This window comes from Mixophyes fleayi, chromosome 6 (genome assembly GCF_038048845.1).
Source record: "Mixophyes fleayi isolate aMixFle1 chromosome 6, aMixFle1.hap1, whole genome shotgun sequence".
NCBI classification, from domain to species: Eukaryota; Metazoa; Chordata; class Amphibia; order Anura; family Limnodynastidae; genus Mixophyes; species Mixophyes fleayi.
Window position 1 is genome coordinate 176,516,663 of NC_134407.1, and position 72,089 is coordinate 176,588,751.

The 72,089-nt window shown below is 40.8% G+C and overlaps 1 protein-coding gene, 1 long non-coding RNA gene and 1 other non-coding gene across 4 annotated transcripts; 2 read left to right on the forward strand and 1 right to left on the reverse strand.

Moving 5' to 3' along the window:
- Positions 1 to 17,446: 17,446 nt before the first annotated feature.
- LOC142160495 (uncharacterized) lies at positions 17,447 to 26,631 on the forward strand. Its single transcript, XR_012693241.1, has 4 exons — positions 17,447 to 17,532; positions 19,403 to 19,528; positions 25,874 to 26,014; positions 26,467 to 26,631. It is a non-coding gene; the product is annotated as an uncharacterized LOC142160495 (long non-coding RNA).
- On the reverse strand, positions 22,478 to 22,549 carry TRNAC-GCA (transfer RNA cysteine (anticodon GCA)). Its single transcript has one exon. It is a non-coding gene; the product is annotated as a tRNA-Cys (tRNA).
- Positions 26,632 to 34,460: 7,829 nt separating the features above from the next.
- On the forward strand, positions 34,461 to 48,457 carry COASY (Coenzyme A synthase). 2 transcript variants are annotated; one of them, XR_012677714.1, is made up of 10 exons: positions 34,461 to 34,611; positions 36,289 to 36,962; positions 38,578 to 38,792; positions 41,344 to 41,475; positions 41,961 to 42,150; positions 42,516 to 42,580; positions 43,307 to 43,391; positions 43,970 to 44,067; positions 44,189 to 44,258; positions 45,462 to 45,537. XR_012677714.1 is itself a non-coding variant. In XM_075177381.1 (10 exons), exons 2-10 carry the CDS (start codon positions 36,302 to 36,304, stop codon positions 48,012 to 48,014), a joined length of 1,677 nt encoding a protein of 558 aa, XP_075033482.1. In that variant the 5' UTR covers positions 34,464 to 34,611; positions 36,289 to 36,301; the 3' UTR covers positions 48,015 to 48,457. The 2 variants fall into 2 exon arrangements, 1 of the variants encoding a protein (XP_075033482.1); XM_075177381.1 differs by lacking the exon at positions 44,189 to 44,258 and adding an exon at positions 47,931 to 48,457 and having other exon boundaries at positions 34,464 to 34,611; positions 45,462 to 45,608.
- Positions 48,458 to 72,089: the final 23,632 nt, after the last annotated feature.

A 72,089-nucleotide genomic window follows, 5' to 3' on the forward strand; every position in this document is an offset into this window, starting at 1 on the left:
GTCTTCCAAAATTACACCCTTGATATCGAAAAAAAACTATGAGCATTGCTTTGAATTTTGACTTGCTTTGACAAGCTTTTTTCATTCTTGGTGATGGCAGTGTTTTCCAGTACATTGACTGTCTTTTGGTTTCAGGATCGTATTGGAAGATCCAGGTCTCATCACAAGTGATTACTTTATGAAACAGGTTTGGATCTGTGTCAAGTTGCTGCAGAATGTCAACACAACATTCCTTGCGACATTCTTTTTGTTCTGGTGTGAGAACCCTTGGGACCATCTTTGCCCAAATTTTCGTCATGTTAAGATCCTCACGCAAAATTTTCCATACAGTGTCTTTGTCAATGTTCACGGATTCAGCTATCATTCGAACACTGAGTCGGTGGTCTTTTCGAACAACCTGATTGATTTTTTTCTACATTTTCATTGGTTCTTGAAGTGCAAGGTCGTCCAGGGCGTTCATCATCCTCGACATTTTCACGTCCCTCGCCACTCAAACACACGCACACGAGACCAGCAGTCATTCCCATAGGCTGTAGTAAGCATTTGAAAACAATCTGTTGGTGTTTTGTGCAATTTTACAAAAACTTTCAAATTGACACGTTCAACTTTTAGGCTTAGCATTTTTTCGGCACTCTACAAAAAATACAACCAAACTAAATGGCGACTCACAATCAACTGAATGCCATAGAGTGTTGCAGCTTATCATGCAGGTTCAGACAGGTTCAAGGTTACTACGTATGCAGTTATAACCAGTTCTGACTGCTTTGTTTACTAGGTGGAATCACAGTCGTGCTATTTAATAGACATACCTGGTATAAGGATCCCAAAAGCAGGGCTGTTTCATTACCATTAGCTGCATGAGACTTACACACATATGTGTATTTTTCCTCTGAAGAAATTGCCTGGAAGGCAAAGAAACGCGTCAGAAATCATTTGGGTGCGATATATACTATAAATCTATTGATTCAACCCAGGACTATGGAAATCACATGTTAAATCAGGAGTTCGGACGGGGCAGACTTGGGTCATCAAGGTCTGTTTGACTTACGTTATATACTCACTGCTGTTTCCCTTTTCCATCTTGATCCGTGGAGGTTGGCGTCATTGGATGGGCTGTTTATCATACATACATCTCCTCCGGGACATTGATCGGCATCTAAACACGTAGCTGCTATCTACAGGTCAGTCATGTGGAGCTAATACTACAGCCGGATAATTCAAGACACCTCACCACTTACCATCTGGGATCTGTACAGCGGTAATGTTTACTTAGATTTAGTCTATTTCTTCCATCACGAAACTGTAAGCCAATTACTTCTCCTGGTCCACCCATTGACTATGTACTCATAGCCATAGGCTATGTTTCATTCTATGAATATAATTTATATCGCACTGTTTAATCTCTACATCAATTGTCTTTGGACATTTCAGCTCGAGATATATTCAATCCCCCAGTAGGGGACAGAGTTTTTATTTTATTTTATTTTTTAATTGCAGGTATATTGTATATAATTGGTATGTGAATTAAATCTTTATTATCCATTCAGCATCGTGTTTGATCTCAATCAGTTTCAGAGCTGTCTTAGTCTTTCCAATTGCTTGTATGTATTGCATGGTAGGGCCGCACAGCCCTTAACAGCTGTGTCACTCATTGGGTATTTAAATATAATAATTGGTATTACTTATAATTTAATAATTTTTTTGTGCCATAAGGTGCGCCAATTGAATCAAGTGTTTGTGTTTCTGGTTAATACCTATATCATGTTTAAGTTAAAGGGGTATATTTACTAAACTGCGGGTTTGAAAAAGTGGAGATGTTGCCTATAACAACCAATCAGATTCTAGCTGTCATTTTTTAGAATGTACTAAATAAATGATAGCTAGAATCTGATTGGTTGCTATAGGCAACATCTCCACTTTTTCAAACCCGCAGTTTAGTAAATATACCCCAAAGACACTAGTTCCTAGGCTGCAATCTAATGAGTATTGGATCACCCACAAAATGGTTGCCTCCAGCATGTATAGGTGACAGGAGAACTGTAAGTTATAGCAAATAGTGTTTCTAGGGTCTCTTGGAGGGAGAACAAAGGACAGAATTTCTTAAGAATTTAGAAATGTGAACTTGAACTTAAAGGGACAATGTACATTGTATATAAACCAGTCATTTAACTTAATATCCTATGAAGTTGACAGACTTCGGAATCGTAATGTTTTCACTGATATTTTAAGTCTTCCATGGGCAATGCATGTGTGAGTGCTAAGAAACACCTACAACATCCTCTTCAGTTTTTTTATTTAGTCAGTATTATTTCTGACAAACCATTAAACTTATTTCAGTTTTTCTGCATTTTGAAAGCAAATTCCTGATTAGTTGTTATATATTATAGCAAATTTGTGCTACTTGAAGCATATTAAAAATAGATGTATTGGACGAATTTAGACCCCTGCTTCTTATTGTGAGAAAATAATTCCAAAATTGTATGGAAGATTATGGGAGTCATTGCTTTCAAGAGTGTTGTAACCCTTGCAAAAATGGTGGGATTACCATGGTAAATTGCCAAATTAGCTGCTAATTTATTGGGATTATCCTGTAACATTTTTAGAAAGGGAAGAACTGTCTGTACATCTCTCCTCAGTGCCAGAAGAACAGAGAACAATATTTATCTTATGAAGAATTCAGGCTCACGTCACAGCACATCCTGATATCATTGGTCAGTAGGAACAGACAAAAGTAATTGCCTCCTATATTCTCTGCAGCAATATGTGACAAAGGCCCATCGGTCCTTCTGCTTCATAGATCATTGTGAATTCTCAATACTGAAGTCCTGCAATTTCCAGGGTCAGTGGTGCTACCATTAGGTGAACCTAGGTGCCAATGGTTGGGGGCACATATAACACTGAATGAGTGACATAATGCCTCTCATCCAGTATTTTCAATCACCCACAGCGCCCCCACAAGTAGTGCCAGCCACTGACAGAGGAGAAGCAGCCAGCAGCATCTTACCTGTGAAGCTGTTGGCTGCTGCTTTCAATGTCAGTGATGAATTGGGATAGTGGCGCTGGGCTGTGATGTCACTGCCCAACGCCACAATCACAGACTGACGGATGCAGGAAATGTGGCCCCCTCCTTCACATCTGCTAAAGTTAGACAATCTAGAATTTGTGGTATCACCTGAGTAGGGGGTGCCCTCAGAGTAGAGTGGGGCCCCACCTTTGAGATGGGGGGTGCCGCCTCCAAAGGGCGCCCACATTGCATTCACTGGCTCTGGCTATTTCCACAGAAAAGAGGCCACATTGAGTCTCTACTAATGCAGCAGATGATGCAGACTTATCCTCAAGTGGGATTAGACAAATTTGATAATCTGGCACCAGTTTAAAAATGCTCAGAAGCCAACTAAACACAAGTAATTATGTAACAATTGACCTAGTACTTTTCATACCAGAAATCCCCACCCTTAGCGTGAATGGTTGAAACCTCCTCCAACTGTGATATAATGAAATAATAAGTATATTTTTGTCATATATGTGGCCAAAACTGTAATTCCTAAAGCTCAGGGGAAATTATGTCTCTGACAACTAGATAAGAGAAGTAAATTAAATCAGGGATATAAATAAATATGTCTGTTTAATTGAAGGTCAAATTAAAGGTAATAGATCCCTTATATTATAGCAGCAAAGAAAAATGTACTGTGGGATTAAGAAAAATCAGCTGATATGCATTACACACCATGCTTTTATACATCACGGAGGAGCGCTTGCAATGGGCACATTACCAGGAAAATCTTTTAGCTTTCTACAGAGAGTACATTTTTCAGTTTGTAAGGTTGTAATATGATTTTCCCTTTAAACAGCTCATATTATAGCTTTACTCTGTGGACATTATTCATGACGCACACTCAATGCACCGTGGAAAACACCTTGGTATTACACGGCTGAGTCTAGATAGTCTGCCCTGCGCACAGCACACCTGTCCTATTAGATAAATAAGGTAAATGTAAAATAACAAGTAGCAAATTAAGCACTGTTGTTGAACTATTCAGGCATCTATGTACCAAATTAAATAAATAATTTAGAAAGCGTCCTTGGTTTTGAACTGGTGCTACTCTCCGCTCTCCACAACCTAGAGATGCGCCTCAATCAGAGAGGCCCTATACAAAACTATAAACGTCACATCAAAAGTACAACCTACTACTTTGGTAAGTCTTTCATTAAATAAAACTTTGACAGTTTACTTAAAACACAGATGTATTTAGCCTCATTTATGACTTAAATTAATTAGGAAAGTGAGTGGCCTTCAGGACTCAATGGATGTGGCAATTATGTGTGTTTGAAGCTTTGTTTTACCTTGAGCAAAGTGCACTTAGAAATGTGATGTCCCAGATGAGGATGCAGCTAGCAGGTACAACGGATGTATACCTTCCAACTGGGAGGGGCATTTACTTTCTGTTTCATGTCCTTTTACGTTATTTGTTGGGGTCATGGTCCCCTCAACGTACGCTTTTTTTCGTCCAGAAGACTTTTTCATGGGGTTCAGTCGTCAGGGTTGATAGCATAGGTCCTCATGGTGGCATTGCTACAAAGTGTGTTATTCTCTAAAAAGACACTTTAGGATCTTCAGGAATACAGATAAGTTTTCCCTGTTCTATATTTGGAAAGAGGACACTCACACTTCAATTTTTAGAGCACGTCAGTATTCATTGAAGTTTTTTCACCATTGGGTGCTTCCTATTTCTAGTTATGCAGGAAGAACATATGTTATAAAAGTAATTCTTTATTACATCAGAAAGATGGGCTGGTGCCCACTCATTTATAAACTGTAATTGTACTGCACTACTACGCTTGTGTCAGCTCCACATACAACTTTCTTCTTACTAAAGCTGCATGTGCAGGGGAATCTGCCAATTTAGTTGCACACTTTAGGATTGGGCTAAGTCTTGGTGGCATGAATGAGGATCTCCAGGGTAGGAGAATATGCACCGACACCACCCCACACATGGACTGGGGACTACACAAAATGAAAGTGTCCTTTTATCTGGCATTATCAATTGTTTGTGGGGACATGTAGCAAAGGATGATTTGCAAGTGAACAAGAAGACAACTTGATTCTCCGAGGGGAAGCCAAGTTCTTACCAAAATATATGATAGAGATGCCAACCCTAACAAATAATAAGCAACCTATCAATGAGAGCCAGAAGAGGATGGAGGGTCAGTTATTATAAATGGTAAAGAACAGTTATGCTTGACAGCAGCTGTCTCTCCTCGTTTCACCCATGAGCACCACCAGTAGCTGCACAGACATGCCATCTACCCAGGACTGCTTTGTAATTGGCACAGATAATGCTGCGGCCTTGTAATACCAACACACACATTGCCACCCAGCTGCTACAATTGTTATTCTGCTTCCTTATGTATCAGTGTTTCCCAAAAATCTTAGATTGTAAGTTTATTTTGGGCAGAGCCCTCTTTACCTTTTGTTTCCTGTCATTGTATGTAATTTGTTTATGTCATGATCTTTACAATGTACAGTGCTGTGTAGTAGGTCAGCGCTTTATATATAAAAGATAATAATAATAATAATAATAATAATAATAATAATAAGCAATAGCTTCCCTTTAAGGCATATTGGCAAAAGAGCCTAAGATCAACTAAGATGGAGCAGCAGAGATGCTAAACATACCCGTGTCATGTGGGAGATAATAAGGATCCTGTCCCCATTTTTCTGTCTCTTATTTGATTAGATCGTTACATTGATAAAAAAAAAACCAGAAAATTATCTTGGAAAATCAATAACTAGATCATTGTCTCGGGAATGACGTCTTTGTGAGACAGAAGGGGAAATGTTCCCAGGCATGCAACGATGCTTCTATTTTTATTTCAAAGTACCGCTATACATAGCACATACAGCTGGCCCATTATTATACAGGAATAGTAACGAATGTTATACATGTCTCACTTTACATATCATGACAGACAGTGGCCAGTACAAAGGGTTGTGTACGAACATGTTGACTTTCAGAATGTTGACACCATAATGTTGACATTCAGAATGTCGACATGTTTATTAACTGTCTTAGCATGCTGGCGCTTGTAGTACTACAATATACCTATGGCTGCCAGGGAATGCTGGCACTTGGGGAACCACAAGTGGCAGCATGCCCTGGCATCCAGGTCCTATGGGGCCTTTAGTGCACCAAAGAAATCCGTAAATAAAATACACACGCACCATTGTAAAAATTACTTTAATTGAAATATAGACACCCTTACACAAACCCTCATTTACCCTCTTTTTTACTCACCCTACATCCAGGACTCTTCATCTGTCATATATCCAAACAATCCTTGCTTGGCAAAACAAAACAAAAAACAATTACACAAACTAGCTCTAACGAGCTTCCGGTGCTAAGTGATATTTTAGCTGCCCTGGTTCTATTTATAACATGGGGATTTCCCACAGCTTAAATTTATTGCTTTACTGCATTGTGACAGCCGACTTTACAACCCTTTCAACATTTTAACCTTGTTGACCTAATGAATATGTTAACATTCTGAATATCAACGTGTTCATTGTCGACATTTTGACTACATCCCAGTAAAAAGACGAGTGTTTCATAGCCGTACGGTGAGTTGTACAGTGGAGGTCATGTGACGTGGAAGTGGGCTGCTCCCATTCTGTCTTAGTCTCTGCTCTATAACAAAGCGGAGAATAAGTCAGACAAGAGCAGTCTGCTGGGCGCCACAGGTGATGTCCTGCCAGACAGCCAGGTTCCCCCATACTGCTATAGAAAAGAATTATGCACCGCATGACATGGCTGTTATCACTCTCCATTTAACCCCATTTTACTGCCAGGGTGCTGAGAGGTTTGGTCTCCAATGTTACAGCAGGAAAAACATTTTATTTATTTTTCTACTCTAGTGAATGCTACATTGTTTTGTTTTGTTTTGTTTATGGGGCAAATAAGGATGTCTTTTGGTAGCATATTGCGCTGCTGCTATACTTCTTAGACATGGAGGGCCACATTTTTTGGCACTTGTATGGTGAAGGGCCATACAGCAAGGAGAGGGATAATATACACAGTAATAGTCTAATTACCACCAGTCTCAAGCCCAAGAGCCCAGATTCAAAACCCCATAATCACCAATCTTATGCCCACTATATGCAGCCCTCTGCCCAGCATTTCAAACTCATGCCCACAATATACAGACCTGCCCCAGGTAACTAGCCTCATATTACAATATACTGTAGTCAGTAGTGCTCAACGTTTAGAAATTGACACACATTAAAGGGTCTGGAGAATGCTTGTACTGGTGCTACCCCCCAAGCGGCACGGAGTCTAACGGAGAGGGAAGGGAGTTTGAACTTCGCAGCTCCCAACCCACAGGTTGCGGTTCTCTTAAGAGGTGACAGGTGAGACTGAGATGAGAACCAGAAACACAGAAATAGGAGTCATACAGGTAAGCTGGATCAGAATCACTGAAGGTCCTGGAGAGCGTTACCATTAGACAGTGGAAATGATACACAGGATGCAACAGTCTGCGTACTGGTACACAGGGGATACTGAAGACAGGATGCAATGGTCTGTGAAGTGTCACCATTAGACAGTGGAGATGACACACATACTGCGATAGTCTGTGGACCGATACACAGGAGACACAGACAGGAGTCAGGGTACAGGACGTTTGAACGAGAGATGAGACCTAAAGATCTGGCATCTTACAAGCGTATGAGCCCGTCAGTTTAGCGGGTCTAATGAGTGAAATCCAGAAGTATGTCCAATCCCTTTCTGCATGTGAGCCAAGCCACAGCTTGCTAAAATTCTTAATTTTGCCAACTGACTAAAAATGCAAATTTGTGACCACTTACTAATATTAAGTGCATTGTAAACATCAGTGTTCAGCTCAATGTGGATACATAGACCAATCGGCCACAACATTAAAACCACTGACAAGTGAATTATTATTATTATTATCATTTATTTGTTAGGCGCCACAAGATTTCCGCAGCGCCGCACATAGTACAAACAGTAGACTATACAGGGTATAACAGTACAGAACAATAAACAAAAAGTACCAATACTTCAGAAACTCCAGGCAGGCAGATGCAATAAACACGGAGCAGAAGAACGGGTAAGGAGACAGGAGGGAAGAGGGCCCTGCTCAGGCGAGCTTACATCCTAAGGGAGGGTAAACAGACCAGGCACAAGAGGAGCCAGTTGAGGCAATGGGAGAGAGGGGAGAATGAACAGAGGAGATGGGGGTTAAGTAGATGGTTGGTAGGCTTTGAGAAAAAGGTGAGTTTTGAGTGCACGTTTGAAGGAGCACAGAGTCGGAGAGAGGCGGATGGAGCGAGGGAGGTCATTCCAGTGAAGGGGGGCTGCACAGGAAAAGTCCTGGATTCTGGAATGGAATGGAAGTGAATAACATTGACTATCTAGTTACAATGGTACTTGTCACATAGTGGGATCTATTAGGCAGCAAGTGAACAGTTACTTCTTGAAGTTGATGTGTTGGAAGCAGGAAATTTGGGCAAGCAGAAGGATCTGAGCAACTTTGACACAGGCCAAATTGTGACGGCTAGATGTCTGGGTCAGAGCATCTTCAAAACAGCAGGTGTTGTGAGGTGTTCTCCATTTGCAGTGGTTAGTACCTTCCAAAAGTGATCCCAGTAAGGACAACTGGTTAACCGACGACAGGGTCATAGGCTCCCAAGGCTCAATGATCCACATGGGTAGCAAACGTTCAAAAATAATCAAACTACATTATAAAATATTGGCAACATAGGGCCTGAGTCATTAAGGCAAAAAAGGAGTAAATGTTCTCTGGGGCAAACCATGTTACAATGAAAGGGGTGCAAATCAGTTTATTATTTTGCACATAAGTTAAATACTGGCTGTTTTTTCATCTAGCACACAAATACTTGATAGCTTTATTATTACACTGAAATTTAAAGTTGATCTAGGACATGTCCTACCCCAACTATGAATCTGTCCCGACATTTTAAATTTACCTCCCCCTCCAATGCAACATGGTTTTGCCCAGGTGCAAATGTTACTCCTTTTTTATGCTTTGCTCTCCTTAATGACTCAGGCCCATAGTGTTTAATAATCACAGTCATGTCCACAAAATAAAACCGCTTCTTAATATATTTGGATATGTTGTATATGGACATAAACCCCTGACTTTGTGAAGATTCTGCTTTCATGACACCCCGAGATGATGATAAATCCTTTCAATGAGTGTTGTCTTATTGATAAATCCTTTCAATGAGTGTTGTCTTGAGATAAGACAGACTAATTACTTGTCTTTGTCAAATGTTTTATTTGCTTGCTATCAACTAGTGCATGTCTTCCAAGCAGTGAGGTCACAAGCCACCAGTTACTATCCCATCTGGACACATACAGTGTTAATACATCATGACATGTACAGCAGCTCGTGACGATTGCTCAATATCAATTGTTATCATTTGTTGAGTACACACCAAACAGACAGAAGCCGTGTTGTAGGGCTTTTCGGGGGGAGGCACAATTTTTGGCCAAGCAAAATTGTGATATGAGGAGCCCTAAGCTGAGATGAATTATAAAACATAAGAGACTAGTAAGCTTGACGCATTCCCATGATAAAGGCCGAAGACAATGAGTCAATCTTGAACGTGCACTTGAGGATAAGTTAGTAGGAAAGACAAGTACGGCGATAGACGGAGGCATGACAGCCCCTCCCCCTCCACCCTCAGTAGCGCTCGTTCATGCCTCCATTCTGCTATCCAGTTCTGGTTTTAATGAAAATGAAATGAGTGACAAAGATTGCTGTGACCCTTTTACAGAGCCAAGTGGAGCTGAATTTTGAAAACACAGGAACATAAATATTGGTGGGGGTGAAGGAAGCCAGATTTTAAACTAAGGATGTGTCAGTTTTTAACTAGATGTTGAACCCTTATACCCCATTCATACTGCACCAAAATCCCGGGTTTTTGCCGGGACGAGCTCAAACGACCCGGGTCTTGGTGCAGTATGAATGGTACAAGTGAAAAATCCCGGGTCTAATAACCCGGGTCTTCAACCCGGGATTTATCGTGGGGTAATTCCCGGGTCGGACCCGGGTCGCCTGCACTATGAATGGTGCAACCCGGGTTTTTGCATAGGAGAGAGAGAGAGAGAGAGAGAGAGAGAGAGAGAGAGAGAGAGAGAGAGATTGATTTTTTCCGTATTCCACCTTTCAGCCAATGAAAAGTGCTCTGGTGATGACTCCCACAAATTGCCAGGGCACAGACTTGTGCAGTATGAATGGGGTCAACCCGGGAAATTCCCGGGTCCGAGGTGCAGTATAATTGGTGTTTCTGAGCTGGGACGCTCCGAGCCCCTGCAAAAACCCGCCTTCAAAAACCCGTGATAATGCCGGGGCGGCAGTATGAAAGTGGTATTAATCAGGCCCTCCCTAGAAGAGGGCATTTCTAAGCGAATCAGACAAGCCTAATTTTGTCCTAATTTCACAAGTCTAAATGTTGGGAGGAATGATTACTGTGACATCACTGGTCCTGTGCTTGTTTATCAATCTACCAGTCAACATTTCTGCACTGCAAAGATGCAGTGCTGTCACTCACAATCTGCCTGCTAAATTGCAGAGGCACCTCCCTCCTTAACATAGAGTTCATGTATGTAGGCAGTATGGTGGCTTAGTGGTTAGCACTCCTGTCTCACAGCACTGGGGTCATGCGTTTGATTCCTGACCATGGCCTTATTTGTGTGGAGTTTGTATGTTCTCAAGGTGTTTGTGTTGGTTTCCTCCCACACTCCACAAACATACTGGTAGGTTAATTGACTGCTATCAAAATGACCCTAGTCTCTCTCTCTCTGCATGGTAGGGAATTTAGACTGTAAGCTCCAATGAGTCAGGGACCGAGTGTGTGTGTTCTCTGTATAGTGCTGCAGAATTAGTGGCGCTATATAAATAGCTGATGATGTATAAACACTCCAGTGTTTGCATGTATATGCTTAATGTAAAAAAAAGTGTCTTTACTTTCTTTTAAAGTTATAAAATTCCTTTTCATATTGCATTACCTTGTATTTTAAGTTTAGTGCAGACTTGTCCACTTTAAAACATGGTTAAGTGGCAAGTTCAGGAGGGACTGGCATGGCAATTTGCATTTTTTTGGCCCGGCCCACCCGGAGAGCAGGCAAGTATTGTTTAGTGGCCAATTAGGAAGTTTTGCTTAAAAATAACCTTTCTGATAAGATAAATAAAAGTTGTTAATTTTCTTTTTTGTTTTCTCTGTACTATTGCAATAACAGCCTTTTTACAAAACAAGTGTTGCTATTATCAGCTTTCAGTCAGATGATGCAAAATATTACTCAGAAGGTCATGCGGTTTGTCTGAAAAGTTAATGTTAGGTTCTACCTATTCACCGGTTGTCCTTTCACTGTGCAGTGAAAATGACTAATGCTAATCAATACAAGTAATAAGCCTTTCAATGAAAAATTACACCCTTGGGTCTCTTAAAACTTTTATTACGCAAATCATTGAGGATGGCTGTTGTAAATACATACTTGAAAAGTCTAGTTGGTTTTGGAAAACAGCTAATTAAAAGTTTTCTTTTCTATATCAGCTACAAGGAACAAGCCATTTGGTTTACGTATATGTATAGGAAGACACTCTCACACTTCTCCAATGAAAGTGCACTTTCAGGAAGAATGCATTAAAATGCAACAAAGAGTTTTTAATGGTTTGGGGACGTATAACCGATGCTGACATTGCAGACAGAGTAAATTCCTACAAAATAATGCCGACTGTACTAAACCTGATAAAAAGGAAATGCAGACTTAACTTAAAAAAGGCACAGTAGATCCCCCATGTCTGGTACACGACTGGTATATTTTACTATTGAAGGAAATGACGGCACTTGGTATTTTTGTCACTGATGAGGGTGACCTTAAAATTTTCGATATTAAAGCGGCAATGCCATTTTTCACCGAATTCACAATGTAATTAGAATCCAATTACAATCCATTTACAGTCCAATAACCCTATACCTATCCCTATCCCTAACCCTAACCCCTAACCGTAACCTTTAAATTATATTGTAAATGTGGCGAGTGATGGTATTGCCGCTTTAAATCCAGAAATGTGACTGTCGCACAGATCAGTGACTTAAATAGCAAGTGCCAGCATTTCCTTCAATGGCCTAATATACCAGTTGTGTACATGTCGGGGATCTACTTTATCTTTTTGAAGTTAAGTCTGCATTTTCTTTTTAACGGGTTTATTACAATCGGCATTATTTTGTAGGAATTTAGTTTGTCGGTAATGTGACTATCACTACTGTGACTACCACCGTTTCTAATAGTGTAGTACTGTAGTTTACATAATTGCATTGATCACTTTACCAAGCGGTATTTACTATTTTTCATGCTCTAAGGTGAATTTGCTATATAATGCTAATAAGAAGTGCATGAAAAGTGCGACTTAAAACAATAAAATAAATAAACGTTCATTGTGGGGTTCCTGCTTTGAAATTGAAAATGTACATTCAAAAATCCATGAACAATCATGTATACCTCTACTTATTATCAGTATACAAGGCCTGCTATGATCCTGCACACCACTGAAGCCACCAGATGGTACAACATTCCATTGCCTCAGATACCAGTGGTGTGAGTTGCCCTTCAACATGATCAGACCCGACTGACTGTCCTCCCAATCAACCCTGCCAGAGACCTTATACATCATTGGCTACCACAGCTATATTCCGGACTTCACCCCTTTGATGATCGTGACTGTCTTTTTGCAATCGTTCAGCATTCGTGTGCACAAGCCTTTAGGTTACAAGTAAGGGCCATTATATTTCGCTGCGGTCTACCTTAACATCACTGTTTAGATTCCCTCTAAAACCTCTGCCACCACACCATCATCAAGTGTTCTGCCAGGGCCTTCAAAGAGACTAGGGCCTTTCACCATCATGCCCCCCATCATAGTGGTGACCTACTCCCTGTTTAGCACTCAGCCCTGCAGACCTACCTGTCCGCTACCCTCATTTCACACTGAGGCGTACATCCACCACTCTGCTTGCACTCCCTCTGTACCCCCTGTCAACACGCCATCATGACTGTTTGCTCAGTACCTTAACAACATGCTCCAACTCGACATTCCTCTAGTTTGCTCACAACTGTCCATGTCCCTTCACAATCTCTCATCACCTGGTCCATACCCCAAACTTTACTGTCTTACACCTGTTCTATTCCCCAAACCTACTGTCACTCCTCTCCCTCATGCCATACGATTTGTACACCAAACATCAGCTCCTTTGTCCTAACAGTCAAAATGTTGAGGGGTGTGACTCGTTCACCGATGCTCTGTGGTATGTGGCAATGCCCTGTTGTAACCAGCCACACCCACTTTTGTGTGTACACACTACACCCTGATTGGACATTTCCAACCTTGGGAGGTATGACGTTGTTATACAGTTAAAGCCAAATGCATATGGAAATGCTTCTTAACCCACAACTCACTGAATTTACAATGCACTCCTATTGTGTCACACATCGAAGTCCAGCAGTTGCTTTTCAAACTCACTGTCCGGCACGCTCACTCTATTTGTCCCTCCGCTCCAGGCGATATAATAATAATACTTTGCACAACAGAAGGTGCATGGCCTTTTAAGAAGCCTGAACCTGTGATCAGGTGTTCTGTCCTGAGACCCGCCCTGCTTTTCAGCTCAGCTATTTAAACCTGCTCAGTGCACAGGCCTCAGTATTTGGCTCCATATCTTTACTCCAGTATTCTTGTGTAACTTGTGGCTGAATACTGTGTATCCTGACCCGGACTGTTCCTGACTGTTCTTCTGTCTGTCCTTTGGTACAGTGTATTCCCAATTGTTGCGGACCCGGCTTGTTCTGACAATTCTTCGGTTTCCTGATTTGGCATTCTGCAGTCCTTGGTGTACCAGTACCGGCTACATTGACTAATCTCTTGCACTTGATACCAGCTCGTCTCGCCTTGAGGCAGCGCAGAGAGCCGTGACTTGTGAACTTACCTGCACCTAAGCCCAAACCTCCTTGCGGGGGTCCCTGGTGAAAACCTCTGCACCTCTGTTACTGCCAGCACTAATACATACATTTTTACTAACATGCCAATCTCTAGCCAGAGCCCAGTGGGCTGCTACATGCAGCCTCTTTTGCCAGGATATTCCGGTTCGGCAAATCAATTTAGTTCATCACCTTTAAAGGTTTGTGTGAGCTGGACGGCCAAACACAAGCCATAACCTCCTACTTGCGGCTTGTGATTGGCCAGGGCTGTAAGAGGAAATAAAGGAGTGACAAATGTTATTAAAACCTTTCAGTAGGTGGTAGTTCAGCTTTAATGTTCATGAACATATCTGCATAAACAATCCATGCCATCTTTCGCCAGCTAATCTTCTACTGCATTTTACCTGTAATGTCTAAAAGAATGAAACCATGGATTCAGGGGGGTCACTTAAAGTGCATCTGTATTGACAAGTTAGAGCTACTTTTGCAGGTCAGCACATGCAAATGTCCACATTGAGCTAACGGTCCATCTGCACATAAATTCATTAGTGCACGTATCTGCCGATTTTGAGCGTATTGTACTCAAATTCATTCTGTGCATGCCCAGAATACGGAGTTACGGGCAAAAAACACAGAGATAAGGCTGTGTATGCAAGTAAAGTACGTGCGAAAGGGAGAGTAGGAGGCACCTACGACAGTGTTGCCATATTTGCCGCACAAAAGAGGTGTGCCAAACTTAAGTGCACGCAGCCACAGTCTACGGCTGTGAAAGTAAGTTGTTTTTATGCCGTATCTGTTGTATCAACTCAGAAGCTAGTCTAAGTCCAAGCCAATATTGACAGCGCTGGGTAAACACAGCTGCCACTCTCGTCATCTGATGCCACAGCAGACCATACACCTGCATACACTTCTCTCATTACAAACCATTATAAAAGACTTGCCAATACACACTTACAATTGTTCTGAGTTTAAAGAGGAAGGAGAATTGTAGACGATTATATATAAAGTGTACTTTACCTGACTTATTTGTCTTGAGTGGTATGTTTTCTGTGTCCTATGCATTGTGTGTTTTTTGTTTTTATTTTTGTCTAAACTGTATTTACTCATTTATGTGCCACATTAACAATGCTTCTCTATTTTAATATATGTGCCTGTTGAATAGTTTTTCACATGCTACATTGCATTTTTTTTATATACCTTATCTTTGGTAAGATGCTTGTATGTGTATGTTTCAACTTGACAAAATTAAAGGGGTTTTCTTTTTTGTTTTTACTTGCCTCCCCCCCCCCCCCCCCCCGCCTCCTTCAAACAGATCTATCATGGGCCTCATGATGCCAGAAGTAGGTTTAAGCATGTATTAACTCTTTAGCATACACGCAAACTGCAAAGCTTGCATAACGTTACAAAGGTTGCATTTCCACTGGATCAATGTCTAGGCTATATGTAAGACTTGGCCTAGTGAATAATTTCCAAAAGTGTATTATTTTAAACAGAAAAAAAATAAAAACATCAAATACCACACATTAAATATAAACACAAATATTTTATGATGTAAGTTACATCACTTTTTTTTTCTTTTTCCATGTGGCTGTGTGGATTTTTTTGGTCTGGCTTCTGGTCACCTGTGATGTGGTAGGCTCAGGAGAAGAAGCAGAGGTCATTGGGTCATCATAGAGGTACCATGGGTGTGCAGAAGGGGCCGAAGGGTAGGCAGGAGGGTAGACAGGTAGGCCCTGTTGGGGCCGAGGGTGGCCCCAACAGTTACTATTGCAGCCTAACAGCAAATCCTAATGCTGTTAGCTGCCTGTCAGTTAAGCTGCTGTTCTTAGTTTGGTCTCGTGAGATTATCACATCTCACAAGACTGTATTAAGAACTGTCCACAATGACAGTCGGCTTTGCTGCCAGGCCATGTGTCCACAAAGAAGAAGATTTCTGCAGTGCTGGAGCCCAGTGGAGAAGAGGGAGGAGCAGGGCCTGAAGATTGCTGCAGGAGAGGTAGGTAAGTGCTATGTGCTGGTGGAGGGGAGTGGGGGGGAGGTGATAAAATGGTTGGGACGGATTGACGTCTGGTGGTGGGTAGGTGATGAAATGGCTGGAGGGTCATGAATTGGCCACCGGGGATTAAGACACATTTATGCATACACTCATTTTACTAATGTAATAAATGGGCAAGTGGAAGGTATGAGGGAGGAGCTGAGGGTTTAATGAATTGGCTCAAAGAGAGGGTGAAGAATTAGCTGGGGGAGCTGGTGATGAAATGACTGGAGGGATGGGGGGGTGAAATGATCAGAGGGTGGGTGATGAATTGGCTGGGGGATAGGTGATAAAATTGCCAGGGGGCCATGAATTGGCCACTGGAGTGTGATGAAATGGCTTGGTGGGTTGATGAATTGGCTGCTGGTGGTTTATGAACTGGCTGAGGGGGTTGATGAAATGGCTAGGGAGGGCGGTTAATGAAATAGCTGGTAGGGGGGGCATGATCTCTGTATTTTGTGGCGTTCAGGAGGATGCTCTCTAAAGAGCCTAATCATTCAGGGTTTGTTGCATTATAATACAATATTTGCACATTTTCAAAACAGGACCCCAACGTTCCAGAAACCAGCTAGTTGTATAAGTTTGAATGCTGGAGAATACACCTGAATTTTCCTTTAATGATTTGAGGGGGGACGCTATGGGGGTGTTAGTCTGGGAGAACTGGAACCCTTAATCGAGCCCTGAAAAGTCCTTACCAACCCACAATTTAGTTACTTGATATTGTATATACAGTTGCTAGCTAGCTGAATGCAAACATTTGTTTTCAGGAAATTGAAAGAAATAGCATGTATATACTGTAAAACTAATGAACCTAAATCTACACATAGCAATGTCAAGAATGTGAGTAGAGGATAGTGGGGGAATCACCTACCCAGAATCATTATCTATAAAGGGATTGTCGTTATTTCTGTAAATGCCGGTCGTGTGTTCTTCACTGTGATCAGCCGAGAGAGGTATATAGAGGTGGGAACGTTCAGAGCTTTAGAGGACAGCATCTGATTGGACAGTTACAAGCGATAGGTGTTTATAGCAAGTTGGGGGTAGGAAGGATGTTGAACTACCATTCCTTGCTCTGTACAAGCATTTACACTGGTTCTAACCATCAAAGTATAATTTACTTTATACAGTATACTATATGTAAAATGTATAGAATACACATACATTTATAATACGTATATCAAAGGCAAATGTAGAATACCTGCTCAGAAAATGATGCCCTGAATAGGTACATGTTTCTGAGAGTTTATGTCTCTACTTACTGTATTACAATTATTTATAAGACAAACAGATAGAATAAGACAAGACAGATCTGACAAATAACAGGCAGAATTGTCAGGTGTGTCCCCCTCCTTTCCACTCCACTCCCTCCCACCTATCTTCCTCTCATTCCATCCTCCAAGTTACAGAGTGAGGAATATATAAAGGGATGGTCGGCAAATCCTCCAAGATCTCACAACTTCCATCTGATATACAGGAAATCTGCAGGTTGGTAACTCTTAAATCCTTTGCTTGTTTCACATCTTTGACCAAATATGTATTAGGTGACATATAAGAAGATGGTTAAGACATAGTGTCATATTATATAAGTAATATTATGTGTTGTGAAATTGTTATTGTGGTATTATATGCTCATTGCCTAAAGTGTATTTATTCAAACAATAATAATAACTCAAAATGTTTGTGCATAAGAGTAATTATTATTTTTAATAATAATAATAATAATAATAATAATAATAGTAATAATAATTACAATAATAATAATAATAATAATAATAATCTCTATTTCTAATGGTAATTCCATAATGCACACAAATAAACCTAACTAAATAATACAAAAATAAATAAAAATAATAAACGATTTAATGGTCTTCTTCTGGCATTGGAAATTACTTGATTAACATAACATTAATTATTGTAACTAATGTAATATAATATAACAAAGTATGATACAGTGTGATATAAAACATTTAAAGGAATCACAATATATATTTGTTGATTATATTAAAAGGGATATTATATTGGAAACAATACCTGTTGCCAAAACGTTGTCACAATGCTAAATGAATACTTCATCTAAAAGTTATTGTTAGAAATATGAAGTTTTTTTGCACTTATTTATGATTTTTACCCCTTTTTGATGTACTGTCTATAATTACCTCTGAGAAAAGCAACATGGCAGCTCCCAGGTAAGAACAAGTCTTTAATCTGGACACCAATTATCCAGAAGGTAGGAAAACCAGAATGAAGACAGAAAATTAATTCCCCCTATTTGGTAATGTCAAACACACAGAAACAGCAATCTATTTATCATAGGGAAAACAATTTTCTTTGGAGATCGGCTTCCAGTGCAGTGGGCAGTAATGCAGGATCACGCATGGGCGGAAGGGACCCAGTAGACCGGACGGCATTGCCAGCATCGCTCAGCTGCCCCTACAACCTTTTAATGAGAAATAGCGGGATTCGGCAATAGAAAATCTCTTCTATTGCTGCTTTTTGCTAATCACTCTGCACTTCCTTCTATAATCACTACTATATTATTAAATAAGGAACGCAATGTTTGGAGGGCTGTTGGGAAAGATGGGTAATTTATAAAAACCAGGTTAGTTCATTTTGGACCTGGTACTTTAAATTACATAAAACCTCTTATACTTAGCTGTATTTAATTGCTAATTTATCATATATTAAATGGCACCTACATGATGAACTTTTTTTAGGAAACCATACATGAAAAGCACTAAAACATTATGACAGAGAGACACCACATATGGTATTAAAGCAGAGATAAACACTTTAGTTATAAAACTATATCTACCATAAAGGCAATCCAGGCACATGCCTAGGGCAGCAGAGAAATGTTTTTACGCTGATTTTATTTCATACTTGTCAACTTTGGAGATTCCCCCCTCCGGCCGAGCTCCAAAGTTGGCCGTGTCTTGGGCGTGGCCACACTAATCGTGTCATTAGGCCCCGCCCCCTGCCATACAATACCAATCGTGGGGGCAGGATGACGCGATTAGACCTGTCCCCATCCACAACAAAGCAGGCAGGATTCAGAGGTTGTCCTGCTCTCCCGCGAGAGCTCCCAAAATTTGCGAGTCTCCCGGACATTCCTGGAGAGTAGGCAACTAAGTTTTATTTCCTATCCTTGCATTTATTCTTTATGTGCCATGGTCTTTTCCTATCACCTTTTCCCTCCCTGTTATATTAATGGAGGAAGTAGTGGGAGACAGGGAGACCCTGAGCATGTGAGATGGACAATTTTAGTAATTTTAGTCATTAAATCATAATACCTAGGGTAGGTTCATCCCTAAATACAGCATTAATTATACCTAATTATAATTGCTATTACACACAGGTGAAAAGAAGTCAGAAAATGAACCCCTCCATTCTGGGACTGTTTTATCTGCTGCTGTGTGTCCAGAGTCGATCTCTGCGTAATGAACATTCAAATGCGTTGGACTTGTCAGAGAACAGAGATCTGGTGAGTCCATTTGGAACTAGGTTAATAGTTTACTAAGTTAATTTTCTCAAATAAACATATTACATTATGTTTAGTATTGTATTGTCTACTCAACAACAATCATCTAGATTTTCTCAGAAGACTATCCTTAGACCTCGGAGCTTAGAGAATTAAATTTCTTCCTCAATAATCCCTAAAGAACTACCTATTGGCCACGTTTAATTTTCATGGCAGCCATCCTAGGGGTAAATGTATCAAACTGAGAGTTTTCCGGCGGGTTTGAAAAACCAATCAGATTCTAGCTATCATTTATTTAGTGCATTCTATAAAATGACAGCTAGAATCTGATTGGTTGCTATAGGCAACATCTCCACTTTTCAAACCCGCCGGAAAACTCTCAGCTTGATACATTTACCCCCTAATCTTTTTCAGATATTTATTTTTATTCATTTACTTTTATCTGTTTCTACCTGTGTGGTTTTGGTAGTCTTTCCCTAATGCCTGCATCAACTGCAAATGGGATGTATGTGGATGCAGACGTTATAATAACTTAAACGGACAGATTACTCCTACAACTTTAGTTTTGGGAGATAAATGAGGGGTTAATTATAAATGTTCATTTCAGTTTTTAATAATAACATAGGCAGATACAATTCAGTACTAGCATAGATTGTAGATGTATTTTATTCCTTATATTCACTATTAATGACATGCAAATATAACAACTGCAGTGAAATATAAGCTTAGTAATAAACAATGTATTTTACCTCCATGGTTTGTATCTGATATGTCAATTTGTGATTTAGTGGTTCTTTACATAAAGGGGTTGTTCCTAAACAGCAGTAGGTTGGAGTTTGATGTAATTTTCTTATTGTTTCCCACTGCATAATTTACACCCGTCAAGCTAGGCACATATTGACTTTTCAGAGGGTAACTCCAGGTACTGGGAAGTGGGTGTGTACCTTGAATAGCGCTAGGTAGACCAGTAGGCACACCTGCACACATAAAGAATTTCTGAGACTCTTTGCGGTTCATAAATGACACATTGTAACATCATTTTCATTACTCATTATTACAGAAGGATTCCATTCAAAACTAAACTAAGCTTTAACAACATTTTTGATATATTTGGTCCAGCAATCTCCCAAGGGTTCCAACAGCTTCACTTTGCACAAGTGTGCATTTAAATGACTGGAGGAATCAGGTTGTTGTATCTTGCAGAGTATTGAACAGGCACACTGGTGCTCCTAGTTTTGCAGATCAGTGTTAAAACAAGATTTAATTTAGCGGAGTGAGACTACTGAAATGAGATAGAGGGCTGGAGATGGTATGACTTAGTCACATACCTTGCCATGTGGAGGGGTGCACAGACATTTTCTTCAAACACACAGAAATGCCACATTTAAATAAGACAATCCTGATATCTGCTGACGCACATGATTAAGCCTCAAACCTGGCTAAATTAAGCAGTATTTAAAGAGCAACATTGAAAAGTTTAGTTCAATAAAAGGCATGGTCCTAAAATTGTAGCAGGTTGGGCTTTTCATGTGGCATTTAAACTTTTGCACAATTAACCTCTTTGAATTTTTTAATCCCGTACTCCAATGCACACTGTTAGTGCCATCCAGAGATGGCACTTTAATCTTCGCTGGGGGGAAAATCTAGTTGCTCCAGTGCAAAACCAAGATGTTTAGTGCTTCACATACAGTGCATGTAGTAAACAATGTTTACAAGTATGGTGTCCACCTGTCATAACTATCAAACAGCATTCTAGCCTGTAGGAGTTTGGTTAATTAATAATATTGTGACCCCTGGTGGAATATTCACTAAACTGCGAGTTTGAAAAAGTGGAGATGTTGCCCATAGCAACCAATCAGATTCTAGCTTTTATTTATTTAGTACATTCTACAAAATGACAGCTAGAATCTTTTCTTCACTTTTTCAAACCTGCAGTTTAGTAAACATACCCCCTGGAGTCACAATGTTGCCACCCCAAAGGTACTGGTACAATGGACAGGGGCGCTTTAGCCCTCACTCAACACTTTGCTGAATATAAAAGAAAATGTTTTTTTCTTTATTTTTGATATGTTGTAGTCAAAATAGGGGGAAAAAAACAAAGACTTACCCATAAAAAACAACCCACCCACACACTATGACCTATGCCTAATAGCTATAGCTGGGAGTAACTGGTACTTCACTTCACTGCCTGGCCAATCACAAGGGTCTTCCCATGATTGTATGTACCAACCAACAAATCACATGCATAGGAAAACAGTTGGCTGGGTGGTGGAGGGAAGTCCTGAGAAACCCCATATATAGTCTGTGTAGCCATCATGCGTTGGTTAGTGGTGTGCAGATTAGTCTTGTATATGGGGATTTTGTGTTTGTTTGCTTGTTTGTTTTATTTTCCCATTTGAACTACGAAAAAGCAATAGAGAAGAAAAAAAATGTTTTTTAATATTCATTAAAGTGGTGAATGTTGGTATTGGGGAGACTTTTACTCAGTGAACGTTTTTTAAAAGTTGTGAATGCGTCTTCTATTTCTACCTCTTCTGGTATAATGGGCAGTTGTCTTTCAATCTTGTTAATTACCCCAGACACACAGCCCAGGTGCACTTGCGCAAATTGAGGCACACAACAAAGTTGCATCTTCCATTTATTTAATTCCTGGATTCACATTAGGCCTCTAAAAGTCATTGTTTTATACATTGCAGATTGTAATGGATTAAAATAAAAGAAAGAATCCACTAACAATAGCAAAGTAATAACAAAAATAGTATCAAGCACCTGGGCATCTGAAATAGACTAAAATTATGCATTATGCAGTTATTATACATTTTCATTAGACATTCTGATAACATAATATCAACACTTAAGCTGCTTCCTTCTGAACTGTTGCTGATCAGCCATAGATATGAAAATGGAGGCATCATTTATTAAATAGATAAATGTAGTATATAAGAAAAATTAAGGGGGCACTCGGATTTGAACCAAGGACCTCTCGATCTGCAGTCGAATGCTCTACCACTGAGCTATACCCCCTGTGTGTCTTTGATGGCTAAGCTATAGACAAAAGGTTAGGTGTTAGTAGTGTGACTCGGCTATTTGTTCAGTACTGTTTGCCTTTACTGCTGATTACATGGTTGTTTCTCATGGAAGAGAAAAAACTGGTTTGCCCAAGCACAAAGCTCTAATTTGTGAAAGCAGAATACATTTTGACAATTGCCTAAAATTGTTCATGTTAAAAGTTTTATAGAGTACTACACAAAACCTTTAATAAAGATGACATTCACAAGTTATTTGTAACTAAACTGCTATATACAGGGCAGAAAAGAGAAATTTCAAGCCCTTGTACAGTAACTTTGTGAGACCCCCCCCCCCTCCACAGGGGGAAAGTTAAAGGGGTGTGTGCTGCTGCCATGTGGCAATGCTGCATTTCTGGTGGCGTGGTCAACATGGGGCATGACGGTGCTTTTAATGGGAGCAATGGGAGCATTACAGGCGCACTCCCTGTCTACACTATAACTGTTCCCTTTTACAAGGTTTTGGATTCTACCTGCCATAGTGAAAACCTGCATGAGTCTGCTCATGGCAGGACTGGTGCTTCTGTGGACTAGGTGCGGAAATATAACATCCCCCCTCCCTCACAGGCTACCATCCCTGTGCTTAAAAGCACTGGGAATCTTCCCTACCAGTCTTGGCTACATTAAGTTACATAAATAAATGTACTGTTGGCTTTGAGTGGCTGAAGTCACGTTCTTTAGGAAACTCTTTTGTTTTGAGCAATACATGTCTATTATATGAGGATCAAGCCTTGGCTCATTAATTTGCATGCATTTAGTATCTATCTTAGATTGGATTTAAAATAAATATTGATTTTACATTGATTTTCCTCTTATCATTACAAAGGCACACTATATACTATATAGATCAGTGATTAAAATGTAAATTTAGAAGTGGCGGTATGGAAAATGTAAGTAAATGGAATGTGAGCGTTACAATGAAGGCAGTAGGAGAAGTGGTGGTATGCATACCACTGTGTACCAGCCCACTTCCTCCACTGACTATACTGTAATAATACAATTTGTAGATTATGCATTTCTGGCAAAAGTCTGGTCAGTGTTGTTTCTTGGTAGATAGTCAGTACAAAGGAAGTATTGTTTTTAGTAAAGCCCAAGTATATTTCATTTAAAAAAAGAGTCTGTAAGATAGTTGTAAACAGGGGAGGGCCGGCAAATTGTAGCCCAGGGGGCAAGACTCGATTCAGCAGCGTATTTTAATTGGAATAAATGCAGGTGGCCCTGTGACCCAACCCAAGGTAGCAAACTATGGGACCGGCCCGGGGGGGGGGGGGGGGGGGGGGAGGATGTCTCCCTACCCCCCAGCCCAGCCAGCCCCTGTAAAGTCCTTAATTTGATTTTTAGAGCTCATTCAAATGACTTTTTTAATGAGAAGTCTGAGATACATTTAATGAGCAGACATCAACAGCTTCCTGCACTTCACTACTTAATGGATGTAATAGGGTAAAACTGAATCCATCCTTGAGATTATAGGAGCAAACTATCTCCTTTGTCCCAGTCCATTAGACAATCTGGCCAAATCGCAAGACCCTTTGTGTGGTCGATGACACATAAGATGCTTTTAAGGTAGGTTACGTCAGCTGCACAAAAAGGTGGCTTCCTTTAAAAGCATGTGATTCATTAAACTTTTCTTCTTTTCAACAAAACAAAGTATCAACAATGCTGCATATCGATCTCTAATAACTTATTGTGGCATGAAAGCTGGAGTCACTGCCACACGGACAATGCTCTATCTTTTGATGGCTAAGAACTGTCATCTCAAGTGGCGCACTGTTCAAGGGAGGCTCGCATCTCATATACTGCACAATCCTAGTATGACTGGAGACACGTGTGCAAACTGAGACCCGAGAGAAGCACAGAAACTGTAGAGTTGTCTATAAATACCAAAAGTAGATACTTTCTCTTCAGCTTCTACACATACTCATAGTTCCCTGACTAATATATGTCTTATTAAAGGACCCCTCATATCAACTTCTCACTTTGAACCTTTCTTTCAACAGTGAACCTAGGTTGTTTCCCTTTTCTTATGCTCCTTGTTACCGTTCCCAAGTACTAGAATATTATATAAGTTAATTTTTTTTTTTATGACAATACAGTTCAGATACATATAATTACCAGGCTCACTGCTTCACTGTTTTAAATAGACACCTCCAAGCCTTTAGATGTCAGTGTTATACAGTTTCCGTGCTTCTTTTCCCCAGGTTGACCTCCACGTCAATCATGTACAGTGCATGTATCTAATATATAAAAGCCTAGTGGCGTGTGTTAGTGTGTGTGTGTGTGTGTGTGTGTGTGTGTGTGTGTGTGTGTGGAAAAAACTAACGGGTGACAGAGTGCTCAAGCTGCAGCGCCACCTGCTGGGCAGAGTTATATACTACACTGACCTACTAAATTCTTAGCATTATCTAATATATAAAAGCCTAGCGGCGTGTGTGTGTGGCGATGAAGATGACAAGAACCTTTTTAACACCTTAAGTAGCTTGACTTGACTAGAATGTCATGCACGGGTTAACTTGTATATAATATATATATGACCAGGAAAAAGCTAGAAGACACACATAACCTGTGGAGGGCAGGTGTCCCTATTATTATTTTCTGATTTAAACTGTATAAAAATGACCTATACATTTAGTTGTACATCTTTCCTTTCTAGGCACCAATATATTTGAGATATATGAGATACAAGCACTGCCATAATTACACTGGATGCATAACCTTTACCATTACTGAAACACTGTCTCTCACTCTTGGCCCCAGACACTGCTCTCCTCTTATCCTAGAGGACATGTATACGTCACTTTTGCAGGAGTCTCTTTTTGTTTAAAGAACTAAGGGCCTGATTCATTAAGGATCTTAACTTGAGAAACTTCTTCTTTCAGTCTCCTGGATAAAACCATGTTGCAATGCAAGGGGTGCAAAGTAGGTTTTTATTTTGCACATAAGTTAACTACTGACTGTTTTTTCATGTAGCACACAAATATCAACCTTAAATTTCAGTGTACAAATAAGCTATCAAATATTTGTGTGCTATGTGAAAAAACAGTCAGTATTTAACTCATGTGCAAAACAGAATACTAATTTGCACCCCTTGCATTGTAGCATGGTTTTGTCCAGGATACTGAAATAAGAAGTTTCTCAAGTTAAGATCCTTGATGAATCAGGCCCTAAGTGAGGTCATGAATGTCCATGTTAGAGTGACCATAGATCTCCTTTACCATAACTTGATCTTAGGGAAATCTCACAAAGTATATACCAATAAAGCAAATCTATTCACTTTTCTTTGCAGTTTTTAAGTGCATTGCAAGCATATTTCAGCAGAAGAGGCATCCAAGTTGATAGAACAGCTCCATCATTTATTATCTTATCTTCAAAGCCTCGTATCAGCAGAGCTTCTTTCCTCGATGAAGACAGCCTTTTAGAGACTCAAGTAAGTGCTGGTGGCTCTGAGAAGGACATTTAGTGGGTAAGTTGTCCTTTTGAAGAGCAGCAACAGCTAATTGGTGTATGGCTTCTAAAGGAAGAATTAAATAAAACAAAACTTTGTATTGTAAAAAGAATTTGAGAAACATATATATTGCCTTGATAAAGGATGAGACACATCTATAACAATGCCTGGACTGCTCCATAATGAGTTACAGCCATTATGAAAATCTTTGTGTGGGAGGGGGGGGGGGATTATACTGCTTTGTTCTCATAAGAAGATGTCCGCACAAGTGTTTTGTTGAGTTGTCTGTGTGGACAAAATAGACGATACAACAAAGAGGTCAATGGATCTCTGGATGCATTTGGAAGACAACTCAAGAAACCTCTCATGTGGCCATTAAGGGGCTCTCTATTAATCCTGTGTATTGACATAAAATATTCCTTTTTTCATCCCAGGGAAATTTCTTCTAATCCACGTCCTGTGACCCCAGAGAAGATCGCGGTGGACACACAAAGTTTTGTGTTTTTTTCATTACATTATTTATTTATTTATAGTAACACATTTCAAATGGAACTAAAGCCCAATATAATATATATTACCTAATAAAGTTTCACATGTAATCAGTCCTCATTTATATTATTGATATAAGCCTGCCTTACACATATTGGGCCTGATGCATTAAGGCATGCAAAACAAACATTTTGTGCATTTTTATAAAAATGAAAATAAATCAGGTATGTGCACTTCCGTATCTACAGATACATCTGTTAATAAATACAGGTCTAGGTACGCTCTGCTCTAACAGACAATACACTGCAGGATGCAATGTCCCAAAATATAAAGTCCCTAAAGAACGCACAGAAAAAAAGGAATTAATGTGATCTGTTAATAATATAGGGCCTGATTCATTAAGGATCTTAACTTGAGAAACTTCTTATTTCAGTCTCCTGGACAAAACCATGTTACAATGCAAGGGGTGCAAATTAGTATTCTGTTTTGCACATAAGTTAAATACTGACTGTTTTTTCATGTAGCACACAAATATCAACTTTAAATGTCAGTGTACAAACAAGCTATCAAGTATTTGTGTGCTACATATAAAAACAGTCAGTATTTAACTTATGTGCAAAACAAAATCCTAATTTGCACCCCTTGCATTGTAACATGGTTTTGTCCAGGAGACTGAAATAACAAGTTTCTCAAGTTAAGATCCTTAATGAATGAGGCCCATAGTCATTAATGACGAAACGTTAAAAAATGAAAAAAAAATGTATTTCCTCCCATAAAATACATGTACTTGGATGCTATGAATGTCTACTGTACTTAAAATGCATTTTTACAGTAGCTCCTGATTGCAAATATATGTTGTAGCCTGCACACATGTCATCACTAGTAACCGCCACTTACACCTGACCTGTAGCTGGCGCAAGTGATACATCAGAAAAATAAATTGGACGTTGCTGCGTTCTCTGGCGTATGGTTGGTTTCTGGGTATGCAGAGTGATTTTACACAAAATGCAGCACATATCGACATTTACGTGCCTTAAAGAATCAGGGCCATTGTGTTTATTCATCTATTTTAATGGTTTTAGACTAAGCACTCTTTCTTCTACAGTTCAAGATACTGGGGTTTCCTAGTTCAATAAAAAATCATTTTGCCCCTTTTAAAATCTTCCCCCATAATGTTTTTTTTCTATTTGGACTATCCACAAAATGATTAGACAGTTATTATAGTCAATATACAGACCAAGGACGGAGCAGGCAGGAATGATCCAGAAAGCTATAACATGGATCAGGGTCAGGATCACGTTTAACACGGATGAGGATCAGGGTCACAAATAAACAATGAGGATCAGGAACAAGTCGGGTCAGTATCAGAAGATCAGACAGAATAATGATCAAACACAACAAACGCTAACACAACCTGATTCTCAGACACCAGAGAATAACATACTTCCCAAATTTAAGATTTCCCTAATCTGGACAGATGTGCACATGCTGAGAAGAGACGTGGTCCCGCTACACAGGGGGGGGTGTCTGTGTAATACGTCCATAAAAAGACATGTTAAAATGAGCACTCTTCTGTCTGCTGCGCGTACGTCGCATTGGAAGAGAAACAGGGACGCAGTGCCTGAAGCACATAAGGACAGCATGTTACAAAGTGCTTTTTAATAAGAATTAAAACATTTGCAAAAGGTTGGTGTAAATGAAAAATAAGTGGGAAAATGGAAGCTAAGCAGAGGCGATCTAGCGAGCTGTGGCCCCAATAAAAGGAAGCAGGGAGGGAACTGGGGCCCAGAGCTCGCTAGTTCCCCATGCAGCGGGTCCATTATCTCCATGGCCCCGATGCACCGCACCGGCTTCACCATTGGTAGTTCCGCCACTGAAGCTAAGCATTGTCTAACAAGTGAAAGGGCTCATGTTAGACGGTATATGAATACAATAGCTACAATTTAGTCTCTGACAGGGTTGTAGTGGAGTGCCAGCTTAACACTGATCAATGTATTTTACTTCACACATGAACATTTCAAGTTATTGTTACCCATCACTATTCCTAATCACCAACTAGAAGGCAGACTACACATTCAAGCTGCATAAAGCCCTTTAGAAAAATACATTAAGAATCCAAAACCTGATGGGTGGAACGAGAAAGTGAGAACAGCCAGAATCAGAAGTCTATGAGGGATTAAACCTGAAATCTCACCAGTTATGTAGGGGCATCACTCCATCTTCTGACTCAAGAGTCCAAATCTCTATTACTTCACCTAGAATGTTGTGAACCATCGGATGACAATAACGTAGCTTCAGTCCAATATTTACATTACACTGTAATATTCAAAATGGAAACCCAGAAACTGCATTAACCAAAAATATGGCTATATAAGCCAGAGAGGCAAGGCATACTAAGGTAGTGATAAATTGTTGTATATCTGTATGCTAAAAGGACATTTCATTAAAAAGTGGTCCATAAATCCCACTTTTCCTGAGCGTTCTTCTTGAGGACTGTTTGATTCATTGAAACTGTGGTAAAGTTCCCATTTATTTTCTCATGAAAGGAGAGTCAGCCAATGTTTTGTGTTTCAATACCCAGTCCAGGCAATATCTCAGGGCCAGTGGATCATTTAAAGTGGGAACACAACTTGTCCAATAGTTTCCTTGCATGGAGTTCATTTTGCTCACTGTCACTTAGAGGTTTCATGCTCAGGGCGACATAAGACTGGAGATCATGTCATGTATTTATCTTGCTTTTCATTATACCATCATTTACCCAACCTCCAGTCCCAAAAAAAAACCATAAAAACCCTCCACCCAAAACGGTGGCTTCGCTTGAAAGAGGTTACTAAAACAAACATGTTCTTAAAGAACAAAAGTGGATTAATCATTCTCAGTCCTCATTTCTTGCTTTTTACGTAGATTACATTCTTGGTAGGGTTTTCAATTCTCAACAGTTGTAGGACAATACTTAACCGTAGTGTGGACAGACACTGGTTAAAGACACATGTAGCCGATCTAACGCAGTATAGGCTTCAAAAAGCTTATGACAAAAGCCACCCTGGAAGAGGCTGGCACCTGACTTACTAATTGGATAACCCTCATTCAGTGGTTTAGCTAGTGTTTTACTTGTGTGTAAATGTCAATGCTGCCTCTTTCTACTTTACTCAAGATATAAGTAAAAGTGTCACATTCAGACCTATTGAATAGGAAGAAATTATGAATAGACTGGGACATATTTATCACAGGGCAAAAAAAATTCTCCGGAGATAAGGCTTTAGCCCAGTGATGGGCAAACTACGGCCTGCGGGCAGAGCCGGATTAACAATAGGGCTAAAGGGGCTACAGCCCAGGGGCCTCGGGCAGCTGGGGGGCCCGCCGACATTTATCGGGTCTCTGACTGTCACTTGTTCAAGGAAATTGGTAGGCAGCTAACAGCAAATGTTATGCTGTTAACTGCCTGCTGTCACTGTAGGACTTACCACGTAATTGCTACAGGGAGTGGAACAATGGAAGGAGGTAAGTTCACGGGGGGGGCCTCACAGAATCCTTAGCCCGGGGGCCTCCCTTCCCTTAATCCGGCCCTGCCCGCGGGCCAGATCCAGCCCACTTAGAGGTTCTATCCGGCCCGCCAATATTTTAAAAAATTTCATTAAAATATGCATAATATTATTAGGGCCGACCCTGTGTCAGAACCTTCATTTTTATGCCTTCCCAGCTATTTCCTCCATTACACTTCATCCTCCTTCCTAAAAGGACACTTCGTATGTCAATCATACAAACACCTGCCCGCCCCCTAATGGCTGAAAGTCATGTGAGAAGAGATGGGCTGGGCCATATACTAGGGCGGATTTCGATTGGCTGCTGTGTTGTCAGTTAGTGGCTCACCAGAAAGACGGATCTGCAACAACCTGCTGAAATAAGTGGTGTGTCTGTACGATCGCTGCACTTATAGAGGTAACACTGCTATATAACACCCTCCCGTCCCATTCAAAAAATTTGTATTATATATTTCGATATTTGAGTTTTTTAATGAATTATATTGGCCCGCCTAAAGTTTTTCTTTTTTATTTGGCCCTCTCCTGAAAAAGTTTGCCCATCACTGCTTTAGCCTATAACGTTGAGAATACATTTTTCAGGGTTTTGGCGGAGATAAGCTTCCCCATAACAATGATTCCAAATGATATAAATAAGATGCTAGGTTAACAAATAAGTGAAGTAAAAAATACATAGGGCAGGCAATTAGTAAATTAGTAATACTAGTGTATGTAACTGAGAGATCAGGGTGGATGACAGAAGTTAATGCAGTCATTTTCATTGAATAATGAGGTAAAGGAAAGGTGGGATGAAGTTGGGTAGCATGAGTGGAGAGGGGATGAGGCACAATAGATGGAATTGAAAGAGGGAAGCAAGAGGGGGTTGAAGGGTTTAGGATGGAGGTTGTGGGAAGAAATACAAATCTGCACTTACATCTCTGAACAAGGAGATCTTAATTTCAATTTAACTTGATTATGCAAAGCACTAAATTGGACGCGGCCTCTACCAGAGCTGAGATAGCGGCGACTCCTAAACCAGTACGGGACACCAATGACCCTGGCAGCTATAGACTGATATTTCTGGTTTCAAGGTTGTCCCTCAAGAACACAAGATAACCCTGTATGCAGATGATGAACTGCTAACTATAACCAAGCCCCACATCACCCTCTGGTAAACACAGAAATTTCAAATTATGAAATCAATCTGGGCTGTCATGAAACCCAGGGTCAATATGTACAGTCTCCATTCTCCTCTAAAGTATTCTTATGCATATGGATCAGGGTTCCCTGCGGCACTCAGCATAATCACTCAGCGTTTGGACAAGTATAGAGGCAGCCTAGAATAACCTGTTCTTCACATACTCACTTTTGTGGATCAAAAGGGATAACAGAAGAGAGCAATTCCCACTATATCCTTCTAATTATCAATTTGGTAGCACTGCACCTGAATATACAATTACGCTCCAACCATCCCCTATGGACTAACCAAGCATTTTCAACATAATATAAAATTGCTCTCAGATATTGCTCCTTTAAGATTCTTTCCTACTTACAAACTAAGCACCTCTATAAAGACTCAGCGAACACCAGGCTCTATTATACAATTTTCTCCCCATTAGAAATGCTATGCCTCTATAAAGTTCAATATGTGCAAGAGTTAAAGTCAATTAATACAAGATTTTTATAGGTGGTACAACATGTCTACAATCCACTTATCGAAACTCTTCCAATTTGTGTTGGAGATCCTGTGGTCAGAGGGGCACTCTGTCATACATATGGTGAGCTGTCCCTAAATAGCCCCTTACCGGTCCATGATCTACTCAAACTAAGATCCAGCTCCCATGGTGCCATTTATATTCCCTTTTTCCCAGATCCATCCCACACATACTACGGCACAGTCAAAAGATAATTTGGCATATTCTAAATGCAGCCAAATGTTAAATTGCATGCAGCTGGAAACAAACTAAACCACCTTCTCTATCCGCTATCATCAGTAATATATGGTCAACATACAGCATGGAGCACATAATGGCTATACTGCACAACACCTCCAATAGATTCTCGAACACTTAGGGGTATATTTACTAAACTGCAGGTTGGAAAAAGTGGAGATGTTGCCTATAGCAACCAATCAGATTCTAGCTGTCATTTTGTAGAATGTACTACATAAATGGTAACTAGAATCTGATTGGTTGCTATAGGCAACATCTTCACTTTTTCAAACCTGCAGTTTAGTAAATATACCCCTTAGTCTCTTTGGACCAACCACTTAGAGGCCGAATCCTCACTACAAAGCAACTGAAACTAACACCAAAACAATGATTGAATTGAGCAGACTGACTACCTCTTACCCATAACGTCAATAACAACTTCAATAACTCCCCTTAACCCCTCCCCCCCGCCTCACACACACACACACACACTACTATCCCTTCTTTCTGCCTATCCCACTCAACTTCCCCCTATAGTGGGGAGACCCAATCCTCCTTATCTTTCTCTTTTTCCACAATTAAGGCACCACACACAGAGATTGTAAATGTGTTGTGTATTTTAGTGCACAAATATCTGAATCATCTAAAAATGATCTGAAATTAATGTTAAGATTGTTTTTTTGTCATTTATCTTGTAGTTCTGAGTATCATATGTGTATATTTGTATGGATTGTATTAAAGCCATATTTGGCAAGAGTTCTCTTCATGAAGGGTCACCCAACACGGTCAAATGCATAGGGAAGAAGGAGAGCTGGTTCCTTGCATTCATTGACATGATGAATCAGATCTATGGTGTCCGTGGCTTGGAAGCTGAACTAACTTGAACCAAATTGATCAGGGAGGAGAGGATGGTAGATAATTATTTTGCAAAATTCTTAAGGTCAATGTTTAATAAGTAGATACGGCAGAGAAAAGGGACTTTATCTTCTATAAGAATTACCACAATTTTGGCCCTAGTGTTTGATAGGTTGAAGGATCCACCTCCTAAAATAAAGTTAAACAGCACAGTAAGTTTAGGGGCCAAAATTGTAATAAAGGTCCGGCAAGCCATCTGAGCCATGAAAGGAGGTCACTTTTATAGAATGAAGGAAAGCTGTTGTCTCTTTTGTTATTTTGGGAGTAGTTGAGGGGTTAGTTGAGGGCGATTTCATGATTTCAGTAATCATCTATTGCGAATTCCAGATTAAATATTGGGGTGTGGGAAGAATTCTAGACTGTAGTAGAGAGTAAAAGGAATGGAATTCGTTTTCTAGACTATAGTAGAGAGTAAAAGGAATGGAATTCCTTACTAACGAACTGCTGGATTTTTAAGATGGGAAATGCTGTTCTGGGTTTGTTGTCACCTGTTTTCCTGTCAGCAAATAGTCTGCTTTATAATTTTTTTCCGTAACAGAGCTGCTGGAGCCACTTTAGCAATTTGGCAACTTTTTTTTGGTAAGACCGTTTTGAGTTGACCCTTCAAGGCCTCTTCAAAGCATCATGGCAGCTGGAGCCCTGATGCAGAGTCGTAGGCTTGAGTTTGGCGTTCTAGTTTGGTAATAAGTTTTCCATTTCCTGAAATGAGGCTAATGAGCTTTTCATGTATAATGGCATTGTGCACTTCCTATATTAACAAAAAAGATATGTCAGGAGACACATTAATAGAGAACTCTGTGCTGGATTACATATTTAAAATATTTTTTTTATCACTTTAAACTGTTAGGTTGAAAACTTTTGTGCTACACTATGCGCTGTAATAATTTTTGTATACCTGTCCAATTCTGTATTTAACATAAGGGGGTATATTTACTAAACTGCGGGTTTAAAAAAGGAGATGTTGCCTATAGCAACCTATCAGATTCTAGCTGTTATTTTGTAGACTGTACATTCTACAAAATGACAGCTAGAATCTGATTGGTTGCTATAGACAACATCTCCACTTTTTTAAACCTGTAGTTTAGTAAATATAGCTTAATATATCAAACCTATGTACACATCACAAACCATCTTTGGCCGCCCACTGGCATTGAGTACACTTTTATAATGCATTTTCCATCTTCAGGTAATATTTATACATAAATTGGTATGACTTTAATCTATGTCAGTGGGTAATGTATGACGATAATGTCAGACAGCAGGGTGAAACTACATATTCCATATACCGGACCGTGCACCACTGCTACATTAGTTCTGGTAACTGCTAAACAACAATGTGGATGAGAAAGACGCCAGTGACCCCTTTACAAAAGGATAAAGAAAAATGTGTCTGAAGAGGTAATTTTTCTCTACCTATGAATAGCGCAAATATCAAAGAAATGTTCTTCAGAAAAATGGCCGCCTCCGTAGATCTTCATTTATAGAAACTACAGACACTTCTGTCTCTAAAAACAACTGTACAGCGCCTGATACTTAACCCGACCACATTCTGTCTGCTTTCAATAAAGTTGTTGTTGATGAGTTAAAAAAAAAAAACGGAGAAACAAGACCTGTCAAAGAGAGCAGTGCTGGAGAGGTGATCCTCCAGGAGGTGGGGGCACCTGGCGATCTGGCCTACCTGCAGTCTGCAGGACCTGTCTAATTAGGGTGGCAATTATTTTTGCATGTGAGTATTCGTTACATGTATATGATGAGTATTGCATGCTGGTATCATTTCAGTTTGTATCTTACTTTGCATGCACAGTGTTAACTGTATGAACTTGAACTATGCCTCATTCTAAACAGAGGACCATGTTCACTAAATGGTGTTCAACTGAATTCTGCTTACAGTGCTAGAGGTGTGGGGGCGAGCTATAAAATTGCCTACTTATTCCTCATGTTTTCAGTTTCAGCATACTAGATGAGTATACACATTAGCGCAGGGATGCCAGGAGGAATTTGGGGCCATGGTGCAGCAACTTCTTGTGGGCCCCCTTCATAGATGATTAGGACATAGTTTGTGTGCCACTACAATGCACCCCTGAAGGTGGTGTTGTCACGCTGCAAAGGGGTTTTTAGCCACAGTGGGATGTGGCTGCACCTCTTTGAGGGTGTGGCTAGCGCCTAAGAAGCACGATTAGCATGTGAAAGGTCCAGGCCTGCTTCCAACCCCCTTACAAGTAAGTCCCTGTCTTGCTATGTGCGCTAAGGTGTTTTGCTGCACATCTTGGGTACTCTTTGTTTATGATCTTCAGTGTTTTTTCTGCTATTATTATTATTAACATGTTATGGTGCTCCAGTTCAAATTATGAAACAGTAGTGCCCCCAATTCATAGTATGCCGTATAATTAGTCCACCAATTCATAGTATGCTGCATAATTGGTCCACCAATTCATAGTATGCCGCTTGGTTGTGCCCCCTATTCATAGTATGCCGCTTGGTTGTGCCCCCTATTCATAGTATGCCGCTTGGTTGTGCCCCCTAATCACAGTATGCCGCTTGGTTGTGCCCCCGCTTCATAGTATGCAGCTTGGTTGTGCCCCCGATTCATAGTATGCTGCATAGTTACCGCTGGAGTCTGCACACAAGTCTTCTGTTCCACAGCAAAACCTTGGAGCTGCTTCTCTAAAGAAGCTGGTGATGGACTAAACTGAGCTGCTGCACATGAGCTCAGTATGCTAGACAAAAGTGGTCCGTGTGTCACGTCTGGCATGCGTGTTGATTTATATAGCGCCAACATATTCCGTAGCACTTTACAATTGGGAACAAACACAATAATAAAACGGGTATTACAAAGACAGAGAGGTAAAAGGACCCTGCTCAAAATCTTACAATCTATAGGATATATTGCTGAGTGAATTTGCCAGTGAAGTGCCAGTGAAAAAAAAGTGTCTCTTAACCAAATTATTGGAAATAAAACTAGTAACATGTAAATGGAGTTTTCAAAGAATGTCAGACCATTCCATTCACCCCAAGATTCTTATAACATTCATTGTTCATGTTTAACAATCTGAGTGTATACCAGATAAACTGGTGTACAAATTAGAGCTGATATAATACAGAGTTATCATTGTAGTCTGGTATGTCTGAGGACCGTTAGATTGTATTTAATAGCATAGTGAAAATAATGCACGTTACACTCTATATAACAGTTAGCCTCTAGCTTTCGTTGTCCTCATTTGACTGATAAATTATTTCCTGAACTGTATTATATTAAACACGAGTGCTGTTTGTTATCAAATTATCTGTGTGCTGGTCACTGCAAGTGTCGTTTTAAGTTCAAAAGTTTGTTAATTTATAATCTTGGTTTAAAAATAAAATTGAAGGTCAACCAAGTAACTCTCTTTGTTGTTTCTGTTTAAAGGTGAACTTCTACAATGTCTGTCTTTCGCTCGGGTGTACTGGTCTTAACCTCTCCTCTATCAGCCTTGTCTATGAAACTGGCACCCATTTTAGCCTCTGCATCAAAAATTGTCCAAGAGACCCTGTATATCCACCTCCAACCTGGGCTTCTCCTGACTGGTTCATCTCAGCCCAGTTCTACCTACATTCCTGCCACCCAAGAAGTTTGCAACCTTATTTCTAAGCTGTATTCAGATGCAGATGTCCATAGCAACCTGGATGTACGTGTGCTCTTAACCAATATTAAAAACCAAAGCAACAGCCAGCAAACTCTTTCCCTTGTACAGAACCTGTCTCACCCCCCCGAAGTAGTTCTCACAGACTTTCAGACTAGTGATGGTGGCCAGTATAACCCTGTCAAGCAGCAGCTGGAGCGCTATGCAACAAACAGTTACAGTTGTCAACCAAACTTGATATCCGTCTTACTGTACCCAGAGTATGGGCTGACCGATGACGTTATTAATCCTAAGGACCCGGATGATGGAGGAGGAACACCACTGGCGAGTCACAGCGATGTTGTGGTGGGAGGAACTTTTGACAGGTTGCACAATGCTCACAAAATCCTATTGAGTGTTTGTTGTTTGCTGTCTGAAAGGCGTCTTCTTATTGGTGTTGCCGACAAAGGACTGCTGGACAGTGAGTAATCTTTTCATTGTTGGTTGTGTTACATGGTGTCTAAAGAGTTTTTAGGAACCTGTGAAAATTTGCTAGTGGGCCAAAGAGTTTGGCGTGACGGATGACTGCATCAGCGAACAATTTGGTAGAATTTTACTGATTCTGTTATTCAAATACCTGGTTGAACTAATAAATATAAATGTTTTGCACTGTCCCCTCCACTTCTGGACTAAATGATGAAGGGGACATTGTCTTAATGAAGTTTTCCACTATGTCCATTCAAATCTGATCAAAAAAGTTTCGTTTCTGTATAATGATTGTTTGGAGCCAAAGACAGTAAATTGGTAAACCTAAATTGTGTGTGTGCATGGACAGCTATGGACTGGGCTTGGTATCTATTATCCTTGAACAGGCCTGGACAAATGTACTGCAAAGGTAGGATCCAGAGGCCAATGGTTAGGAGCCAATCATTTTGTCCAAAATTATTTACAAGCCATACAAAAAATATTTTTAGGGATGTGATGGTGCACATTAGCAGGTGACATAACATATTTAATAATAGCTAGCTTGTAAATACTGAATATGGTATTGTCGTAAGGTCTGGGTTAGGGTACTGCCTCATGGGGTTAGACTGCTGCACTACACACACTTCAGCTAGATAAATCTCACCAGTGTCGTGGTTTAACTAGCCTCAGCTAGATTTATTCTCCAAGCATAAAAATAAACAAACAGAAACAAAAGTCCTAGCCTGTACGGCTTCTAACTTAACACGCAGGAACACCCTCACTCATGTCTAGGACCTTGTGTCCCATACACATACAAAATACAGAGCTTACTGATCACCATTTGCAGTGTCTCAGGAGGCATCCAACCTCCTCCCCAGGTCTGAGAGAGTGATTTTGCAGTTTTTCCAAGCACCATGCAGGTGCAACTCCTGATTACCCAGCACTAATGCAGGTAATTTGGAAGACTAGGAATGGGCCATGTGAATGGAGCCCACCCTTCTCTCTCCATTCATACCCCAGGGACTCTTATACCAGCTTTTCCTGTAGCTGAGATAGCGTTGTTTTTGTGTGGGGAGGAGCTTCCTCCTGGGGTTTAAAAGCAAACAAGACAGCCTGGGACATATACCTCTGCCATTCACTACTTGCCCAGTGCTTCTGTCACCATTATATACAATGTTCCTTAAATTAATAATGTAATATATTAGCCTGCACAGTGATAGTAAGGTTGGGCTGAATTGTGCATAACTCTTTATTATGCCACCAATGACTATCACAAAAACAGGTTCTTACTTAGTTTGGGCCCATTAAACAGAGCATTTCCCCCATTTGGTCTAGTCCTCACCACTGCAGATAATAAGAGGAGCAGTGTTGCGCCCTGCGGCTTCTCCGCTGGACTGAATAGTTTCATATCTGCATTAGCAGGAAGTTGCTATTATACTGTCAGAAATGGTCACATCTAAGCTCGCTCTGTGTATGCAAGCTTCAATACCAGCGTGCAGCAGTTGTAGTTGCTGTAGCGACCTGCTTTCCATGACATGTCTTGCCCTTTTCTTGAAGTCCCAAATTTTCAAATTAGATTAGAATATAGTATAAATAGCACAACTTAATTTTTTTCTTTTTTATTGTTTCAGGTAAAATCTTGAAGGAACTGATCGAACCCTATGAGAATAGAGTAGAAAAATTGTCTCTGTTCCTGGTCGACGTGAAGCCATCTCTGCTGTATGACATAGTGCCTATATCCGATCCTTATGGCCCATCTATCACTGACCAAGAGCTGAAATGCATTGTGGTCAGTGAAGAGACCAACAAGGGAGGACAGTCTGTGAACAAGAGACGTCAAGAAAATGTAAACCTAACCTTCTTCTCTGGGCTTCATTGTGCCCTGTTATAGAATTTGAAATGCTTAGAGGTGGGGACATTTATTGAAAGTTTTGACAAATAAAAGAAGAGGATTGGGGGGATCAAGAATGAATAACATAATCCATAGAATTCCATATAGAGTCCAAAAAAGCAGTAAGAGAAACTACACTGACAAGTATAATGTAAAAAAATCCATATATATATATTTGCTATAGAGGTGTGGAGGGCTAAAGCAAGCAGTAAATCAGCCTGGAGAAAGAGGGATCAGAGTTGACGGGGAGCTCTATTTAGCTCCTCTTTTTGTCTTTTGGTGCAATATGCTAAAGGTCAGAGTGGGGCGGGGCAGGGGGATTTTAAAGTAGTAGTACCATGGGGCCTATGAGAATTTGTCTGGGTAATTATTATTAGTCTATTCCATTTTACAGGCATGCCATATTATATTTACTATGGAGGCAATGAATGGTGGGGGGGGCTTTGTATTCCTCTAACAAGAAGCAATTTGGCACTTTATGGTAATTAAGACATGACATATTAGTTTCTGTGTTTGTTATGGATTCCCAAAAGAGAAGGTGGAGGGAGAGAGTAAAAGAGCAAGTCTGAGAGTCATGTTGTGGTGATCCTATGAATTGGCTTATTTTAGGAATGAATTTCACTTGCTATCTTAAGACTATCTCACTAAATGTGGCAGTTTTCCTGACCACACAATCTTCAACACAGATTAGAGGTGCCAGGACAAAATTGTGCGTAGTCCCCTGGGAATTAGGTACTATGTATAAAAAGCTTTTTTTTTTTTTAAACATCACTTATTGAGCTCTGTCATACATTGGTTCTGATGAGTGACTATTCTTCAGGGTCGGGGATCTTCTCCATATCTTTCTCCCAGTTAACCTCCAGGAATCCTTGGGTTCTATATTGTAAATCAATAAATAGTTAAAATCTTTCGGGGGGTATGTCTGTGCAAACATAGTGACTCTGGTAGAACAGTGACTCCTTGAACATGGGCTGTAGAACCATTCTTGATACTCTGTGACGTTTTGGGGAAAAATGTAACTGAGCAATTCGAGAAATCCAGTGTGAGAATAGTCAAAGGTTCATGGCCCAAGAGTGAAATCTGGGTTATTTCACCCATCATTGGGAAGGTGAAACTAAACCCTGGAGTGTTGGTGTCCCACATTCGTAATGAATACCTTCTAATGGGCACAGTTTTGGAGCAGAGAGCCCTTTGCGGAGGCTGGAGGGACACAGAGTATAGTGGATATTGATGTTTAGTTAATTATCACTGACCCAATCTCCACCCACACTTTTGTTGAGCCTCAAATTGCATTGAGCTATGGGAGCTGTGGTGGAATAAAAATTGTGAATCCTCCTTTGTCTCGAGGAATTGTGTACTATGTGCGGGCATACTCTGGTTTTCTCCCCCAACCATATGAATTTAATGACCATTTGTTGAAGACCTTGTACATATTATGGCTGTAATTTTCACCGGTAGTGCTGAGAACATGTTTATTCTTATCACAGTAGCCTGTCTGACCCAGGAGATTATATGTTTATTCCCTCCGGATAAATCTGATTTCAGAGATTGAAGCCAGGGTGGATAATTAGCCACCTATAGTTGATCATATTTTCTGGTTAAGTGAACTCCTGGGTATTTCAGTATGTGTAGTTGCTATGGGAAGTGACATTTCGTATCCAATAGGTTTTTGGTATAAGGAGGTAGTTAAGGTCCCTTCAGGCAGTTCTGTATTGATCTTAAGGTTAGATACCTCACTGTAGCCGAACATTTCTTTGAGCAGGCTGGGGAGGGAGATAATGTAACAGGAATGTCGTCAGATTGCCGAGATGTCTAAATTAAGGTTTCTGTGACAGATTAATTCTCATTCTTAGGTTCTTCATGTAAAAGTCGTGGAAGACACAACAAGAAGCTATTTGCTGTATAATAGAAAATGTCAAATCTTTGCATACCCAACTACCACAAACTGTTTCATTAAAAATAAAAAATAAGACATATATTCTTTTACTTCTATATTTAAAAATGGTTTTTTTTATGCTTCATTAGCTTGAACAGTGTTTCTTCAACCTGTTATGTTCCTTTAAACTGATGTAAATATTCTCTTAATCTTGTCATTTTCTAAAATTCCATATTTTGTAAAAAGATTTACATTTTGCTGTTTTAGCAGTACAGTGTATGGCAAGGACAATGCAGATATCTTTTTTAGGTAAATTAAAAAATCATTGGTAGTGTATGATTCAGAATTAAACACTTAGACGTGTCCGGCTATGCACTTTTCAGAAGTTGGGTAGTCTGCAGATATAAATGAAGGCTGTGATCACATGCTGAACACAGAGAACAAATATCTTACACTCAGTTCATTGCATATCAGTATAAGGTCTGTCATGGCATTGGATCTACATATACTAAATATATTTCTAAATATAAGAAAGTAGCTATTCATAGAAAACCTGTGTGTTAGTTTTGTGAAACTTTGGTCTGCAAAGCAGTTATTATGTTATACCTTAACTCGTCTTCTATCCCTCAGGGCCTTGATGAACTGGCCATTCAAGAAATCAAGCTGGTTACCGATCCTCTGCATTCTGAGAATGAGGAGGAGAAAATCAGTTCTTCCAGCTTCAGGAAGAGATTACTGGGGACTCTCCTGAAACTTCCGGCTGTAAGAACCCTCAATACTGTCTAAACTTCTTTTACTGTGTTTGCTTTAAAAGTATACCAGTGATCTAAACACAATAAAGTGTATTTTCAACCATTTTTGAGAACAGAATAGACTGGAATTAGACATAATTGAGGTTGGAAGTGAAATTAAAGAGGTTGTTGAAGAGTAACAAGGGGAGAAGGTGAATTTAGAAGTCCATCAGTTTGGTTTCTGGGGAAATAAGAATTCTGATTAATCAGTGACAAGGCTGAGGTAACCTACACTGACATGTGCCCCAAAGGATTTAAGCAGAGAAATCAGAGATGTATTTTTGTAAGTTGACTGTATTTAGTGCATTGGATGGCAAAGTTTGGTGCACGTGGAATTAGTGGCGCTATATAAATAAATGATGATGATGCAGGATGTGTATTCCTCATGCATGTCTGTATAAAAGTCTGGATGCTGCAGCCATTGTCAGAAGTGAATATTGGAAAGTGTTTCCACAGGAGAACCCCAGCATCCCTGCCCGTCCCTACGTCATCGGTCTAACGGGAGGCAGCGGCAGTGGGAAGACCTCTATCGCGAAGAGACTGGAGGCCCTGGGAGCTGCTGTGATAGACTGTGATAAGTTAGGACATCACAGTTATACACCTGGAGGATTGGCCTATCAGCAAGTTGTAAATGAATTTGGCTCAGGTATATTGTGTATCCATGCATGTTAATGTACAGCAGGGATTGTTTACATTTTTTTGGATGGTTTATTTTAAAGGATTTCCACTCTTGTCAGCTGCATATTGTCCCTGTTTATAGTGAGTGTATGTGATGATCATTGGTTCATAGTTTCCTCACATGTGATGGCGGATAGGAATCTATACAGAGTCCTGTGACTAGGATTTGTATGTACCCCTGTAGAATGTCAGACGGACATGTATGTTACCCAGGTCAGAGAGCTATGCATGAGGTCATGAAAATGTCACTAATATGTTAGATGCATGTGTAGACTCCCTGTGGTGGGAATCTGACGGGGATGTTTCAAATTGTCCTTTGTTCCTTGTTCCCAGATATCCTCTCTGCGGATGGGACCATAGACAGGAAGGTGATGGGAAGCAAAGTGTTTGGCAATAAGGTGAAAGATCACAATAATTAACTCTTCTTGGCATGACCACCTTTGTACATTATCTCGCATGCACTTGTTTCAGTGTCATGAACCTAAAGATAACTCCAGACAGCTTAAAATTTTGTTTTTGGTGGAATGTCTTCAATGAAACCTGGTACCTAAAGGTTACTTACCTGGGGTCCGGCGATCAGGCTGTCTGGCGGGTCTCTGATTGAGCTCTCCTTGTTTGGCAGTCTTCCTCAGAGAATAACGCACTGCACTACCTGCAAACAGACTGGGTGGCAGGAGCCAAGAGAGTGGCATAAATCGCTGCATGCCAGTCATCCGGTACTGGAACTGGGCTTCACTTGGGGTTTTCCACCCAAAACTGAATTTTTAGCTGGATCTAGATGTTTTATTCCACTTGCAGCAATTTGGAGAATTCCACATTTTATTAAACCACCCTGTTAACCCGTCATAACTTTTAAGCTCTTCGTGTTCATCCAATATTGTATTTCCCCCAATATACAGACATTTGCTGCAGGTGTGGTAGATTTTTGCTGTCTTTTATGAAACAAGTCATAAACGTAAAACTTCCTAAACCTCATAGTTCCTCCTTTTCAGAGTGTCCTCTATATAGAGCTATATCAGTACCTTGACAAATGCACTGTATTGGGTAGCAGTGAACAAGCATGAATTGTAAGATGAATGCACAGGTTGTTTTTTTTCTAATAGAAAGAATTTTGTTCCTTGTAGGACCACTTAAAGCGTCTGACAGACATTGTGTGGCCAGCGATAGCTGCACTTGCTAAAGAGGCTGTGGCAGAAGCTGCTGCCAGAGGTAACCTTTATTTTCATGTTCCAGTGTTCTATTGGCTCAGGACCATATAGATTACAGCTCAATTAACCTTCTTGCAAAACTTTATTCCCCTTACTCTCATCATATTCCTCTCCACGTCACTGACACTTTGTACTGTGCTGCACATGCATACCTACATACATAATGAACTGAACAACAGATCTTTCACATCATGTGTTACTGAACGTACTGTATCGTATAGCTGAGCATTCAAAACCACTTTGATCTCTTCTCAAGATGTTAAAGGAGACTACCAGTATACAATAACATCATACCTAGATGAATAGCAGCCAGAGGAACATTCAAATTGGGTAGTGCTGACCCTGTCTCAGATCTCAGTTGACTACTTTGTCCAATCAGCTGAGACTCTATACACTCTGACGCCACATGTCAGGTCTCCACTGATTCGCCGAGCCAGCTGTCAGCTGACACTTGTCAGCTGACATCTTTCACTCTGAGTCAACACTGTCCCCTTGATATAAATGGTGGTGTCAGGTATGAGGGGCTTATTGTGTTACCCTCAGACCAAGAATGATCAAACTGTGCTTTTTTTAATCCAGGCATATCTGTTTGTGTGATGGATGCTGCTGTACTGTTAGAGGCTGGATGGACAGAAATGGTTCATGAGGTTTGGACAGTGATCATACCAGAAAAGGAGGTGGGTGATTTTCTTTCATCCATAGACTTCAATTGAAGTATACTCCCAGCATCTGTGAGAGTTACGTATATTCTCCTGAGTGTTGCTTCAACCGTGCAATGACTGCCTCTACGTTGTGTAGGTGACAGCTGCACTTTAAATCAGACTGATACTTTCTGGAACATTTCTGAAAATTGGTGCACAGGAAAAAGGTAGTGTAATGGATAGCATCCAATTAAACATGTGTATGTTCTTTTTATTTTTTTTCTAGAAAAAGAACAGAGAGGGCTTGGTGCTGTCTTTTGCAGCATCTTTTTCTATGGTCAAGTCTTCAGACCTCCCTTCCCCCTTTGTCGTTATAAATGGCGGTCCGTGAGCCCAGCTACGGAGCTGGCTCGGAAATGTTGTCTTGCATGTAAAATAAGAACATTGCGAGATTTGTTAAAGTCCTTAGTTTAAAGCAGTCTCCTGTGTCATTTTATCTGAATCAAACACAGAAGATTAGATTGTAAGCTCCAGAGTCCAGGGTACATGAAATTGTCAGCACAATATAAAAATAAACAAAACACACTGCAGATGTCTTGAGCTAATACGGCCTTGTCCCTTGGTGATTTCACTGCAATAACAAATGAACTCTCATAAGAACCTTAACTAGGTAGGCAACACATGTAGCTTAAGAATAGACATGTTACATAGATACGTACGACAAGGGACACACAAACATCTATACTCTGTGTCTTGCTGTAGTGAAGCTATATGACTTACACACTCTGGTCATTGTTCTCGTTATGCTGTAAGTGTCTTGTAATACATCTGAACAGAAATATGCAGGTATATATGTGGTGCTACTGTATTTATTGCCTGGCCAAGTCTAATCCTAAATCATCTGTATACATAAAACAAAATGTGCCTCCCAGTGGTGATTTGTAATGACCCATTGCTGAATGCTTGTATGGAACTACGAAATGTGAGAAATCACAACTTACATATGTTCCCCCTGTCATACGTGGTGTACAAAACTGCAGCATAGCAGTCATACGTGGTGTACAAAAACTGCAGCTCACTGCATGTCTGCTGCAACTAAAGTCAAAATAAAAGCCCCATAAATTGATTAGCAGAAAATGTGGTTATTCTAACCTATATCAAAGTGGTAATATGCATTGTTCTACCAAAGTCACCTAATAGCATAGTGATAATGTATCCTCAAAATGTTATTTATTGTAACCCATTCCCAAACAATCTTGTTGCATAGAATCTTTATATGATGTAAATTTATATTGCTTGGTAGTAACAATGCCAGCGATGTGCCCGGGAACCATTCATTCAGAGTAGCTGATCCATCCAGTTTGCCCTACTGTGTGAATGTATTTTAAGGGTTAAGTTACAGCTTGATATTTCCTTTGTCGCCCAATCAGGCTGTTTTGCGTATAATGAATAGAGATGGTGTCGGCGAGGAAGCTGCTAAGAACAGACTGGCCAGCCAGATGTCTAACCAAGAGCGGGTAGAACTATCCAATGTGGTCCTGTGCACTCTTTGGGAGCCAGAGATCACGCAGAAACAGGTAAGCAGATTGCCGCAGGTTGATGCTAGTACATAGGTCTGGGAGGTTGGAATGCTTTCTGATTCTTTTATCCCGATAGAGAGCAGACACCAGAGGAATGAACCCTTTACAGACAATATTTAATTGTCCAGATTAGTCTGCCCCAGTGCAGCTGACGGAGAAAACGCACACTAGGGTTAATTTTGTTAGAAACCAGTATGTCTTTGGAATGTTTGATAAAACTAGACCACCCATAGAAAATCCAATGCAAACACACAAACAACATTCTGATGGGACCATGATCAGAATCAAACCCATGACCTTAGTGAAACATTGTAGATGATTACTAAGAAGCCAGAAAAAGTACAGCAGAGAATTGAATATGAGCGGTTTGAATTAATAATAGAAAGGGCAGGTGGATTATTTTATTTTTATTTTTTAAACTATTTAGCATGTAATTACCCCAACACCCACCGATTTGGGGTGTTGGGTGGGGGTCCCCAAGGCTTCAGCACGTGGCAATTTTTACTTAGAGGGGACCTACATTTTATCGGGGGTTTTGCGGGCTAGTGCTTATGACACTGTATGTTTCCCTGTTATAGTGTGACCAGCCCAGCCTTTTGCTAGTTGCATCTTTTGCGCTGAGACCCCACACTGTGCCCATTGATTTATTTCATTAAACCTTTTTTTTTTCTTTTTACACTGCAAAGATCTTTGCTCCTGGGGTCAAGCACCTGTAACAGTTACAACTCCTGGCAGTTGCAGCTGCTTCAACCTTTAATAATCTTGCAATTATGTGAACATTTCTTTACTGTACTCTGCCTATCTTGCAAGCCCCTTCTTCCTCTCCAGACATAAGGATGTGCAAGTGGGTGGCTAAGTGGTTAGCACTTCTGCCTCACAGCGCTGGGGTCATGAGTTCAATTCCAGACCATGGCCTTATCTGTGTGGAGTTTGTATGTTCTACCCGTGTTTGCGTGGGTTTCCTCCCACACTCCAAAAACATACTAGTAGGTTAATTGGCTGCTATCAAAATTGACCCTAGTGTCTGTCTGTCTGTCTGTCTGTCTGTCTATATTAGGGAACTTAGCCTGTAAGCTCCAATGGGGCAGGGACTGATGTGAGTGAGTTCTCTGTGGAATCAGTGGCGCTATATATATAAATGATGATGATTAATACAGGCATGTCCAGTTTTGGTGCACGTGCATAGTATGAAATGCGTATTTTATGCTAAAGAACGGGGCTTGTGTGCAACTGTAAGTGAGCCTCTTCGTTTAATGAAACTTATCATATTTACATTTATTTTTACATATTTCCATAATATTTTTACAATGGTGCTAGTTTAATAAGTGGATGATATTAAAGCATTAAAAAAAACAAAACAAAAAAACAACACATGGGTGTGCGCATGGGCTTTTGTGTCTGCTTAGAAATTGTCTCTAATACCGCTTTCATACAGCCGCCCCGGCAATATCCCGGGTTTTTCAAGCCGGGTTTTTGCAGGGGCTCGGAGCGTCCCAGCTCAGAAACACCATTCATACTGCACCTCGGACCCGGAAATTTCCCGGGTTGACCCCATTCATACTGCACAAGTCTGTGCCCTGGCAATTTGTGGGAGTCATCACCAGAGCAGTTTTCATTGGCTGAAAAATGGTGATGTCATTGAAAGGTGACTGGTTTTTTGACGCATAAAGATGATGCAAAAGTGGGTGGTGATTGTTTACTGTTAATACACACTTTTTCAGTGAAATAAAAGCAATTTTCTCCAACAAACGCCAATTTTGCTTTAGCTTGATCTGCACTCCACCATCCACCATTTCTCATAAACTCCTTCTCGAATCTTCCACGGGCTCCCACCGATGACAGCATCCACCAGAGACAGGCAGACAGCCAATCAGCCTGTTTTCTGTGCAACCCGGGTTGAAAAACCCGGGTTGCACCATTCATAGTGCAGGCAACCCAGGTCCGACCCGGGAATTACTCCTCGATAAATCCCGGGTTGAAGACCTGGGATTTTTGACTTGTACCATTCATACTGCACCAAGACCCGGGTCGTTTGAGCTCGCCCCGGCAAAAACCCGGGATTTTGGTGCAGTATAAGGGCATATTCAGTTGTCGGCGGAAACGCAGAAAATCTTCGCGCACTGTTACCGTTATTACTATAGTTTTCTCACTGGATTTCAGCGCGCAGCTCCCTGAGCCGCGAGCTGAAATCCAGCTATTACCGTAATAACAGTAGTAGTTTTAACGCGTCGCGGAAACCGGACAATTGAATATGCCCCTAAATGTACTAAGTGCTGATTAATATAGCGTCTATGACTTATCTTGTCTTCTGTTATTCAGGTACAGAAAGCCTGGCATCTCCTCCAGCAACGGATCAATCAGGACTTTTACAATGACAAACCTATTTTAAAATCAAGATTTTAAATTTGTGATTTGCAGAGACCACTATTTTACTCAAGGAGAATAGCGCTGACGATGTCACTGTGGCAGGAACCTGCCGAGAGTGAGGACAGTGCATGCCTTATTGAAGAATGCTGAAATTTTAACCCTTCACAATTTTCGTCGGTGTAGTTATTTAAGACTTATGTTTTTTGTGTGTCAAAACGGTTTACAATTTGTACTTGCACATCTCCACTAAACCATATTTAAATTAATTTGTAATTATTAATTATTCTTCATCTCTATTTGATAGCATTAATACATTTAAGAATATAAACAGTGTGCTTTCCGCACCAGCCCAGCAGAATAGAAAAAAGTATGGTTCTAGAATTATCACCACATTCTATCTTTCTTCCTAGGTATTATAAAGCTCCATTGTTGGGGGCAAGGATTGAATATGTGAAAATAAATTGTCAAATTGTAACCAGTATCTTGCAGCGTTTTGTGTGGCATGTGTAATGTGGAACTATGAGTATGCCAGTGTGTATATAGAGGAAATAAGCCAGTGCTTGGTTAATCCCATGTTATACATAGTACCAGCTGCATGGCAATATAAATGCCCTAAATATATAAACTCCAAAAAGACAGTTGCTGTCAGCGCTCCTCCTTAACACTGCATATGCGGTTGTATCTAGCAAAATGAAAACATGAGGTATTGGTTCATAATTTGATGAAAACATTTAAGCCTGCATCCCAGCGTCGAGGGCACCGCATTGTATGCAGGTCGTACACTGATATATATGCTTCAAACACCATTAATATGCAGTTAAAGTTAGATGTTTTGATCAAAATAAGAACCAATACCTCATGTTTCAATGTCTGGCATCGGTGTACCTTTAAGAGGCAAGCAAATCTGAGTGTTTTTACTGCAAATATCTAGGCACTTGGGGCAGCACTGTGGCTAAGTGGTTAGCACTTCTGCCTAACAGCACTGGTGTCATAAGTTAAATTCCCGACCATGGCCTTATCTCTATGTTCTCCCCGTGTTTGTGTGGGTTTCCTCCGGGTTCTCCGGTTTCCTTCCACACTCCAAAAACATACTGGTAGGTTAATTGGCTGCTATCAAAATTGACCCCAGTGTCTGTGTCTCTGTCTGTGTATGTATGTATGTTAGGGAATTTAGGCTGTAAGCTCCAATGGGGCAGGGACCGATGTGAGTGAGTTCTCTGTACAGCGCTGCGGAATCAGTGGTGCTATATAAATAAATGGTGATGATGATGATTATCTAGTCAGTAAGTGTAATTTATGAACAGCAAATGTCCCTTTGTGACTTCTTGTACCTACCGTTGTACCCAGTCTTGCATTGAGACAGTCTACAGGGGTGTGAAAGAGCAGTTCTAAAATGAGCTAATGTACAAAAGCCATAAGGCTCATTTATACACATAGAAAAGCACACGTTTCTTGGTAAGCCCCGAGATTTGGAGGCCATGATGGCTAGGTCTGTGAGGAGGAAGGGACGTTTGCTTCTGATGGCAGAAAATGGGAATACAGGAGCATTTCTTGCGGAGTATGGATTAGGCGGGTGAGTGTGCCTACTTGTTCTCCACATGCAAAAAAAGAGATTTCATTTTGTTTGATTATATATGTAAAGGAGATAGATAGGTGGAGTGAATGTATTTATAGGGGTGTTCTCCGCTCAGCAGGAGGATGCACAGTCTTTTTCATCACCTTTCAGGACCTGACTTTTCCACCACATCTGATATGTCTTGACCTGTACTTTCCATGTGGTGCATTCTGCATGTTTCCATATTTCTATTACATTGTGCTTTTCCATAGGTTAAAAACCACAAAAAAAAAACTGTGTGCATGTTCTCTTACACTCATGATTAATTTAATTTAAGACCCAAACGAGGCTAAACTGAGCAGTATCTTAGTAGAGAAATGATTACGGTGGTAGTAAGCTGAGCTTTGAAGGGATGTTTCACTGCATTTTGGTGTTTTTTGTTGCAGTTTGTAATTGAGCTTTATTAGCTGGATTATTCTAAACTTTGCACATGATGATGATAATTTAACAATATTTAAGGCCTTGTCAATGTTATTGCAGGAATCGAGATTCTAAAAAAAGCGTTAAATAAGAGGATTGGTAGGGAATGGGTAATAGAATCAGTCACTGAATTCAAAATGGATGCAGTTCTGAAAAATTCCACATGAGAGCAGTAGAGTGCATCATAATATTTTATCTAATCAATAGTTTTGCTTAACCAGAAAAAAAAAAAAAAGTCCACATATGCAGTTCTTTGTATAATGTTACTGCTAAAGGGGACAGCGCAAGTTATAGAGATATACCTTTATCACATGTATTCCAATATATTAATAGGTCTATGGCCACAGTGTAGCTTCTTTGTGATGTATTATTTGGTACTCACAACTTAAATAGCGGACACACTCTGGTAGAATATGGAGTGCTGTGCAAAGGAGGGGGGAGATGTAACAGAGCCACACTGCAGGTGTGCTATCTAGGCCTTTTTTTCGTTCTTGGTGAGTGCCTATCGGCTAGGCCATTGATATTTAATGAAGAAGATTAAGTCACTCAAGCTCCAAGCTGCTTTCAGTCCCCTAGCCTAGTAACAATGTCAATAACAGGATCTGCTGTAATCCAGTGTGCAAGATTTCATTTTTGATGGTAGGAGCTAGGTAAACTGGTTTTTACATATGCCTATTGTGTGCCTATTGTCATTGTGTACCTACGTATAAAACTGAGATTTTGTTTGCTCAGGTGAGATTATTTAAACGATAGTCCTGGAGCTGCGGAACATTTCATTCCACATAAGGACTTCTTTTAAATCGTTTTCAGAGGTGATGGAAACTAGCCCTCAGCATGAATGTTTTACTTCACCTGAGGAATGGAGCTGAGCACATCTGGGGGTAAATGTATCTAGCGGAGAGTTTTCCTGTGGGTTTGAAAAGTGGAGATGTTGCCTATAGCAACCAATCAGATTCTAGCTATCATTTTGTAGAATGTACTAAATACAAACCCGGCGTAAAACTCTCAGCTAGATACATTTACCCCCTGCAGTAGACAGATCTAGAGTAAAGCTGGGTACACACTACAGAAATTTCGACCAACTTTTTATGCCGAGCGATTTTTACATGCGATCGATGGTCTGATCGCTCGGTCCATGGACTGCATACACACTAGCCTTGTTTAGGACGATAAAGTGAAGAGCGGACATCCCTTTAGCGACTTTTTACAGCCATGTTGACGTGAGCAATGATTTTAATTTCGTACACACTGCAGTGACATTTGAGGGAAATGTAACGAGATACCAAAGACATTAGCATACAGGGGCAGAGCTTTCGTTATAGTTAACACCCAAAGCTGCATAAAAAGAGAAGGCAACACTATCTCTTCATTCATTCATATAAAATAGAAGTTTAGTAATATACATTAAATTTAGAAAAACATTTAACTGCTAAAGTGCAATGCAATGAATATTCCCTAATAATAAAATCCCTTTGTATTTAATGGAATGCTCCATTCTCGGCGTGCATCATCGCTGATTGGTCCACAGCAGAAACGAACGCCCATGTCTGAGTGTATAAAATGACGGAGGAGCCTGTTTGGCGCCGAGGAGCGTCAGAAGATGGCGAGTGAGAAAGTGTCAGTGGGGGTTGCAGGTGAGGAGAAGGTGTCAGGGGGGGCTGCAGCTATGGAGACGGAGGTAGAGTTAGAGATGGTGCTGGAAGGGCCAAAAAATGATGGAAAAGTTAAGGTGGGGGATGGATATACTCAAGAAGAGCAAAGAGCAAATCCAATGAGGAGGAGAAAGGAAATGATTAAACAGTACTGATTCCTTTTACTGATACCCCAGGGCCCAGCCGTAGCTGATGGTATCTCTGACATATGACACAATGGACCCTAGGATGATCTGAAGGAAAACAGAGCAGCTGAATCCTAGATACAGACGATGGAAGACCTGAACCAGATGTATAAGATGTTGTATTTTGGATTCACGTATTTTGGAACAATTTAAGACACCCTAGGAGGAGTGAGTGTTGTTTGTACCATGTGGAGGTTTTTCCTGTCGTCTGTCAAAAAGGCGAAAGGTTTTCTTCATCTCCGCGTGGTGGGGAAAACAAGAGAACCCTTTTACATAAATAGATGTCTCTCTTTCCTTGTTAATTTATTATTTGGAGTTTAGAAATGGTATTGCCATGGCTTTACGCCATTGACCACCTGTTCTAATACTGGTACCACGGACAAGCAGACGGGTAACGGTAGTTCGGATTCCAACTCGTAGTGTCTGGTTTCTGACAACAAAGGCATTGTGAACGGGGGACCATTCTTGAACTCCCCCATTATGACAGTATTGTGAAGGGCATGGTCTAGCCTCCTGAGTGCCTCCTGAACTCTGCCCTCCACTTGCTTGGTTCCTAGTATCCCTTTCCCTGATTCTCCCCTCTCTCTTCTTCCTCCTTCTGCACTTGGATTATTGTTTCTAGAAAAAGGATTATTGTCTATGGGAGCAGGATTAGTCTTTGGACGATAATAATATGGAACAAGATGATAATTGATCCACGTTGGGAATGTAGGACATACATTGTAAATGAAGGGATTACTATAGGGATATGGGAGAGATTATCTCTGCACTAGACTGTTACTGCGCTAGATTGTCATATTGTTGTGTCCTACTGTAATACTAGGACTGTGTAGAGCTACATTGGAATATTAGGCTATAGTAAATCTTCAACATATGATATGGATTATAGAGACGGAACTAGGGAGCTGTGGGCCCCAGTGCAGTAAAGTCGGGAGGAGGGATCCGGGGCCCACAGCTCGCTAATTCCCGTGCAGTGGGCCCCAGGGTTACCTCTTAAACAGTACTTTGCCAGTTTTTCATTATATTATGATGTCCCAAACTAACTGGTTAAACAAGTGGGTGATCATTATTATTAAATCCATAGTGATCTAAAGATTTAGGAGTGCAATAAATAAAAAAGGAAAACCTGTTGGATGATGTAGGACTTGCTCCTTCTGGAGCTATGACACACATGAATGAAAAGGAGCCTGTCTGCGAATAGTTAATCAGAGCAGCTGGCCTGTGATTGGCTGGAGCATGAGAATACTGCTCTAGCTACTCTTGTATAGATCCCTCAAGGCTTATCAATGACCAACACTGTATCAATGGCTACAATTGTTGGCTATTATCACTTTTGGATTATATCTTTCATTAATTTAAACTTGATTGCTGAAAGAAAAGAAGATTTCAATCAGACGTGTAGTGTATCAACTGGGCAACATCCGGTACTGCTTTCAGGCCGCACTATGTACTGCCAATCCACCTCTCTGGCTGGTCCTCATTTTCTGCAAGGTAGATTACGGGGTCTCGGGAAAGGGACGTCGACCAGATCTCTTCTCGTGGGCGAGTCTAGCAGAGGCAAGATTATTAATTTCTCACTTGTAGCTATAATGTTTTCTGTTACCGAAAGTATCACATTAGCACTTATCGAAGATATTCACATAACCCGACCAATATAATATAGCAGGTAGCAGATGTAATAAATATTATGACCTTTGCTTTACCTGTCACAAAGGTAAGTACACACCCGGAGATTTCATTGCACAATTTGGTGATTTAGACAGGGAAGATCATGATGACCATTGGCCTAAATGTGTGTCATAATGCCACTTATACAGTGTATCTAATGCCTATGCAGCAATGCCATATGGAGCATCCGACATAGATAATAAGCATTCGGCAGCTTCTTACCTATGGAGTTGTTGGCTGTTGCTTGTAAATGTCAGTTATACACTGTGGCGCTTGGTTATGATGTCATAGTCCAGAGCCACAATCCCAGGGGATGCTGCCCCCACCTCCTGCCTTGATAAGGTAAGAAGCAGTGCGAATGGGGGTCTACACCTGAGGGGGTGGTGCCCACAAAGCTTGCTCCAGTCCCGCCCACCAACCATTCATCTACAGGTTTTAAGGTGCTCATATACGCTGCAATTTGAATGGCCAGTTAGGCCATTTTATATCTAATTGAAAGCTTGTTTGGAAGTTAAAACATGTCTAATCTACATCTGATCATCTATTCTGTTCTTGTCCGACTGCTCTAACAGTGCTGCAAAATGAATGTCCAATTTTCCAGCTTCGGCCATAAACATGGATGCAGTGAATGGCCAAATATGACAGAGATAATGCCTCTGACCTCTGAGGCTGAGCGGCCGTATTGCCCTGGGTATGGGCACTTTTAACTGGAAATCCATGTGCTCATCAGGGTTTCTGCTGTGTATAATAATGCCACCCACAGCACATTACTACATTGTCGTTGGGGTCAAGGAAAGGTTTAGTGAAATGTAAGCCTTGATCTTTAGTGAAATATTTTGCACTAAATGTATCATTAGTGACTCACGTGGATAAAAGTTGATAGGGCTTTCTTATTTCATCCCACTCCGTTTTCATTTCAGTTTCTTCTACTGCAGAAAGGACGCAGGGACTCACTGAAATAATTCTACAAATTAAAATTAGCCGTAGTATTATCTCTGTATCAAGCTCTCTATCACCCTGATGGAATTAAACTGGAATGTTTTCGCAGCTGTTGTAACCATTAAGGATCTGGACCTTGATCTAGCCAGTGAACTTTACTTTTGCTGTTACGCAACAAAGTCTTGCTACCCTTTTTGTTCCAATGTAGAAATTAGCTTATAAGTTGCACTTTATACTGTACAATCACTAACAAGGACTATTAATAGTGTTTTCCTGACTTTTTCATAAGCATATGTCATTTACAAAAATGGATGTGAAGTGCATTTTCCTTATGGCATAATTGTGCCTATTTGTCCACACAGCACGTAACAAGGAACGCACCCAATTTCTGCATATTTGCCAACTTTTAGAACCTGCCCTCTGGGGGAGATCAGGGGGCAAGTGTGGAAGGGGGCGTGATGCAATTCTGCAATTCATGACATCATGCAGTGGGTGGGTGGGGCCTGATGATGCAACATTAAGCCTTACCTCTGCTGAGATCCGAGAGTGTGTCTGCTCTTCTGCGAGGACTCCCCAAAATTCGGGAGCCACCTGTACATTCCAGGAGAGCAGGAAGGTGTGAATTTCTGTTTTGAGAAGTGTCCCATATAAAATCTCTGCATTACCATTTATATAACTGTGGACCAGATGGGAATGTGTATTGAGGACCACTACCACAGGACAGCTCCCTGAACTAATCACAACTTGTTGTTAGACACTCATATATAATATCCCATATAAAGTGTACTCCTAAAGTGCATGGAAGTATAGACATATATACAGTGTATATAGAAATTTATTATACCCTGTCAAAATCATTACCCTTTGTAACCATGAAAATTGAATTAAATTAAACTTTTTCCAGCTGTATTTACATATTATAACCCGCAGCATCAATGTGAAAATAACATTAACAAAAAAAATCTTAAGAATTAATATAATTGAATTACTTAAGTACCCGGCTTGGATAAGTGCTCATACCCTTAGAGTAACCATTATAAACATTATAAACCAATGACCTTCCAGATCCCACAACATGCTAATTGGCCACCACCTAACATCAATTGTAGTGGTTTCCATCCCTTCAGAATAAAACCTGCTGTTCCTTGAGGATCCACTACTAGGTGCTTTCAAAAGGGCTCCTGGATAAGGTTGTTGAAAGGCACAATTTAGCAGAAGGATAAAGATTTCAAAGGCTTTTACTCTCCCTCCGAGTACCGATCAACAGGGCCGTAACTAGGGTTGTGCGACAGGGGCGACTGCCGAGGGCGCAACGCTGAAGGGGGATGTAATTTAGGAATATTTTAGGTTCATTTGGTTAAAATTGAGGGCTAGGGGGGCGCCATTTGTCTTTCTCGCCCCAGGCACTAGAATTCTAAGTTGAGGCTCTGCCGATTAAAGCATTATTAAGAAGCAGCAATCGTATAGCACCAACAACACTGTGCCTAGATCGGACTCTTCCTGCAAACTGGATGACAGAGCCAGGAGGATATTGATCAGGGAAGCTACTGTTACAACTCTGAAGGTACCTGTGTCAATCCTGATTAGCACTAGCAGGCCAGAGGCGTGGAGTCTAACGGATTACCCGGTATTCACCAAGAACCGCTGCAAGGCAGGATGGACTTTGCTGCCAGGAACCCGCATATCACGGTCCCCTGGACTGCTTCTGGATGTAACACAAGGCCCTAGGAGAAAGACGGAGAATTCCTGGAGAAGCTGGGACCATATTAGAGAGAAGGCAGAAACACACAGTAATCTGCACTGGAGCAAACCAAACACAGCTTACCACCCAAAACACACCATACCTACCTATGAAGCATGGTGGTGAACAGGGACTGGGTGATTGGTCAGGATTGAAGATGGATGCTGCCAAGTACAGGCAAGTTCTCGAGGAAAACCTGCGGCCCTCTGCTAGACAGCTGAAGATGGGCAGGTGGTTCACCTTCCAACATGACAACAACCTTAACATTCTGTCAAGAAAACAAGATGAATGTATTTGACTGGCCAACTCAGAGCCCTGACCTTAATCCAAGAGAAAACCTGTGGATGGACTTGAAGGGAGCAGTCCATCGCCGCTCACCACAAAATTTTACTAATCTTGAACAATTCTGCAAGGAAGAACGGGCAAATATTCCCCAATCTAGGTGTACAAAGCTGGTAGAGACATATCCAAACAGACTGAGGGATGTAATTACAGTAAGAGGTGGCACTACAAAGTATTAAATCAGGGAACGGATCACTTTCCAAACCTGTCATTCTAGTTTTTCATTTTTTATTCATTTTCAGAAATGTTGCCTATTTTTTCTTTCATTAGTTGAATGTTGTAAGTCAATCAGCAACAACATTAAAACCGCTGGCAAGTGAAGTGAATAACATTGATTATCACATTACAATGGCACCTGTCAAAGGGTGGGATATATTAGGCAGCATGCGAACAATCGGTTCTTGAAGTTGATGTGTTTGGAAGCAAGAAAAATTGGCAAGCGTCAGAATCCAAGTAACTCTGACACGGGCAAATTATGAGGGCTAGACGACTGTGTCAGAGCATCTCCAAAACAGCAGGTCTTGTGGGGTGTTCCTGGTATGCAATGGTTAGTACCTACCAAAAGTGGTCCAAGGAAGGATAACCGGAGAACCAGAAACAGGGCGCCCATTGATGCACGTGGGGAGCAAAGGCTAGTCCATCCGGTCCAATCTCACAGAAGCACTACTGTAACATAAATTGCTTAAAAAGTTAATGCTGGCTATGATAAAAATGTGGCAGAACACACAGTGCATCGCAGCTTGCTACGTATGGGGCTGCATATCAGGAGACCGGTCAGAGTGCCCCTGCTGACCCCTGTCTACCGCTGAAAGCACCTACAATGGGCATGTGAGTGCCAGAACTGGACTATGGAGCTATGGTATAAGGTGGCCTGGTCTGGTAAATCACGTTTTCTTTTACATCATGTGGAAGGCCGGTTGTGTGTGTGTTGTCTGCCTGGGGAAGAGATGGCACCCGGATGAACTATGCGCAGTGGCAATGTGATGTTCTGGGCAATGTTCTGCTGAGAAACCTTGTGTCCTGGCATCCATGTGAATGTTACTTTGACACGTATCACCTACCTAAACATTGTTGCAGACCAAGTACACCCCTTCATGGCAGTGGTATCCCCTGATGGCAGTGGCCTCATTCAGCAGGATAATGCACCCTGCCCTGCCAAAAATTGTTCAGGAATGGTTTGAGGAGCATGACAAAGAGTTCACAGTCAATGATAAAAAAAAATATACATACACTTGCGCTCCCCTTAGTTTGAACACAGATGTAGCTTCCTCAGTCTGGACATGATTTTCTATCACATGGTGAGAATCATTTCCCCTTCTCAGGGCTCACATGTAAAGCAATAAAACAAACAACAATAAATCTGCTCCAGTCCATATTATATCTGAAATTTACAAAATTTTGATGGAGGACCAGTTCAGTTCTCCGCCTCCTTTTGTTAGATTATGGGAACGGGACCTAGCTCCACATATAACCCCCAGCATCCTGGCAAAAAATTTTCACAAATACACACTCCTGTTCACTAAGCATCTCAGTAATAGAAACTCACTATAAGCTCTTGACCAGGTGGTACAGATGCCCTACTCTGTTACATAAATTTAATCCCCAGTTATCTTCTTCCTGCTGGAGATGCTCCCGTTCCCTGGGTTCTTTAATCCACATTTGGTGGGAATGTCCACTCATTACCCTATTCTGGAACGAGGTCTTTAGATTATCCAGTATTATTGTGGGACATGAGGTTCCCAGGGATCCTGGCTTCTGGCTACTTTCATACTCCTCTACTCAATCCTCAAAATACAAAAAATCTCTACTAAAACATCTCAACAATGCGGCCAGGGCAGTTGTACCGACGCGCTGGAAATCCCGAACACCCCCTCTGATTATGGACTGGTTCAATAGAATTGACTATTATATGTCCATGGAAGACATCATCCTCTCAGCTAATGACAAATCCACAGAATTCTTTTTAAATTTAAAACTTTTGCGTAGTGAGTTATGTCAATGCTCCGGGCTATTGATGGTCCATTTGTTACAAGTGTTTTGTACTGACAGTATTTTTTCCTAATGGATCATTCTTTTGGTCAAGTTTGTAATAACTCTTGCTCATTCGCAATGAAAATAAAGAATTTAAAAAACAAACAAACAAACAAACAACAATAGTGCAATATATCCTACGAATTCAAATGAGAGTAAGTCCACCAAAGCATCTTTCTACTTGCCCGTGTTTTTCTACATGCATTTCTGTATTGTTTTTCCGGCGAGAAGGGGATATCAAGAAGTTGATGAGAAAAAGGATATCTGCAAGAAAACCTTAAGAAGGCCTTTTTGTCATATGAATGGCTGTAAGCATACACCCAATAGGGGATAATCTGGAAGAATACCACCTGGTGTGCTTCAATTGCTATATAGCGTCATAAGAGAGTAAAGTGGAAGATTACTTATGGTGGTGGACTTACTCTCATTTGAATTCATAGGATATATTGCACTATTGTTGTTTGTTTTATTTATTTACATGTGAGCCCTGAGAAGGGGAAATGATTCTCACCATGTGATAGAAAATCATGTCCAGACTGAGGAAGCTACATCTGTGTTCAAACTAAGGGAAGCGCAAGTGTATGTATAATTTTTTTACCATTTACATGTATTAATTGAATATTTGTGAATATTAAAGATACAATCATAGCCGCAAACCAGATTGGAGCGCCAGATTCAATTTTCTGTGTTTTGTTTTTAAAGAGTTCACAGTGTTGACTTGGCCTCCAAATTCCCCAGATCTCAATCCGATCAAGCATCTGTGGGATTTGCGGGAAAATCAAGTCCAAGCCATGGAGGCCCCACCTCGTCACTTACAGGACTTAAAGGATCTGCTGCTTACATCTTGGTGCCAGATACTACAGGACACCTTCAGAGGTGTTGTGGAGTCCATGCCTCTACAGGGCAGGGCTGTTTTGGCAGCACAAGTGGGACATACACAATATTAGGCAGGTGGTTTTAATGTTGTGGCTGAGCTGTCAGTGCCAAGCTCCAAAAAGCTAAGGAAACCTTTCCGGAGCTTGGTAAATAGTTCCAGGCCTCAGGCTCCATGAGAATAATGGGGACTGCGGTAGTTTGCTTAATGCAGAAGCTATCTCTGATGTTTCCTATGGTAGGCTAATGTTGCAAGATAACTTCATTCTACCTAAACTATGAGGAATTAGATGTTTTAGGCTTAATAAATAGACCCCTTATATGTAATTTTAGATTCTAAGATTTAGGCTCTTCCAGTTTAATTATAATATGAAAATTAAGGTTCAGATTCCGTTTGATCTTTTGTTTAATAAAAAAAGACCACCTTTGTCTGCTTTTTGTTAACTAATAAACAAGGATTTAATAGGCCCAAAGTATCTGTTTTAAAAATACAAGTGTCTTCCTAAAACATATTCACCGCTTAACAGGCGCGGGCTGGAAAATTTTCCAGCCCGGGGGGGCGCACAGGCGGCCGCATCACATGACACACGATGCGGCCGCGTCATTGATGACACAGCCGCATCGCGTGTCTTGTGATGCAGCCGCCGGTAATATTCAGGTAATATTTCATCCACGGGGGGTGGGGGTTATACAGCGGTCAGACTGATGCCCCCCTGCCCCCCGGCCCTGACCGCCCCTGACGCTTAATAAATAAATTTATGTAAAATATCCATATTTGGTGTCTCTATACTCAGGAGAACTTGCAAATTAATGATTGGGGTAGCTATCTGTGGTGGAACTAACTGGGTGAAAATCGATAAGGAAAGAATCCTAAAAAAAATAATTTTTACCTGCATAATATTAAAAATAAAAATATATTTACATTAATATCTCATAAAGAATGTCCTAAGTCCTGAAATATTTATGAAAAACTGTCCCTTTCTCATGAACTAATGTCGCAATTCAGGGTGCTTGCCAAAGTTAACTGACATAATCTTGACAAGTTGGCAAGTTCATTGCAACATCATATTTGAAGTAAGACGTTAATGCTGACATGTTTGACTGACAGATGAGATGATCAATAAAAGGCGTTGACTTCTACAACAGATTGGATTGGCTACTGAGAAGAGGTAGTGGCAGCATCAGCCTATCAGATTCAATTGCTCAGTGTCTGAACAAAGTTCAGTTTTTTATCTATATCAGGTCATATGAGTTTAGTATATAAAAGCTGTGGAAGACCATACATTTACAGAGTAAAGAAATGCAAAACATGTTACTTGGTACTATTTTCTTACTACAAAATAAAAAAATATTAAATAATAAAAAATAATTTAAAGTAAAACGTATCCCAAACTCCTACTCAAATTTTAGTTGGTTTCTCTGTGGCTTTACTGCTTTTTTATTATTTATTTGATAGTTTGTATGTAGGGCTGGATTTAACATCAGTCATATTAGTTCTGTAGCTAGGGCTGATTTTCTTCTTATACAACATGTTCAAAAATTTTTCTTTCATCAGAAAGCAAAATGATCTCATCTCGTGAATTTACATGAGGTGGAAAAACATTAAATTAACTGGACGAGCAGGGTTTTGCCTAGGAAAAAGAATTAATCTAAAGAAGGGATTGATTGTGTTAATACATTTTCTCACTGACTTACAAAGTTACAAAATGTTCTGTGTAAAATACACATGGCTGATGAAAGGGACAAAGGTTAGGGCAAGAAAGGGCACCTCTTCAGTCTGCTACTGAGAATGGTGTGTATTTATTTCAGAGCAGACACAATGGCTGGCTGTGTACGGCTCTATTGATCACTAATCTAAGACATTTTGTTAATTATAATTCCACAGACCAGCTACACTGATGTAATCTCAATCTAAGTATATCCTAAGAACATTGAGAAAAGTGAAACATGCTCTCTGCAATTAAATGCTCTCTGGTCAGGGCTGGCACAAGTCTGCAAGCAACTTAGAGGGCCCCCTCCCCCTCAGAATTGGTCCCCCACCCCCACAGCTTCTTATATTAGCACTGAAGGGGGAAGGTGGTGGTGACATCCTCTGCTCCTCACACTGGAGTGTGGCTGTTAGCCACACTCCACACATCACAGTCAAGTGCCACATTCCCAGTTTAACACTTCACATGCTTCCCTGTCACCGTGAGGGGACAATGCGTTGGCTTTAAAAGAACTGGTGAGTAACATTATGTCACTCATTCAGTGTTTTAGACTCCCCATTACCATTGGCGCCCTAGGCAGGGCTGGTAGAACGAGGTCAGCATGGTAAGCACAGCGTGGGTGTGGATTCCTGCTGAGATGCTCTGCCCGCTATTCCTCCGACCCAGCCATCTTAGAAGCAATCGCACTGCTGACAGTGCGATTGCCGCTTTTAAGGCGGCAATGGGTGGACCCGCCGCCTCCATAATGTATTCTGGCGCCAGGTCCACCCATTGCCACCTTAAAAGCAGCAATCGCACTGTCAGCAGTGTGAATTACGTTCTTCCCAGTCGCCACCTTTTGTTTATTCAGAATTTACAGGTGATAAGTATAAGAACTGTCAGAGATGCTGCACATCTAAATTATGGTATGTCGCAGTCATGTTAATCGTTATTTTTTTGTTGCTGTCTTTGTTGTCGGTGTTACTGTCATTGTGATAGTGACTACCACCTGTTGTGAGGGTGCATTAGTGTGGGTAGTATAGGTGGGAGTAGGGTAGGAGTGAGGGTGCTTTGGTGTAGGTAGTATAGGTGGGAGTAGGGTAGGTGTGAGTGTGTATTAGTGTAAGTAGTTTAGGTGGGAGTAGGGTAGGACTGAGGGTGCTTTAGTGTGGGTAGTATAGGTGGGAGTAGGGTAGGTGTGAGTGTGTATTAGTGTAAGTAGTATAGGTGGGAGTAGGGTAGGTGTGAGGGTGTATTTGTGTAAATAGTATAGGTGGGAGTAGGGTAGGTGTGAGGGTGTTTTCGTGTAAGTAGTATAGGTGGGAGAAGGGTAGCTGTGAGGGTGCTTTAGTGTGGGCAGTATAGGTGGGAGTATGGTAGGTGTGAGGGTGTATCAGTGTAAGTAGTATAAGTGGGAGTAGGGAGGTGTTAGGGTTCTTTAGTGTGGGTTGTATAGGTAGGAGAAGGGTAGGTGTGAGGGTGTATTCGTGTAAGTAGTATAGGTGGGAGAAGGGTAGCTGTGAGGGTGCTTTAGTGTGGGCAGTATAGGTGGGAGTATGGTAGGTGTGAGTGTGTATTAGTGTAAGTAGTATAGGTGGGAGTAGGGTAGGTGTGAGGGTGTATTTGTGTAAATAGTATAGGTGGGAGTAGGGTAGGTGTGAGGGTGTTTTCGTGTAAGTAGTATAGGTGGGAGAAGGGTAGCTGTGAGGGTGCTTTAGTGTGGGCAGTATAGGTGAGAGTATGGTAGGTGTGAGGGTGTATCAGTGTAAGTAGTATAAGTGGGAGTAGAGAGGTGTTAGGGTTCTTTAGTGTGGGTTGTATAGGTGGGAGAAGGGTAGGTGTGATGGTGAATTAGTAGGGTAGTATAGGTGTATGGGTGAATTTGTGTTGGTAGTATATGTGGGAGTAGGGTAAGTTTAAGGGTGCATTAGTGTGGGTAATAAAGGTGGGAGTAGTATAGATGTGAGGGTGCATTAGTGTGGGTAATATAGGTGGGTGCAGGGTAAGCTAATAAAGACATGCGTTATCAGAGAATGTTTAAAGATTTGAAGATTGGAGGAGAATCTGATCAGTAGTTGCAGGGAAATCCATAACTGGGTAATGGCACAGGAGAAGTTCTGTAGGCAGGAGCAGTGGCGGATCCAGGGGGGGGGGGGCGATAGGGGCGATCGCCCCCCCCCCCTAGCAGACACTTGCTGCCGACGGCTGCACAGTATGTGCAGGTCCGTCCAGCCGTGACAGGCAGGGACAGTGTGCTGCCCGGCTGCTCTGATTGTGTTTAAAACACAATCAGAGCAGCCGGGCAGCACACTGTCCCTGCCTGTCATGGCTGGAAGGACCTGCACATAGTGTGCAGCCGTCGGCAGCCTAAGATTTTAGAAAGGGGCGGGGCCTAAATCGCCCCCCCTAAATCGCCCCGGGTACAGTACTTTTCTAGATCCGCCCCTGGGCAGGAGTGAGAGATGGTTATCAGATAATTTAGAGGCAGATCGAAGGGGACATGAGGCAGGGTGATAAGCGATAAGTGCAGAGGGGGGCCAGGCTGCAGAAGCCCTCCACCTGCCATTCCGCTTGTCCACAGATCTGGTCAGTTTAGAATGAAGGAGGACTTGAGGAACACCTGCTCAGCGCATCACAGGGCACTCCTCATACATCCAGTTTATTAACTATCAGAACACAATGCAACTGGAGCTGCAATTTATTGCTATACAGCAAGTGGCAAGACACTGTCATTTTGAAGCTGCCACTAGCATTTATGCATGATGTGTGTTGTTAAATTAAGTCCCTATTTTATTCTATTTCTATTACAATTCTGCCTTTACAAGCCATCGCCGCTTTAAATTTTAGCTACAAAGTCGCTGATTTCCGGCAGTTCAACAAATCGGACTTTCATACATTTACCCCTTGATGATGATTAACATGGTGTCCCTCTGGACCATCACACAAAACAACATAATTATTTATATTAGTGAAATCAAACTTTAAAAGACAAATACTCTCCCATCCACCATTATTAGATCTAGCAACAATGTAGAAAACACTAAGTTACAGTCAGTGTCGGACTGGGGCATGAAGGGCCCACCGGGGGAATGCAACACTAGGGGCCCACCAGAGGGGGTGTGGCCAGCCATCATAGAGGTGGGACCAGACACTAGAGAGGGAGTGGTCAGTCCACGAAGGATAGCTAGCACCATAGTGTAGTATATAAAGAATGCAGTGTGTGTGTATAAAGAGTTCACAGTCTTGACCTGCCCCTTAGATTGGGCAGAACAGTCACCAAAAATCAGGATTGTCCCACTAGACCAGGCTTGGCTAACCTGTGGCACTCCAGGTGTTGTGAAACTACAAGCCCCAGCATGCTTTGCCAATATATAGCAGCTTATTGCTGGAAGGGTATGCTGGGACTTGTAGTTTCACAACACCTGGAGTACCACAGGTTAGCCAAGCCTGCACTAGACTCAGAACTTTTGACAGACTGTCCTACCTGTTGTTGTCACTTTTACCACCTGTGGCTGCTGGTTTCTTTAGTTGCGGCTTGTCTGGATCCTGGAATGTTGAAGGCCCTATTTGGAAAAAATAATGGGTACATTTAGAAACGACAACCATCCCTGCCATTAAATCAACAGCACCCACATTTAATAATTAGGCCTCTCTCCTGCCTCAACATTAAAGTAATAGTGCTCACATTTGATAAATAGATCTGTTTCCCTCCAACCAACCCCAACATTAAATTAATAGTATTCCCATTTAATAAATAAACCTATTACCCTCCCTCCAAACAAATAGTATTCCCATTTAATAAATAAACCTATTACCCTCCCTCGAAACAGTCCCAGCAATAAATTAATAGCAATTACGTTTAATACAACCATTTCCCACAACCATTCCTAGCATTAAATAATTAATATTCACATTTAACCCCCTCCCTATAGTGTTCTCTGTGCAGTCCCCCCTCACTATAATTTAGCATAGGCAGCCCCCCTCACTATAGTTTAGTATAGTCAGACCGCCCCCCTATGCCACATAGTAGTGCCCCCAAAACAATGTTATGCCACACAGTAGTGCCCCAAATGTTATGCCACGCAAGTGTCCCCAATTTATATTATGTCTGCAACAGTGCCCTCAATTTACACACACACACACACATATATATATATATATATATATATATATATATATATATGATGTGTGTATATATACATATATATATATATAGATATATATATATAAATATATACATATATATACAAGTTAACCCGTGCATGATACTCATGCATTCTAGTCAAATCAAGCTACTTAAGGTGTTAAAAAGGTTCTTGTCATGCATTTGGCCCATAGCCCAGGCCTCAACCACCAACCACTCCCCACTGTCACCCCCGGCAACCACCAACCACTCCCAACTGTCACTTCTCCTTCCAGAAATATATATATATATTTTTTAAATCTTTATAAACACTTTTAACAATTAACAAATTAAAAACATCTTAGTATACCAAATTTCAGCCCTTTCTGAATTTTTTTTTACACACGCACTTAGAATTTAGTAGGTCAGTGTATAACTCCGCCCAGCAGGTGGCGCTGCAGCTTGGTTTTATTTTTTCCACACACACACAGACAGACTAACACACGCCACTAGACATTTATATTATAGATATATATATATGCATGCATCCTTTATCTACATTCAGTGGCCATTTAAATGGGGTCTGCAGTATGTTTGTATGGATATGTATATTTCCCTCAGCCTAGGGCTTCTCTGTCCTTTGTCTTTCAAAAAAAAATAAAAAGGCTGGCTGGCTTGGGAGGGCAGTGAGTCACTTACCTGTGACTGTGAAATGCTCCGGCATCCTGCTCCTCTGGGCGGCTGAGGCTGGTGACAGGAAGACAACTCCTCCTCCCCTGCTGAAGTTAAAAACACAACACCGCGCAGGTGCAGAGAGCCCAGAAACGGCTCTCTGCACCTGCGCGGTAGTGTGTTTGTTACCATCACTGCCGCCACCGCCGTCAATCAGTCAGCTGTTCCCTGTAAGCTCCGCCCTAATATCGGAGGGGGCGGAGCTTAAACGCGACAGGGCCTACCGGTGGATAGCCCGGCTGGCCGACAGGCCAGTCCGAGGCTGGTTACAGTCAGCCTGAGGAGGAGGCATGACATAAAGTGGCGGGATAGGTGAGTACTAGGTTTCAGTGAATGTGGTGTGTATTGTGCACTAGCCACCAGAGACTAGGATTTTCCTTGTCCAGTAGCCCCCAATGCATGGGTTCTACATTTACTGGAATCATGAGAATGGGCTCTGCATTGTAAAGGGGATCTCTAGAATATACTCTGCATTGTACTGTGATCATTAGAATGTGATCAGCATATTGCATACCACACTGAGTATATACTTTTACCACTGCAGGGTTTGATCATTTAATAATTTTTCTCCATAGTGCTACAACCTATTTGGGTGGCAATTGTACATTTACAGGCAGGGACATTGCATTTGTTAATTAATTCCCTAGGTTTTGCTGCCCTCCAAACCTGCTGCTTTAGAGTGGTGACTCACTGTGCCTCGCTAGAAGCACACTCTGCCAATCCGCATTATTTGTATGAGCCGTTCCACGGTGGGAGTAGAATTTATTTAGTGATCAGTAACATGGCAGAAGTTTGATTCAGGTCCAAGATCCTCTTAATCCAGCATGGTAGATGACCTATGATGACCCACTAGCAAAATCTAATTATAAATCTAGTATTTCAGGTGTAAAATCGCACAAGCATGACAAGAAAACAGGTGACAGCCCAAAAGCAGACTTGCCAAAGCCAGATTAGATACGTCTGTCAGACACTTTGTCTTTTTTTTTCTTTTATTACAACCCATTAGGTTTGATAAGAGCTGAGAGTTCATTCATTTCTGTGGAAAACCAAATGGCCATTGCCCTCAGAATCGAATGTCAGAAAATGCCATGTGCCATTAAATAGGATCAGCATTTCAGTATCTTTTATGATGAAAATTCATAGCTGTGAATAATTATTTTGTAGTTTTGACCTTCTTGTGGATTATGTTTTGTCTGGCCTGTAGAGGAATGTATGATATTGCTATGTTGCGCTTTTGCGGTTTGCAAAATGTCTCTGATATTTTATAAGCTGATAAATGTGTCACAGTCTATTGGAATAACAGTCAAGCTTGAAACATTTATTCATAGTGTTTGTAAGTCACAGTAATGGACTCAAAAATATCAGACCCAAGATTTTGGTTACAAAACAGGATTTATCTCTGCAAAAAGAGTTCCAGTTAGTTAGTATGTTCACTAGGAGAACACGGCATCATGTAAAAAATTAAACCAAGTTTTTTTTTTGTGTGTTCAACCCGGGATTTATCGAGGGGTAATTCCCGGGTCGGACCCGGGTTGCCTGCACTATGAATGGTGCAACCCGGGTTTTTGCATAGTTGCATAGGGGAGAGAGAGGGAGAGAGAGGGAGAGGGAGGGAGAGGGAGGGAGGGAGAGGGAGGGAGAGGGAGGGAGAGAGAGGGAGAGAGAGAGATTTTTTTATTCTTCTATATTCCAGCTTTCAGCCAATGAAAAGTGCTCTGGTGATCACTCCCACAAATTGCCAGGGCACAGACTTCTGCAGTATGAATGGGGTCAACCCAGGAAATTCCCGGGTCCGAGGTGCAGTATGAATGGTGTTTCTGAGCTGGGACGCTCCGAGCCCCTGCAAAAACCCGGCTTCAAAAACCCGGGATATTGCAGGGGCGGCAGTATGAAAGCGGTATTAATTAAGTCTCCTGGACAAAACCATGTTAAAATTCAGGGGGTGAAAATTAGTTTTATATTTTGCACATAAGTTTAATACTGACTGTTTTTTTCATGTAGCACACAAATATCAACTTTAAATTTCATTGTACAAATAAGCTATCAAGTATTTTTATGTATTTTTATATTTTTTAATGCTTTATCATGAATTCCTATATTATTGACAGATGACATTAAATGATTTTTTTTCTGTGCATTCATTTGTGATTTTATATTCCACATATGTACTGGACATAACTTTCAGGGGGGAATTCAATGCTCAGCGGTATTATTCAAAATCTTTTTTTAGCGCACCGTTTTGTTAGCGAAAACGCTCCTATCGCGGACAAGTAGATAATCCATTAAAAGTATAGGGGGGAGAAGTGTTAAAAGCTATTCAATTCTCTTTTAACGCGGCGCGGTCAACTGGCAAACCGCCAGTTTTATCTCGCACCTGCAGTGCAAAAAATTAAATACCTAACAAAACTATTGAAATCATGTAATAATATAGAAAAAAAAGAAAAATGATGTTTCTCATTAATGTATAACATGGAAAAGGTGATTTTTTTTTTTTTACAAAAAGAATGTAAAAAATAATAGAATTAATAAACACAATAATCACTAATTAATATATGTATGTATGTACTAATGTGTTTTGTCATGGTATAGATAATTGTATAGTAAAAAAAGTAAAAAAAAAAAGTATAGTAAAAAAAAAGTACTGTATGTAGATATTATAAAATAGAAGGTTGTGTAATGCAATACAAATGTATGCCAATGCATTTTTTTTTTATTATAAATGACCGCGTTAAACCCTCCACTCCCCTAAAAATTTGCAAGCACCAATGGTTAACGCGCGGGGGTGGCGTTATCTATTTTTAAATTGAATAGCACAATTTTTTATGCTGCGTTACCTAAAAACGGTCGTGCTCGTGGGTCAAAACACTTGTGGATAATTTAAATTTTTTAACGCTGCAAAAAAAAATAAAAAAATACAGACGTCAATTTAATTCCCCCCTCAGTGTCTTGTCTAGTAGAGCAATGCAGACCTACACCCATTTTCATCACTACACATATCCTCAAATCTGTTCCTTGTTGAATTTGGGCGCACGTATATGCGATTTCATGCATATTAAAACAAACGCACGTTGCACTCAGTATGTGCCCGTTCTCTCTATGCACCAATGTTCTGTCGACCCAAGCTGCCAAGTGACTGATCAATGCAGGAAACTTGTGCATGCTGTTGGCACTGTAAGATGGTATATATGGACCAGCCTATCTCCATATTTTTTTATTTTTTTTTTATAATTTTTTATTTTCAGTGGTCAATCAAGAAAATACAGACAGCAAAACGATAACACTGTGTAGCATGCACAGTAAAATCACAACAGTTATTGTGGTGTATCGCATATTAGGAAACCTTTAGACAAAAATGACCGGTTTTTACATTTTTAGAGAGTAATATAAAATGGGTGTAGGAACAAAATGGATTGTGGGGGAGGGGTGAGGGGGGTAGGACCACAAAGAGTAAGCACTGTAAGTATTTAGAGGATAACTAGGGTGTGTTGAGCCTATAGCAGAGGGGGAGATATGTGTCGGGAAGAGTTAGGGTCATCGCACATGGGTCAGGTCGGAGGATGTGGAGCGTTGAGGGGGGAAGGTGTGTTCCACGGCTAGCCATGGAGCCCAGACTTGACTGAAGACGTGGCCTCTATCGTGGAGGTAGTACGTAATCTCCTCCATAGCGGCCACGTGCCAAATCTGCTTCTTGAGAGCCAAAAGGGATGGAGGTGAGGTCTTTTTCCAATTAAGGGCTATGAGTGATTTGGCTGCTGTCAGGATGTGGGCAGTTAATTTCTTGGAGAATTTGTCCAGGTCTTGGGGAGTGTAACATAAAAGAAATATCCAGGGATCTTTCGGGATAGGAGCTTCAAAAAGGGTATTTAGGAAACTATGGACTGAGTCCCAGAAGGTGGTGATAATCGGGCAAGACCACCAAATATGAAACATCGTACCCCTTTGGCCACAGTCCCGCCAACAGCAGGGCGAGGAAGAGGGAAACATTCTATGGAGTCTTGTGGGAGTGTAATACCAACGGTAATAAATTTTGTAAGAGGTTTCCTTGAGTTTAGTTGATATGGAGCATTTAGCTATCCCCAGTCTCATGTCCTCCCAAGCCTCTTCATCCGGGGGAGGACCAAGGTCCTTTTCCCACTCGTCTTCATGAGGGTTTGGAGAGGGAAGGGCAGAAGTGAGAAGAATGCTATATATTTGAGAAATCATGCCCTTGTCCAAGGGATGTTTTCTACAAAGAGATTCAAATGGAGTAAGGTCCCTAAGAACATAGGTTGGTGGCAGGGATCGCAAGAAATGATTAATTTGGAAGAATTCAAAGGGGCTGAGGATTTGGGACGGGGATTGGGGTTGGAGATCCGCTAGCGAAAGCCAGCGGCCCTGTTTGGAAAAATCTACTGGAAATTTAAGCCCTGCACGAGACCAGTTACGGTGGGTTGTAGAGGCAGATCCCCTATCTCCATATTTTGACGGGTATTCTACCCAAGAACGATGGTATGCAGGCGATAAGAAAGAGCCCACGTGCATGAACCCTAACATTTATAATAATGCCCCCCAATGAAAATAAACTACCTTACTACCTTACATTTCACATGAACTCTCAGAACTTTTTTCCTTGATAAGGGAGGGCTTAACTATTTGATGCTTGTAAAAAAAAAAAAGCAATTGACATCCACATTAGCACTTGTACAAATCAAAGTACTTTTATTAATGCAATTGTAAGCTTGTGAGCAGAGTTCTCTTACCTCTCTGTCTGTATGTATTACCCAGTATTGTATTATCAATGTTTGTTCCCAATTGTAAAGCGCTACGGAATTTGCTGGCGCTATATAAATAAATGTTGTTGATGATGATGATGAGCACTAAAAAAATAAAGTCAGTTTATTAACATTGATTCAGACATTTACATTTATAAGTTAATCAGGTTAAATTCATGAATTTTAAATCAATTTAAAGGTTTGTTTATAAATTCCTCAAGGCATGAATTTAAGTTAAATTAAAATTACATTTAAATTTATAAGGCCTTAGTTTACCTCAACATAGATCCACCCTTGGCTCTTGCTGTGTCTCACAATAGCCTCACAACAAGTCTATTGATAGAAAAACAATAACAAAGGGTTAGTTGCCAACTGTGCTGGTTTGCAGTGGCTGAATTCCTAAAGATGCAGGAATGGATATGTTTATTAAGGCGATTGTATATGGTACTATGTTCTGGGTTCACTATAGTAATTTTCTGATTATCATGAAAAACACTTTATTGTCATTGCACATTTGAGGGAGCAAGAATGGAGCAAACTGCATTTATAGTCCTTTCCAGTGTTTGGTGGAAGTACAATGAGTATTAAAACATATCTAGAAATACTCAATAGATCACTATTTTCTTGTCCATTTAGACTGTGTTCCAGTTTCCGGTGGATGCAGATGTAACACAGGAGGTGGATATCAAACTGCTTTCTGGGGGAGAGGGGGGGACCACACACATGAGGAATTGACAGGGGAGACCCCCTCCCCCTCCCCTGCTACCATGGTAGTTACACTAACATCAAAGGAATGTAACCACAGTTTCATCTAAAGGAAAGTCAGTTTTCTTAACCAGTATAGCAAAAACATTGACAAGAAAACTTTGGAGGTCTCCAATGTTTCTCAAATTTAACTAGACGGTGCCATTTTTTATCAGCCAAAATCTTTAATTTACACTTATTTTCCCATGATATAAACTCCTGATGAACAAATGGGATATATTTTATGAACCAAACATTAGGTAACATGGTAGTCCCAGTTTTTCAAATAAAAGTATGATTTACGGTTCTATCAAAACACAGCAAATTTAACATGGTGAAGATGAGATCTGATGACCAAGAGGGGGATAAAAAAAACACTGTGATGTCACTGTGTATAATTGTATTGTCCGAAGGAGATCTGACTTTTACTGACCTAGTTTTTTTTGGGCTTTCTATTCTTTTCACTACTACATTTACTGTTGGCAATGGCAACCCTGCAGCAGAAACTAAGACTGGCAAGGATTACTAACCTATATTAATCTTATTAAACTGTGTAAAACTAAAAAGGTGAAAGTCACTTCACATTGACTACTGGCTTTAAAACATC

Coding starts and splice junctions, on each gene's coding strand:
- COASY (XM_075177381.1), top strand. CDS start 36,302: ATGTCTGTCTTTCGCTCGGGTGTACTGGTCTTAACCTCTCCTCTATCA. Junction 41,476..41,960: donor CTCTCCTGAAACTTCCGGCT/GTAAGAACCCTC, acceptor GTGTTTCCACAG/GAGAACCCCAGCATCCCTGC. Junction 42,581..43,306: donor GCAAAGTGTTTGGCAATAAG/GTGAAAGATCAC, acceptor TGTTCCTTGTAG/GACCACTTAAAGCGTCTGAC.